At 39.6% G+C, this 72089-nt stretch overlaps 2 protein-coding genes and 1 pseudogene across 2 annotated transcripts; 1 reads left to right on the top strand and 2 right to left on the bottom strand.

Moving 5' to 3' along the window:
- The first annotated feature begins 28534 nt into the window (after positions 1 to 28534).
- LOC122005350 lies at positions 28535 to 61623 on the top strand (annotated as a pseudogene).
- Positions 61624 to 62404: 781 nt separating this feature from the next.
- LOC122005349 (probable pectate lyase 5) lies at positions 62405 to 64149 on the bottom strand. The gene is made up of 3 exons (XM_042560367.1): positions 63893 to 64149; positions 63087 to 63827; positions 62405 to 63004 (listed from the first exon to the last, which is right to left on the bottom strand). Exons 1-3 carry the CDS (start codon positions 64036 to 64038, stop codon positions 62644 to 62646), a joined length of 1248 nt encoding a protein of 415 aa, XP_042416301.1. The 5' UTR covers positions 64039 to 64149; the 3' UTR covers positions 62405 to 62643.
- Positions 64150 to 65847: 1698 nt separating this feature from the next.
- On the bottom strand, positions 65848 to 71278 carry LOC122005347 (anthranilate synthase alpha subunit 1, chloroplastic-like). The gene is made up of 12 exons (XM_042560366.1): positions 71091 to 71278; positions 70709 to 70938; positions 70439 to 70629; positions 70179 to 70368; positions 69133 to 69284; positions 68400 to 68515; positions 68057 to 68303; positions 67837 to 67893; positions 66984 to 67136; positions 66810 to 66890; positions 66631 to 66717; positions 65848 to 66465 (listed from the first exon to the last, which is right to left on the bottom strand). Exons 2-12 carry the CDS (start codon positions 70896 to 70898, stop codon positions 66139 to 66141), a joined length of 1791 nt encoding a protein of 596 aa, XP_042416300.1. The 5' UTR covers positions 70899 to 70938; positions 71091 to 71278; the 3' UTR covers positions 65848 to 66138.
- Between the last annotated feature and the right edge of the window lie 811 nt (positions 71279 to 72089).

Genomic DNA, 72089 nt, shown 5'->3' with positions numbered 1-72089 from the left:
GTTGGAACCCCAAGGTTGTTTTGGTGTGATCAATAAGTTAAGTTAGATCCTATGTGTTTTTAATATTGTGTCTAAGTGTACAGGAGCTTAGGAGCACAGGTAGTCGAGCAGAAGACGTAGCTAGCGAGAAGGACGGCACGCGGTGCATCCGAGGGACGAGGCGCTACGGAAGAGTACACCGGCGGCCGAGAAGGAAGCGTGCGGTGGTTCCGAGGGAAGAGAAGCCTGAGCGAAAGACTGCTCGAGGAGCAAGAGACGCAGCTAGCGAGAAGGTTGGCATGGGGTGCGACCGAGGGACGAAGACTGCGGATGAGTACGCTGGCGGACGAGAAGGAACCATGCAATGATTCTGAGGTACGAGAAGCCGGAGTGGAAGCCTGCTCGAGAAGACCGGAAGTTAGGTTCAGGTGAGCCCTATTCCGGATGGTAGAGATCACCCAAGCGAGCGAAATACTCGGTCTGAGGCGAACGGAACCGGAGCAGAAGTCCCGGGCTTTATAAAGTCAATGAGGTTGACTTTCTCAGCCAGGGCGCCCGGAACCGTCCGGGGCGCCCGGACCCGTCTGGGGTGCTCGGAACCCTTCTGGGCGCCCAAAGTTGACTTTTTGACCAGAATGCGTCAATCACGATCTAAATGTTGGGGGATAAAGTTTTATCCCCCCTGGTGTTGGCCATTTTCACATGTCACGTGGCACCCCAAATTAATAAAGATTGGAACTCACATAAACTAAATGAAACTCGTGTAGTAAGGAGTCCCAAGTCGTATTTTTCCAAGGCAACTAATAATTGTGTGAGGATTTTAGAATTGATTCCAATCAAACTCAAATTTCAACTAGATCAAGAATATCATCAAAGAAAGTTCATTTTCATCTAATCACGTTACATTCAAAATCTTATTGCAATTTCAAGAATCAAACCTAACATTCCATCGCCATCACATTCAAAGTTAAAACTCAACTCATTCACCAAATCTTCTATACTCAATTACAATCAACAATTAATCTCAAGATCTCAAACACAATGATATTGAACAGAGACAACAATCAATTCAAAATTTCAATCAACTTAAACAATCAATCTTCAACAACATAATGCGAAATAGAAATAATAATCGGAAACTCAAGTAGCATTTAACATGAAAGCAAGATCACAGTAACAAAGATTGATTGTTAAGAACTCGGAATTGATAACTGAATAACAAAATCCTACAACTAGCAGTAACTGTAAACAGAACAAATTGCAAGGGTTTAACAGGGACTGGATTTGGAAGCAAGAAATCAAAATCTGTAATGCAAAATCTTAAACAGAAATGAAATAGAAATGTATTGAATCAGATCTAAAAATCTGAGCAAATTCAAGAACAATTCAAAGATAAAAATAAAGAAAACAAAACCTTAAACATTCCACATCCCAAACTTGTAGCAAAAACTCCTCCGATCTGCTATAACAACAGAAATGCTCTCTGAAACCCCTTAAGCATTCAACAAACAATCTATGAGCTTCCAACTATTACTAGGGAACGATCATAACTCCAGGAAACCTCCCTTCAACTCACATCCGTCTGATAACCTCACCAGCCGAAGAAAAATAGAGCTCAGGTTCTGTGAAGTGCAAACTAGATCAAACGGCCAAATCGACCCAGATTTGCTGCGGAATGAAGATCGGAAAGGATCAGAGACTTCAGAAAAACCTCCCTCAAGCTCTGGTGGATGCGGAATTCGCTAATCAGAGACCTCCACTCATCAGGAATGCGGTGATGGAGCAAAACCTGAGATGCGTCCAAGAAACCTCTCTTAACACTCTCTGATCACCGGAAGATGAACACTGACAATTGGGGATTGTCGTTGATGGAGAAGAAGAAACCCTCGATCTGGATTGTGGAATGGGAACTTGGCCGTCGCTGCGAAGAAGAAGAAGTCACTGTGGAGAAAATTGCGAACACGTCGAGCCCAAGCTTCACTGTAGCTTCTCGCGAGGTTTTTATATCCCTTTCAAATTTGATCCACAGTCTGGAATGTTTCAGGTTGGATCAACGGCTGGATCATCTCTGATCTGGATCAAACTTCCTGGATCTTCATCTATGGCTGTGATGTGTTTCCTCGTAGCTCGGATGGACCAGATCCTTGACGGATGGCTCGGATCTCTCTGATCTTCAATGGACGGCCCAGAACACTCCAAGGGTTGATCGACTTGATTAGCCCTTGTTTTGAGCCCAAGTGTGGCCTGATATGATCGGGTCACCAACTCTTTTGATGCCTACAAAATAATAAACAAATATTAGCATCGAATACCATGAAAATAAGCTAATTTACAATTAGGTCCAAAATCATATGCAATTATGAAATATGATGTAAATGCGAGATTAAGCTATGAATAGACCAATAGAAATTTGCATTATGATTTAAAATAATATAGCCAAAACATAGTTATCAAATCCCCCACACTTAGTCTTGGGTGTCCCGTTCAAGTCAAGAAAACTAAAAATCCTACTTAAATGGCACCCCCTAAACAAATTCCTAAACATGATTAGAAAAATAAAGAAAGTAAACCATCTAAGATAATCACATTCCAAAATCTCAAGCATTCATGGACTTCAAACTTTACTCTTGGTTAACCACATAATAATTTCCAACTATCATGAATAAATTGAAATTGATTTCACACTAAAAACCTCACAAAATAGAATTTTTGTGGCCCTCATCCTATTTCACATGTAATCACAAAAATAGAGGGCGCTCATGCTACTTGTGCTTCTTGCACTACCATATGCTTGCTTATCTTCTACTCTCCACCATGATCATAGATATCAATCACATTCATAAAGGTTAATCATGGAAATGACAATGTAAGAATATGAATTAAGTGCAATTCAAAACATTAGTTGCAAGAAAAGATAAGAAAAGAAAGAATTAGCAACAAAGAAAAGATAAGAAAGAAAGATTTAGCTTAAGTGGAAGACATGGATACAAAGAAAGCTATATAAATGAATACTTGGCCATTCTTCCTTCTTTCTCTTCTTTTCCTTACTGACTTCAACTGTATCAATTCTGTTACAATTTTGATGTAGCTGATTTTTATTCTGAAAAATCTAAGCTCTAATTTCTTTATATACGAACTAGGAAGCCATGTCATTAACTCTCTGTTAGAGTATAGCATCTTTACTTCACTTCAATTCAAACACTTTCCAATCCTTGGTACAAAACCTGCACATTTAGAATAAATCCAATTCTGTATAACCAGCTGTTCAGTTTCAAAATTCACTGTCAAAGCCTTCCAATTGTCTCTTTCAACTTACAACTCATGAAACTACTTCTATTCAAAGCTTTCAACTTCCATTCCTTGAATTTTTACCCTTTTGTTTAACATTACAGCACTAAAACTTTTCCCAGATTCATTTTCAAATAACATTCCCAGATTCCTTTTCAGGTACTGCTAGTGTTGGGCCTAAAATTCTGTATATCAAGCCTAATGTACCAAACACTCTCCATTTCAATTTCCTGAACTTGCACAGCTCCTCAATTGATTACACTACCCATCTACATTAAGTTTTAGATCCTAAATCAGCTTTACAATTGCATTTCATCAGCTTCTGAAATCAAAACTTTCAATCAAATTGTGAACAAAAAATCCAAAACTTCCCCCACACTTAAACCTTTGGCCGTCTCGGACAATGAAAGCTCAACAAATTCATACGTTAGCTATAGGAACATATTTGCAATTTCTGTTTTGTTCTGTTTCCTTTACTCTTGATTTCCTTTAGCTTTCTGCAACTTCAAAGAATTTAGCATAGTGTATCAAGATTTGGAATTCCAAGTCATTCTAGCTTGAGGACTGAATAGTTGAACTTGTCCATGTCCCTCATTTAGCATTCAATCCATAAAAACTTGAATTCAATGTTATAAGATATGTACAGCTGTTGTTCAGTTGAAATCAGTGCATGTATTCAGAAACAACAACTAGCACCCCAATTGCAATGTGAAACAAACTGACATAAAGAGAGGAATAATCAGATTTCCCAAAATTAGTCTCAAGCAGTCTCAGTTTCATTTTCTGATACTAGTATAACAGAAGGTATCAGACACATATGCTGCTAGAGGTAGCATATCAGAAATGTCAACCACAGCAGCCCAACTGCGTCCTGAACCTGTTACATCACTAACACAAATGGTCAACTTATGTAAAATAATTGCAGATTCAGAAATCTAACCAATCTGCAAAATGACAGATTAAATTCCTTGTTTTCTGCTTCAAGTTTCCAGTTTGTGTCTCTGTTTTCCTATCAAATTCTCAATTAAAAAGTCTTGTAAACTCTGGAGCAGAAAGTAACAACTGGATTTCAAATTTTCCATGAACAAATGGCTTCTAACTCCATTTCTGAAATCTGCAAAACAGCTTCAACATCTATTCTGCACATAGCAGTTTCTCTATTTTTTCTGCTCACTACTTCTCTTCAGAATTTCTTTATCTATTCTTCAAAATCTTTTGCTCAAGATTGATAACAGTTTAATATTCTTCTAATCTGAATGATTGAACTCGAATTTGGATTCCCACTTGCTGTGAATTCAATAACTAGACAAACTAGTCCAATTTCTGATTTTCTGCACACTGCAATTTCTCTATTTTTTTCTTCTTTCTCTTCTTCCCAAATCCACCCACTTCTTTCATTTCTACCTTCTTCTTTAACTTATGCATTACATTGTAAAACCACAGCACAGTTATTACTCCAATTCCAAAGAACTCAGAAGTGTTGTTCTACTTAACACTGCAAAATTAATGCAACTTGATCTAATGCAACTTGGTACAATTTCCAGTCTACATCTGCTCCCTTCATTTGTTACTGACATTTACAATTCTCACTTGAGTTTCACATTGATTCCTGGTGCTTCTTCCAAATCTGGGTTTAACATTAACTCCATTACATCCTTCTAAAACTCCATCATTGTCTTGAATTCAAATATCAGCCATTAACAAATGCATCCAAACATTCAAAATCACTTCACATTTCCCCCACACTTGAATCTTTGTCCTCTTCTTGAACAAAAGAACACATTATGTATTCCCTTGCTGTGTCAAGTGGATTGGCATCAATTTCTTGAAGCTCCAGATTTTTTTTTTTATTTTGCAGACTACAAAATTCCAACAGATTGCACAAAATTCTGCAAATTAGTTTAGCACACAAAATTTCAGAATCATGGTTTTTTCTACCATACTTCAGTTCCAAGAATCAGATTTAGGGAAATTAAAGGATCTTGATCATGAAGGATTTAAAGAAAGGGTAACATCAAATGTCAACGGCAGATCAAGAGCTCTCTTGAGACCGTCATTAATATAGAACATGCAATAGGGGTTGGCACAAAGAAATCAGGACACATTTTTTTTTCTTCTGAATCCGGCCATAAAAATCAATAAAAGCTCAGGGAATTTAACTGCCACAGGTTTCAGACATTCAGAAATCAATGTTCAGATTATCAATTGTGGCATTCAAAAATTCAGATTTAGGATTCAAGTTCAATGGAGTTTCAAGAACTTGATAGCATAAAAAGACTGAATTCGATTTCTGATATAACTTTTGTTATAAAATTCTTATCATATTTTTTCACTCAATTCCTATAGCTCTTGACCACAGCCCCTTAATTTTACTATCTTCTTAAAATGCTTGAAGATTGGAGTGTTATCATACTGGTGCAGAAGTTTCAGAATTGAAACCAGCTACTGTAATCCCAGTTTCAGAAATTTCAGTATTTCCATTCCAGGATTTGAATTGTGTAAAAACTCTTCCCCCACACTTCAACTTCATCCACCTTGGCCAAAATATCCATCATATAACAAACAATATGTCCATATCCAAAAGATATACAATTGAGAAGACATAAATTGATATGATGATTATCAAGAAAAATAGCAAGAATTTGTGTGGAAAAAAGAAACAACTAGATTTACCTTTATAAACATGATTTAATCCATTGGATTGTGGTTTTGAAAGAATCAAAGCAAGTTCTAGAGTGCAATAACACAAGTGCATCACTCAATTAAGGCTCATCCTCACTAGGCATGAAAAAGTATCAATCCAATTTATCAATCAAGTGTCCATTATTAAATAGAAACCTTGAGAAAATTAAAAGTCCATTATTGACATTAAGCTCCAAAATAGATTCTCAAATCTAGCTCACATTCCCTATTTCTAACATGTTAAAGAAAAATTGCTAAGGGGTGATATTTTCTTATTCACACTCAAAATCAAATGCAATATGAAAACTACCAATTGTAAACATAACTAAATGCAATAAGAAAATCAACATTTGAACTCAAAAGATTTATTAAAGAAAAACTAAACATTAAGCATGAATTAAAATGCAAAAGGAAATTAAGTTGGAACAAACTCCCCTTTTTCCCAGTGGTTGAAGAAGATTTAAAAGGAGAAGCCAACCCGAAAGTGGAGTATCCTTGGTTGCAATAAACTTATTTTTATTTACCATTTTTCCTTTGAAAACTTTTTCTGGGGGACGGAGGCTTTTCAGTTCAAATATCCACTCCGGAAGCTTATGTTCTCCTACAACATCAATAAAGGAAAACCCCTCCCACACGCATGTAGGGTAAAAAAAAAAAGGAGAATATTAGTGTGGGTCAAAGGTATTTCAAGAATTGAGTCACATCTAATAAAATCAACAATTGGTACCTCTATTAAATTTTCTGAAGAATCACAAAAAATATTCACCTTGTCATCTTGAGAGGTACCTGGAGTGGTGATTGTTACCTCCTTTTCATCATGATATGGCTCAAGCTCTGGTTCTGATGAATGTTCAACATCATGTGGTGATCCTTGGGTGCTTGGCTTCATAGCACAAGTTCCTACACTTACATCTTCAATCCTTGGTGATTCTTGAGGTAATGCTTCCAGTAAGCACTCCCCTACCCTTAAATCATTTTCAAAAAAATGTTCAGAACCTGAATCACTATCAACATCTCCAACAATAAAATCATTAGAATAAAAAATTTGCATAATTACATCATTATCACAAAAAATACTAGAAAAATCATGTGAATTAATGGGAGTAGGGTCAGGCCTGACAGAATCGCTACTTTCCATCTCTCCACTAGAATTTCGTGCTTGCAGCTGATTAATAGATGATGCAATTTGATCTAATTGTAACTGTATGTTATGTATCCTTGAAAATTATTTCTCTTGATGCTCACTCATTTGTTGCATGATATCCCTTAATTTCCATGCTGACTCATCCATCTGAGGATTATTTTGTTGATAAGGATATGGCATAAAAGATGTTGAAACTTCTTGAAATCCATATGAACTCTGGTAAGCTGGATATGACTCAATAAATTGTTCTTGTGCACTTTCATACCTGAAACATGAATTATCCACCCAATTAGCATTAAAACCATTAGAAAATGACTCATACCTATTTTGTTGATCCATGCATGGGTAATATTGATACTCAGGCTGAAAACACTGATTCTCCATTCCACCTTCATAATTCTTAAAATATGGATCCATGCTAAAGAAATCTCCTGTTCTTCACTACAACACTAAAAATCAAGATTAGAAGACTCTAAAGCATAAAGTTTCATACTCATGAAAATATGAATAGTAAAAGCACTTAATAATTCAAGAACAAACCAACATGAAAATACAAAAAGAAATAAGCAATCAAATCAATCAACGTGCTAACAAATAAAATCAATAAATGCACAATCTAAAATAAACACACACTACTAGTTAGTTGCTCCCCGGCAACGGCGCCAAAATTTTGTGCTGGCCATTTTCACATGTCACGTGGCACCCCAAATTAATAAAGATTGGAACTCATATAAACTAAATGAAACTCGTGTGGTAAGGAGTCCCAAGTCATATTTTTCCAAGGCAACTAATAATTGTGTGAGGATTTTAGAATTGATTCCAATCAAACTCTAATTTCAACTAGGTCAAGAATAGCATCAAAGAAAGTTCATTTTCATCTAATCACGTTACATTCAAAATCTTATTGCAATTTCAAGAATCGAACCTAACATTCCATCGCCATCACATTCAAAGTTAAAACTCAACTCATTCACCAAATCTTCTATACTCAATTACAATCAACAATTAATCTCAAGATCTCAAACACAATGATATTGAATAGAGACAACAATCAATTCAAAATTTCAATCAACTTAAACAATCAATCTTCAACAACATAATGCGAAATAGAAATAATAATTGAAAACTCAAGTAGCATTTAACATGAAAGCAAGATCACAATAACAAAGATTGATTGTTAAGAACTCGGAATTGATAACTGAATAACAAAATCCTACAACTAGCAGTAACTGTAAACAGAACAAATTGCAAGGGTTTAATAGGGACTGAATTTGGAAGCAAGAAATCAAAATCTGTAATGCAAAATCTTAAATAGAAATGAAATAGCAATGTACTGAATCAGATCTGAAAATCTGAGCAAATTCAAGAACAATTCAAAGATAAAAATAAAGAAAACAAAACCTTAAACATTCCACATCCCAAACCCGTAGCAAAAACTCCTCCAATCTGCTATAACAACAGAAATGCTCTCGGAACCCCTTAAGCATTCAACAAACAATCTATGAGCTTCCAACTATTACCAGGGAACGATCATAGCTCCAGGAAACCTCCCTTCAACTCACATCCGTCCGATAACCTCACCAGCCGAAGAAAAATAGAGCTCAGGTTCTGTGAAGTGCAAACCAGATCAAACGGCCAAATCGACCCAGATTTGCTGCGGAATGAAGATCGGAAAGGATCAGAGACTTCAGAGAAACCTCCCTCAAGCTCTGGTGGATGCGGAATTTGCTGATCGGAGACCTCCACTCATCAGGAATGCGGCGATGGAGCAAAACCTGAGTCGCATCCGAGAAACCTCTCTTAACACTCTCTGATCACCGGAAGATGAACGCTGACAGTTGGGGATTGTCGTTGATGGAGAAGAAGAAGCCCTCGATCTGGATTGTGGAATGGGAACTTGGCCGTCGCTGCGAAGAAGAAGAAGTCACTGTGGAGAAAATGGCGAGCATGCCGAGCCCAAGCTTCACTGTAGCTTCTCGCGATATTTTTATATCCCTTTCAAATTTGATCCAACGGTTCGAAATGTTTCGGGTTGGATCAACGGTTGGATCGTCTCTGATCTAGATCAAACTTCCTGGATCTTCATCTATGGTTGTGATGTGCTTCCTCATAGCTCGGATGGATCAGATCCTTGACGGATGGCTCGGATCTCTCTGATCTTCAATGGATAGCCCAGAACACTCCAAGGGTTGATCGACTTGATTAGCCCTTGTTTTGAGCCCAAGTGTGGCCTGATATGATCGGGTCACCAACCCTTTTGATGCCTACAAAATAATAAACAAATATTAGCATCGAATACCATGAAAATAAGCTAATTTACAATTAGGTCCAAAATCATATGTAATTATGAAATATGATGTAAATGCGAGATTAAGCTATGAATAGACCAATAAAAATATGCATTATGATTCAAAATAATATAGCCAAAATCATGGTTATCACCCCCCAGGGCGCCCAGAACCCCTTCGGGGCACCTCGACCAAGGCTATAAATACAGCATTGGTCCAGAAGCTTTTCAACAACTCAGAAATTGTAATTCCAACACTTGTATACTCAATCTCTAGATTAGCTTCTTTCTTTTTGCGCTTTCATTGCTGTAAGAGGCTTCTCTGCCTGAAAGAGATATTCTAGTGCATTCCACTCCTTGGATTAACAACCTCCCCGGTTGTAACCAAGTAAACATCTAGTGCCTCTTTCTTTTCTGTTTTAATTTATTGCTTTCTTAATTTATGCAAGTGTTAGTTTAAGAAAGTTCGAGAAAGGTTTTTCTTTTGATTTGTTTACAGGCTATTCAACCCCCCTTCTAGTCGGCCGCCGCGATCCAACAAGTGGTATCAGAGCCAAGGCGCTTCAGGAGGACTAACCGCTGAACGAAGCAACGATATAATGGTCGGACCAAGCATCTACCCGCCGAAGTTCGAAGGGGAATTTGCTAACTGGAAAAATTGAATGGAGGTATTCTTTAAGCCGATTTTGATTTAATGTTAATTATGGAGTTCGGTTTTACAGCACCGGAAGGTAAGGAGAAATACCAGTGGAAGAAAAAGGAGCAGGTCAACTACGTGGCAAACGGCAAAGCTGAGTACCATCTACTAACCATTCTTCCGCCATAAGAAGTCAACCGGATCGGCAACTACGACTCCGTGAAGGAACTTTCGGAAAAGTTCCTTGAGTTTCATGAAGGAACGTCCGAAGCAAAGCTTGCAAAACGGGATTTACTCCACAACCAGCTCACCAGCCTACGAATTGGGGAAGACGAGATAGTTATGCATCTGCACTCAAGGATAAAGGAAATCATCACCGGACTATCTTATCTCGGAGAAAAGGTAAGTAACCGAGATTCACTAAGGTACGCGTTAAATTCTTTTCCGAGAAATTCAAAATGGGCGTCACTAGTGGATGCCTTTTATATTTCAAAAGACTTAGAAAAAATTTCATTAGAAGAATTCTTTTCTACATTTGAAGTGCACGAATCAAGATGTGCAGGTTTGAAGGAGCTCAAACACAATGTCGCCCTCAAAGCATCGAGAGACAAACCTGAGTCAGAGTCTTCTCTCGATGACGAGGAAATGGTAATGATGGTAAGACAGTTTAAAAAACTTTGTAAATCTAGAACCTCTAACCATCTGCAAGGTAAAAAGAAAAGGATGATCTGTTGCTACCACTGCGACGAAGAAGGGCACGTCAAGGACAACTGCCCCAAGCTAAAGAACAAGGACAAGGATAAAGGTAAAATGCCTATCCAAAAGCACAAGGTCCTAAGGCGACGTGGGACGATACGTCGTCCGAATCGGAAGTCGAGGTGTTCTCCGGGCTTGCATTAATGGTGAGTCATCGACGACTGCGAGTCAAGCTCTTCCGAAATGAGCATCGATGAAGGGGGAGCCACGTCGGAAAATAGCAGCAGCTCAGGGGGAGACACGGACAACGAGATCGACAAGGTAAGTCAGGTACGATCTCTTCCTCCCGATAAACTCTTTAAATTCGTTAAATTATTAACAAAAGATTGCTGCAAATTAGAAAAATAAAGCAAAAAATTTAAAAGTAATACTAGCTAAATCTTTTCCTCTAGAAGATTTAGATAAATCAAAATTAGAAAATGAAAAATTGAAATCAGAAAATAATAATTTGAAAATGCAAATAGATAGTCTAAAAAATCATGCATGTTCCAATAAAATATATTTTAGAAAATATAACAATTTAAATTGGTATTTTCGATATCATAAGGGACAGATTAGAAATATTTCTAAGAAAAATGTCCTTAAGAAATTTCTAGTCAATCCAGTAGGCTGGAACCTATATTGGGTTCCAAAGTCCTGTCTTACTTGAACTTGAATTAATTAGATTTAGAGCTTTCAGCAAGAAAATTAGACATTAAAATTTCTTTATGAGGCTTTGTCTAAGGAAGTGGTTGTTGCTCTAATAACCAAGAAGGTCTGGTGCCTCGCCACGACCTGGAAGCAAAATATTAAAATAAAAATGTTTAATTAACTTTCTGATAAAAGCATTAAGGTGGAAATTTAATAATGCTTTAAAAAAATTTTAAATATTTTTTAAAAAATTTTCAAATTTTTTTTCTTAGAAATTTTCTTTGTGCGTAAAACTTTTACTTAAAAGTTAAAAGTCTTTCTGAAATTAGACATTTATGCTTAAATCTTTATTTAGAAAATGTTTCAAAAATATTTTTGCAAAATTTCTTAAGTCAGAATTTTTTTTAAAAAAAAATCTCTTACTTAAAGTTTTTTTTAACTTAAAACATTTTTGCTGAAAATTATTGCAAATTCTCTAACTTAGAATTTATTCAACTTAGAATCTTTGTTAGGAAAGTTAGAAATTTTTTTTGTTTTAACCCTTAGATTTTTTCAGAATCTCATTTTTTATGTGATCAAAGGGGGAAAAGGAAAAGTATAAGTCTAGGGGGAGGTAGACCAAAATTTAAATTTTCTATCTTTTTGCACTTTATTACAAAATTAGTTAGTTCATTTTTTTATGTCTATTTTCCCTAGCTTAACTTGGGTTGCTCACATCAAAAAGTGAGAGATTGTTGGAACCCCAAGGTTGTTTTGGTGAGATCAACAAGTTAAGTTAGGTCCTGTGTGTTTTTAACCTTGTGTCTAAATGTGCAGGAGCTTAGGAGCACAGGTAGTCGAGCGGAAGACGTAGCTAGCGAGAAGGACAACACGCGGTGCGTCCAAGGGACGAGGCACTGCAGAAGAGTACACCGGCAGATGAGAAGGAAGCGTGTGGTGGTTCCGAGGGACGAGAAGCCGGAGCGGAAGACTGCTCGAGGAGCAAGAGACGCAGCTAGCGAGAAGGTCGGCACGGGGTGCGATCGAGAGACGAAGACTGTGGATGAGTATGCTGGCGGACGAGAAGGAACCACGCGGCGATTCTGAGGGATGAGAAGTCGGAGCAAAAGCCAGCTCGAGAAGATCGGAAGTTGGGTTCGGGTGAGCCTTATTCTGGATGACAGAGATCACCCAAGAGAGCGGAAGACTCGGTCTGAGGTGAACGGAGACGGAGCAGAAGACCCGGGCTAAAAAAAGTCAAAGGGGTTGACTTTCCCAACTGGGGCGCCCGGAAGGGGCTTTCCTAGCCGGGGCGCCCGGAACCCTTCCGGGCGCCAGGAGTTGACTTTTTAACCAAAATGCGTCAATCGCGATTTGAACGTTGGGGAATAAAGTTTTATCCCTCCCCCTTAGGGCGCCGAGAACCCCTTTGGGGCGCCACGACCAAGGCTATAAATACAACTTTGGTCTAGAAGCTTTTCAATAACTCAGAAATTGTAATTCCAACAATTGTACGCTTAATCTCTAGATTAGCTTCTTTCTTTTTGCGCTTTCATTACTGTAAGAGGCTTCTCCGCCTGAAGGAGATATTCTAGTGTGTTCCACTCCTTGGATTAACAACCTCTCCGGTTGTAACCAAGTAAACATCTGGTGCCTCTTTCTTTTCTATTTTAATTTATTTCTTTCTTAATTTATGCAAGTGTTAGTTTAAGAAAGTTCGAGTAAGGTTTTTGTTTTGATTTGTTTACAGGTTATTTAACCCCCCTTCTAGCCGGCCGCCGCGATCCAACAGCTTGCTCCTGTCCCTGGACTCTGATACATATCCATGGAGTCTAAGTTTGATGGGGGTGACACTGAGAGCCTACGCGATGCCTTTGAAATTCCTCCTGACCATCAGATCATTTTGCCTTCTTCGTCCGATCGGCCCAACTCCCCGTCGACCAGCTATCTTTGTTTCTTCCGAGACCAATTTATCGTCGGTCTACGGTTTCTCATCATCCTTTTATTCTAGCGGTTTGTAAATATTTTTGCATTTCCCTTCCTCAACTTGTGCAGACCACCATGCTGGAGCAGCTGAATAAGTAGGTCACCACCTTCATTAATAAGATCGAGTCGGCAGACGCGAGGAAGGACCGAGCTATCGCCGACCTCGACGAGAAAAATAAAGAGGCTCGTGCTCTTGCCTAGAAACTGAAGGAGGCCAAAAATTTCCTGATCGCCAAGCGAAACAGCCGCTCGCCCGAAGAAATGACCCTTCGTGGCCAAATCGCCTCCAGAGATATAGCGCTAGCCGCTGAGGATGAGCTGGAGGGCTCTTGAGTGACATTGAGGATTTATCAGGATGCCGAGGGCAGTAGGTTTGATGCCATGAAGCAAGCCAACTTCCGCTCGGACGCATTCTGCGATAAAGTCGCCGATCGGGCCCTTCGACTGTTTGACTTTGCGATCAACGGGACCATCGATCAGCTTCGCGAGGGAGGCCACCTGTCGGCCAATCTGACCAGCAAGGTCATAAGCCGGGACAAGCTTACAGTCGCGCTACCCGACAACACCCTAGATTATCTCGAGTGAGGCAGAGCCCTGTAATCTATAATCCTCAAATTTTAATGAATGCTTGTCCGTTCGGACTACTTTTATTTCCTTGCATGTTTTTTCGACTCCTTTGATTTTGAAATGAACTCACGACCCTGTGACCCCGCTCGTCCACAGTTGGTCCTCTTAGATGACCGACCCACTTCGAATTCAGTGGCGCACTAGTTCTATGCGTCACTGATCGATCCCGAGGGCGCTTTGAAGAGTAATGTCGAATGGTCACTGTATTTTGCAGACTTGGGCCTTTGAGTGGCCACTGCTTATCCTCTCAGAGCCAAGTGTTTAAGGTCGTCGGTTGACCGTTGGCGGATGCAGGGATTTAACATCACCGCTCGACGATTTGTTGTGAGCTTGTATTTAATGTCGCCGCTCGACGGTTTGTCGTAGACTCAGGTTTAAGGTTGCCACTTGACCGCTGGTAGAGACAAGGTTTTAACGTTGCCACTCGACGATTTGATGTAGACCTGTGTTTAACATCGTCGCTCGATGATTTGATGTAGACCTCAACCATTGTAAACACGTGTTTAGGGTCGTCGCTCGACCGTCGATGAAGACAAGGTTTTAAGGTCGTCGCTCGACCACTGGTGGAGACAAGGTTTTAACGTCGCCGCTCGATAGTCGGTAGAGATATGGTTTTAACGTCGCTGCTCTACGGTCGGTGGAGATAAGGTTTTAACTTTGCCACTTAACGGTCGGTGGAGACAAGGTTTTAACGTCGCCGCTCGACGATTTGATACGGTCTTGGGTTTAAGGTCGTCGCTCAATCGTCGATGGAGATAATGTTTTAAGGTTGCCGCTCGACTACTGGTGGAGACAAGGTTTTAACGTTTCCACTCGACGGTCGGTCGCCAAATATGATCCTGTCCGAAAGTCGATGAGATGGATGCTGGGGATGTGGCACTCCTGCTGACCTCCTATAGACTTCATTCCTGCCTGCAACACAAGTAGCGTCAGTGCCGAGCCAGGGAAGGGGTCCCCGACGATGGCCCTCCAACGCTCAAGTCAGTCTCCGGCGAAGCAAGAAGAAACAAGAAGAAGCAACAAGAACTGTAGCGCAATAGTAGAAATCGCATGTAAAGCATCCCTCCGCTGATACTTAGACCCACCTTTATATAGAGCTCCGGAAGAGCGCGTGCACGCTTCCCAAGGTGAGCACGTATCTCAAAGGTTTCCCTGAAAAGACGTGTTAGTAAAGTGTTCCTGACACAATACCTTAACAAGCCGAGTATATCTCTGAAGTGACAGTGGAAGCTTCCACCGTACGATCCTCTGCCTGACCATGCCACCTGTCAGTGGCACAAGCTCCCAAAAGGATGTCGAAAGATATCATGCAGTGTATTTTGCTTGGCCGAGCGGAATAGCCACTCAGCCAAAAGTCCACTAACCGTGTACTGTCTACTGTCGGGCCAAGCGGGACAGCCGCTCGACCGGAAATCCTCTGTCATGATCTGTCGCTAGGCCAAGCGGGATAGTCGCTCGGCCGGAAGCTCACTGTCTGCGTGCTCGGCTGGTGTTGAGTCCACTGCTCGACCGAGTGGGGTAGCCGCTCGGCTTGGCTTCTGCACGTTGTTCTCCCTTGGGCGTCGGATCTTTGACTGCTCCTCGTGTCGAAGGCTACGGGGGATCAGATCCTTTCTCCCGATCGGGGAATGCTTCGCTCGGTCGGGCATGCTTCGTCCGACCGGGTGATGCTCTATACATGTTGACCGACTTGACTTTGACCTCGACCGTGACAGTAGGGTGGGGCCCCTCCTAATCACCGCATCATATATATATATATATATATATATATATATAGTTAGTTAGTTAGTTAGTTAGTTAGTTAGTTAATCAGTCAGTCAGCCAATCAGTCAATTAGTAGTTATTACAATGTGTTTAATATGAATTTAGAATTTAAAATTGAAGTTTAGGATATCGGAATATTATATCAAAATAGATTCAATAACGATTTTAAAGTTATTTTTGATAAAGTTTAAATAATTTTGACCAAACTGATAAATAGTATTTCGATATAATAGTGTTTAGATATCCTAAACTCTAAATCATAAATTCTAAAGTCACACTAAACATGTTGTAGTAGCTACTGGTAAATTTTACACATTGTAGAAGCTACCGAGTAACTTTTCCACATTGTAATAGTTACTGAATAGCTTTTATATGCTATAGCAGCTATGAAGTAGTTTCTCCACATTACAACTTCTACATGGTATAAATCTAGGCTTCGAGATTATGATTGCTTATCTATTTGCTCAAAAGTCACTTATAATGCATGTCATCTTGGCTATCACTTGACATTATGGTTCTCTAATTTATTTCGTCTACATTACTGAAATGGAGATGCTAGGCCAGACAAGCAAGAACCTAGTGCCCTCATGTATTTGTTCTTCTTGTTGTGCTTGCTTTCTATAAAGTGTTGGTGCGGGAAGTATCCGATGATCGAACCTAAGTTTTGATAATGGCAAAGGGATTCAAAGTTAAGATTCCTTGTTATCTAATGTGCTTAAATGAGATTTCAGAAAAGTCCTAACTGCGGTTAGGTAGGTGGAAAAACCTAAGGGGCGGTAACCTTAGGTCCTAGGGGGTGGTAACCTTAGGTGAAGGAAAATCCTAAGGGGCGGTAACCTTAGGTCCTAGGGGGTGGTAACCCTAGGTGGAGGAAAACCCTAGGGCGCGGTAACCCTAGGTTCTAGGGGGTGGCAACCCTAGGTGGAGAAAAACCCTAGGGGCGGTAATCCTAGGTCCTAGGGGGTGGTAACCCTAGGCAGAAAGCTCAGTCGGTCTGGAGGACCGGACTGGCACCAGGTAATCTCTCCTGATGGGAGTAGGTGAGGACGCGCTCCCCGTAGAGGAAACAGTAGGCGTCGAGTCGACCTAGGGTTTCTGGTCGGAAATTCGAAGTCAGACCCGGACAGTCCAATGACTGTCAAACATTTAATTTATCATGTTTAAATCTGTTCTAACTTTGTCTTGCAGGGTACGATGTTGTTTTGGGACTAACATATCTTGCAGGTACAAAAGGAACAAGTTAAGCCTCGGATGAATAATGTCTGAGGCGCCTCCATGGAGCTTGGAGGCGCCTCGGGTGCAAGCCGAAGCCAGCTGTCCAGAGGAGCTGGAGGCGCCTTCATGGGGACTGAAGGCGCCTTGGACCATGAAGTGGAGGTGCCTTGGAGTGGCTTGAAGGCGCCTTCAAGTGGATGAGGTGCGACCAGTTCGAAGCTGATCCACGCTGCTGACTCGGGAGGATTGGAGGCGCCTTGGATGGTATTGGAGGTGCCTCCAGCACTGTATAAAAGAGGAGTTCGAGCAGCTCCTTCAAAAATCAACTAACAAGCGATCCTTCTTCCATGTACTGCTCAAGAGACGTTCCAGAACTGCTGTAGCAACATCCCGATGACCCGAAGCTTTATATTTAACATTTCTTGTTGTCGGTATAATCATTACTGCTTTTAATTGTACTTAGATTGTAATAGTTTTGCGAGATATAGTTGTTGCCCACAGAAAGTGATCAACGATCGCGGGCCTTGGAGTAAGAGTCGCCCAAGGCTCCGAACTAAGTAAATCACTTATGTTCGCGTGTTGATTGTTTTATTTCCGCTGCATTACTTGCATTCTTTACGAAACCAAAACTAGTGAAAGCCACGAGCGCTATTCCCCCCCCCCCCCCCCCCTCTAGCGCTTCTCGATCCAACAATTAGTATCAGAGCGGGGTAGCGTTGATCTGGTGCAACCACCAATCACGTAATTTTTTCGTGGTGTTTTCTATTTTTCAGAGTCAATTGGGAATTAGCATAATTACTATTTTCTGATTAAGTTCTTTTCGTTATCGTACTCTTTTCTCGAAGTTAGTGCAACACCACTCAAGAACGCAATTAATTATTGTCTTTCATACAGCACTACTAATCCAGGATCAAGTCCTGGGATATTTTCTTTCTTTCTTCTCTCTGCGGCAGATCTAAAATGGCCCAACAAGAAGGCTACAACACTGTCCGTCCCCCGCTCTTCACCGGAGAGGACTTCGATTACTGGAAGGGTAGAATGGAGAACTTCCTGAAGATCCAGTTCCAGACGTGAATGATCGTCAAGACTGGATTGGAACTACCAACTGATAAAGACAGCAAACCTACACCTTTCTAGGACTGGGAACCAACATTAATCAAGAAGGTGGAGGCAAATGTCAGAGCAACTTGTACCCTCCAGTGCGGACTAACAAAGGAGGAGCTCAACCACGTCGGTCCATTCTCGAGCGCCAAAGAGCTATGGGAGAAGCTGATCGAGCTTCACAAAGGGACCTCCGATACTAAAGTAAGTAAGCGAGATTTGTTGTTCAATAAATTGTATAACTTAAAAATGCAGGAAGGTGAGACGGTTAGCCAACTCCACGCCCGAATTCAAGAACTACTCAATAAACTCCATGCGATCGGACAGAAGGTAGATAACCGGGATATCATAAGGTACTCCTTAAACGCCTTTCCGAGGAACACCTTGTGGGCATCCACGGTAGATGCCTACAAGGTTTCTAAGGACCTCTCTACTATTAAATTAGATGAGTTGTTTTCTGAGTTTGAGCTTCATGAACAGACTAACTCACGTCTGGCCGAGAAAGGGTTGGCTTTGATTGCAGGTACAGGAAGAGCACGCGAGTCAAAATCAAAACGTAAAACCTAACAAGAATCAGAAGAGGAACAAGATTCGGAAGACGACGACGAGCTCACAACCGAAATTGTCAACCTGATGAAGAAACTCTACAAAAAGAAGGGCTTCAACAAAAAAGATGTCAAAAAGGCTATCCAGACCAAAGAAGCCCAGACAAGCTCAAAGGTCAAATTCGAGGTGACTTGCTACAGGTGCAATCAGAAGGGGTACATCAAGGCGAACTACTCGAACCAAAAGGATCCAAAGAAACCAAGAAGGAAGAAGGCTCTGAAGGCAACTTGGGACGAATCTTCGTCCGAGGAATCCGACGACGAAGAAGTCGAGTAGGCAAGCTTCCTCGCATTGACAATCCGGGGCGACACTAGAAGCGAGGACGAATCAGAAGCCGAGTCCGAGAGAAGCCACAAATCCGCATCCGTTTCCTAAGGGATAAACCCCTCTGTAAGTAAATGTCGTTTATACAGTTTAATCAATTACTTAATGCATAAAGTAGCTAAGTCCAAAGTTCGAATCAAGTCGCTTCTAAAGGAGGTAACACTCCTTAAAGAAGTGACTATCACCGAATCCTTGACTGATCCAGTTCAGACTGGAACCTCAACTCAAGTTCAAAAACTTGAGGAAGAGAATTCCAACCTGAAAAGTCAAGTCAAGGATTTGAAGACTGTTTTGGAACGGTTTACACTGGGCTCCAAGAATCTTGACTTGATTCTTCGGACACAAAGAGCCGTTTATAATAGAACTAGACTAGGTTTTAAATCCAAAAGGAAATATCGATCCTATCTATCCTTAGTCAACAGACCAAATAGTAAACTAGTCGAAGCATGGGTACCCAAGTCCGACTTTGTCAATCAAGTTGGACTTGGTCAATATTGGGTCCCCAAGGATCAAGTTCATTACCTTGATAAATCTTATCAAGGCTATGATCCAGGGGGAGCAAAAAGAAAAATTGTCTTAATAAATTAATAAATAAATAAATAAAAACCATCTTAATAAATAAATTTAAAAAAAAGAATATAATTCAAATGTTAAATTAAATAAAAGTTATAAAAGAATATGAAGGGAGGCTCCAGAATCACTGGCACCTCCAAAAGGAATCTACCCGACAGGGTAAGTAAACGCAACCTACCCGGCAGGGTAATTAGGACTAGAATAAAAAGGGCTAAGTTTAACTTGACTTACGGTACTGGTGAAGTATTAGATGATAGTACGTTAGGGAAGCTTAGTCTATGCATGTCTAGGAAGATATGGCTTCGACCTGGTGTATTTGGCTAAGTGGAACTGACCAAAGATACCCTTTATTGATCCTAGCTAGTTAGACCAAGGTTTTTGTACTAAGTTCAGTGGATAGGACTATTTGGAAAACCTCGAAGGCATAGTTACTTTAATGATGTCCAAGTGACTCACCATAGCCCAGAAGTTTATCCAAAGAATGCCTATTTGTTGAGCCTAAAGCTAAACCTGAATCTAACATAAAGTTAAAACAAACCCTACAATTGAACCTAATTTATCTCACAAAATTATAGGATCCCCTGATTGAAAAACTTAGATCGGGTGAGATGATTAAGAATTAGAATTGAAATTAAATAGAAATTTGATTAAATTAAATTAATTCAATTCAATTAAATTGAAAAATTGGTTAATTTACTTAAAATTAACTTAATATTTTTCAAAATTTAATTAACTTTAATTAACTTTTCAAAATGAAATTAAGTTAATATTTTTTAAAATTTAATTAACTTAATATTTTTCAAATTTTAATTACTTTAATTAACTTTTCAAAATGAAATTAACTTAATATTTTTCAAAATTCAATTAACTTAAATATTTTTCAAAATTTAACTAACTTAAATATTTTTCAAAATTTAATTAACTTTTCAAAATGAAATTAACTTAATATTTTTCAAAATTTAAATCAACTTAATTTTTTTAAATTTAATTAACTTAATACCTAATTATCCTACCAATAACTAAATTAGCTAAAAACTTCACTATATTTTCATCAAATAGATTCCAATTCAATCGCTTTATGTGTAGGAACATAAAGAATTGGATCAATGGATGTTGGATAGTGGATGCTCCAGATATATGACTGGAGATAAATTGAAGTTCACAAAGCTCAAATTAAAGAATCTAGGATATATTGCATTCGGCAACGACGGCAAACTTAAGGTAATCGGAAGAGGTAACATCGAACTCAATTCCGACTTTATTATTCAAAAAGTATTATTAGTTGAAAATTTTAACTTTAATCTACTCAATATAAGTCAATTATGTAACAGTGGTTATTCAGTCAACTTTATCAAATCTGAATGTATAGTTAAAAGTACTGATAATCCTGAAATCATACTTAAGGGCACTAGGAAAGATAACGTCTACACCATTAACCTACCTACATCCTCAATAAAGTGTTTTCTAACACAACAAGAGGAAACTGAGTTGTGGCACAGAAGATTGGGCCACACTCACATTAGACTCATTTCAAAAATGAGTCAAAATGGTCTAGTTAGAGGTTTACCCAAATTAAAAATTATTGAAAACTCAACCTGTATTGCTTGTCAACAAGGTAAACAAACCAAGTTAAACCATAAATTAACCAACCTAGATAGAACTACTTCAATACTTGAGCTCCTTCACCTAGACTTGTTTGATTCGCATGAAGCCAAGTCACTAAGTAAAAAATTAATATTGCTTAGTAATAATCGATGATTACTCAAGATTTACTTGGGTAAAATTTATAAAAACTAAAGATGAAACCTTTGAAGTATTTAAAATCTTCTGCAAACTAATAGAAAATGAAAAAGACACTCAAATAAAAAGAATTAGAAGTGACCACGGGAGGGGGGAATTTGAAAATCACAATTTTATTGAATTTTGTGAAATTAATGGGTATAAACATGAATACTCTTGCCCTAGGACCCCCACAAAATGACCTAGTAGAACGTAAAAATCGAACCCTACAAGAAGCCGCTAGGACTATGTTAAACGAATACAAGCTATCCAACCAATTCTGGGCTGAAACAATAAATACAACATGTTACATACAAAATAGAATTTTAATTAACAAATCTCATGCCAAAACACCCTATGAAATATATTATAATAAAATCCCTAATTTAAATTATCTAAAAGTTTTTGGATGTAAAGTATATATTTTAAACACTAAAGACTATTTAGGAAAATTTTCATCAAAAACAACCACAGGAATATTTTTAGGGTATTCAACAACTAGTAGGGCATATAGAGTGTATAACAAACATACCCTAAAAGTTGAAAAACAATAAATGTAATATTTGATGAAAATAATAAAGTAACCACTATAACAAATGAAAATAATATAGAAAATATTAACCCACTAAATACAGAAGATGATGAAATTCAACCTGAACCCAATGAATCTGAAGAACCAATCACTAACCCAAACTTAAGGCCAACAAGAACAAACACAAATCACCCATCTGACCAAATTTTGGGTGATCCATCTCTAGGAGTTAGAACTAGGTCATCCTACAGAAACAGTAGCCAAATAGCCTTGATATCTGAAATTGAACCCAAAACTATAGACGAAGCTCTACCCGATCCAGACTGGACACTAGCAATGCAGGAAAAATTAGCCCAATTTGAAAGAAACCAGGTCTGGGATTTAGTACCAAAATCCACTGATAAAACTATAATTGATACTAAATGGGTTTTTAGAAATAAACTAAATGATCAAGGAGAAATAGTTAGAAACAAAGCAAGATTAGTAGCTAAAGGGTTCAATCAAGTAGAAGGGTTAGACTATGATGAGACCTACGCTCCTGTAGCTAGACTTGAATCTATTAGGATGCTGCTGGCCTATGCAACACACAAAGGATTCAAGCTCTACCAAATTGATGTAAAATCCGCCTTCCTAAACGGATTTATTAAAGAAGAAGTGTATGTTAGCCAACCCCCTGAGTTTGAAGATTTAGAACATCCAAATCATGTCCTTAGACTAAAAAAGGTCCTATATGGCCTAAAACAAGCACCTAGGGCTTGGTATGAACGATTGTCTAATTATCTTTTAGAAAAAGGGTTCCACCAAGGTCAAGTAAATACAACCTTTTTTGTGAAAACCTTAGAAAAAGACATTTTCATAGCCCAAATTTATATAGATGATATAATATTTGGATCAACAAACTCAAAATTTTTACAAGAATTTACAAACTTAATGGAAAGTGAGTTTGAAATGAGTTTAGTAGGGGAACTTAACTTTTCTTAGGTCTACAAATTAAGCAAACAAAAGATGGAATTTACATATACCAAACCAAATATGCCAAGGAATTAATTAAAAAATTTGGCATGGAAAATTCAAAAATTATAAATACATCAATGGCAACTAATATCAACATTGATGCTGACCCAGAAGGAAAACCAGTAGATCTAAAACACTATAGAAGCGTAATAGGCAGCTTACTCTACCTAACTACAAGTCGACCCGATATACTGTTTGCAGTAGGTATGTGCGCAAGATATCAATCCTGTGCAAAAGAGTCACATCTAACATGTGCTAAAAGAATGTTTAGGCACATTAAGGGCACCCTAAATGTAGGACTCTGGTACCCTAGAACCTACACTTTTGACCTTTTTGGTTATTCTGATTCAGACTATGTCGGATGCAAACTGGATGGAAAAAAGCACAAGTGGTAGCTGTCAAATTCTAGGTTAGTGCCTAGTAAGTTGGTCAAGCAGAAAGCAACATTGCGTTGCACTATCCACTATTGAAGTTGAATACATAGCCCTAAGAGAATGTGCTTCTCAACTTTTACGGATGATGCATACACTAAAAGACTATCAACTAGAATATAAAAATATAAAAAAATTTATTGATAATATAAGTTCAATTAATCTAACCAAAAATCCAATTCACCACTCTAGAACTAAACACATAGAGGTAAAACACCATTTTGTAAGGGATCATGTCGCTAGAGGTGAAATTGCACTTAACCATGTTGAGTCCAAATCAAACCTAGCTGACATCTTCACAAAAACCCTTACCTGAACTCGAGTTCAGTACACTTAGAAGACAAATAGGAATGTGTTGGGTAGAATAGATCTTGTTTTTCAAACAAATTTCCTACATCTAATTTTAAATCCTTTTATCCTCAAAAATGCTTAATTTTAAAATTATCTTTTAAAATTCTAGGAAAATAATGTTTTCAAAATCCCAATCTTATTAGTCTTTCAAAATTTGGACTTAGCCTAGAATCTTCCCCTTAGATATCATGCTCCCCTAGCTCCAGCCAGAGCATCTCACAAACACACTGGCATAACTTGTTTGTGTTTGAAAGAAACTTAGACCGGCATGAGATGCATAGGGTACAACCTGGACTCCAGAATGCTTATCTCTATGCATCATAGTGAGTCTGGGCGTTAAAAACTAACGTTACATTAATCAATTTAAATGATCCAACCCTAGTCAAATCTAACTGGATTACTAACTTAACTTGACTAACCAAGTGAAAACTATTGCCCTCTAGGCATTCAGCCAGTAGCTAAAGGTTAGACAGTTGGTGGAGGATATTAAAATTTCAAATTAACTCAGCTTGTACTTTAAGGCTCTGATACTCTGCTAAAGGAAATTGATTAATTTTCAACTCATGCTTGGACATTAGGGTTTTAAACTTACTGCTCCTCCCTTGCCTCTAAGGATTTTCAAATTATTAAAAATGTCTTTTTGACTTCTATAGCCTTCCTCAAAATTAACTTTTTGATTTTTATTTCAAAAATTAAGATCTCAAGTTAACCCAACTTTCAAAATTAACTTCAAAATTAATTTTTTTTTTCCACAAAGCCTTTCAAAATCTCTCTTTTGCAAAACTTAGTCTACTATTTTCGAAACTTGCCTTTCGAAATTCATTTGTTTCAATTTTTCAAAATTAAACCTAACTTTGCACAAATTCTGGCTAAGTAAAAAGAGCTCTTCAACACTAAAGTAATTTTCAAGTAAAACCTACAAGAAATGTCATTTTAAAGTACAACTTTTTGGTTGAAAACGTAATTTATTGGTTTTAAAGACTTAGACCTTTCATCTTGTCTCTTTCCTCCTACAAAGGTTTTTTTTGATAAATGGAAAAGGAGGAGAGTAAGACAAATTCAAAATACTAACTCAAAATTAAGTGATAAGAAAAACAGAGCTCTCATTAAGGGGGAGCCTTACACACTATGTTTTAGCTTAAATCATGCCTACACTGTCTATAGCATGCTTATCTTAATTTTGTGCATCTTGTTTTACTTAACTTTGAATTTTTGTTGTCATAATCAAAAAGGGGGAGATTGTTGGTGCGGGAAGCATCTGACGATCGAACCTAAGTTTTGATAATGGCAAAGAGATTCAAAGTTAAGATTCCTTGTTATCTAATGTGCTTAAATGAGATTTCAGGAAAGTCCTAACTGCGGTTAGGCAGGTGGAAAAACCTAAGGGGCGGTAACCTTAGGTCCTAGGGGGTGGTAACCCTAGGTGAAGGAAAATCCTAAGGGGTGGTAACCTTAGGTCCTAGGGGGTGGTAACCCTAGGTGAAGGAAAACCCTAGGGCGCGGTAACCCTAGGTCCTAGGGGGTGGCAACCCTAGGTGGAGAAAACCCTTAGGGGGCGATAACCCTAGGTCCTAGAGGGTGATAACCCTAGGCAGAAAGTTCAGTCGGTCTGGAGGACCGGACTGGCACCAGGTAATCTCTCCTGAGGGGAGTGGGTGAGGACGCGTTCCCCGTAGAGGAAATAGTAGGCATCGGGTCGACCTAGGGTTTCTGGTCGGAAATCCGAAGTCAGACCCGGACAGTCCGATGACTGTCAAACATTTAATTTATCATGTTTAAATCTATTCTAACTTTGTCTTGCAGGGTACGATGTTGTTTTAGGACTAACATATCTTGTAGGTACAAAAGGAACAAGTTAAGTCTCAGATGAACAGTGTCTGAGACGCCTCCATGGAACTTGGAGGCGCTTCGGGTGCAAGCCGAAGCCAGCTGTCCAGAGGAGTTGGAGGCGCCTTCATGGGGACTGAAGGCGCCTTGAACCACGGCGTGGAGGTGCCTTGGAGTGGCTTGAAGGCGCCTTCAAGTGGATGAGGTGCGACCAGTTCAAAGTTGATCCACGCTGCTGACTCAGGAGGATTGGAGGCGCCTTGGATGGTATTGGAGGCGCCTCCAGCACTGTATAAAAGAGGAGTTCGAGCAGCTCCTTCAAAAATCAACTAACAAGCGATCCTTCTTTCGTGTACTGCTCAAGAGACGTTCCAGAACTGCTGTAGCAACATCCCGACGACCCGAAGCTTCATATTTAGCATTTCTTGTTGTCGGTATAATCATTACTGCTTTTAATTGTACTTAGATTGTAATAGTTTTGCGAGATACAGTTGTTGCCCACAGAAAGCGATCAACGATCGTGGGCCTTGGAGTAGGAGTCGCCCAAGGCTCCGAACCAAGTAAATCACTTGTGTTCGCGTGTTGATTGTTTTATTTCCGCTGCGTTACTTGCATTCTTTACGAAACCGAAACGAGTGAAAGCCACGAGCGCTATTCACCCCCCTCCCCCTCTAGCGCTTCTCGATCCAACATAAGGCATACTAAGAGATTTTTTATCAAAATGAAAGCTATAACTTCTGCTTGGTTGTTTTGTTATGGGTTCTTTTATATAATTTTAGGGTCGATAACACTTTGCTGATATTTCTTAAAATCAAGTCTCCATTTCTATTTTCTAGTCATTAAATCTGGTAAGATTAACTGTATTACCATATCAAACCAAGGATTTGATTTTAGTGAGTGATAAAATGAAAAGGAATTTGGAGTCATTTGATTGGGCGGTGCTCAAATTGGACCAAAAGAAAACTGTCATAAGATTATGGTACAATCAGCCATTCTTTGTATAGTAAGTTAAAAGTTTAGATAATTAAGAAACCACACATGCGAAAACGTTAGTTGAACATATGTCAGTTAAGCTGGGTAACTGAAGTTACTATAAAAGACAAAGTCAAAAGATACTATTATCTGGTTGCAATTAGGTGAAACTTCAGTAACAATGACAGAAACAGAATAAAATTGTATGGACATCTTGATGATGCTTAGGTTCTATAGTTAGACAAACTGAATTGAATAGAATTGGAGTGAGGATAAAAACTTAACATCATGATTTAAAGTTTGAGTCATTACAAGAGACAACTTAGAATCATTCTCACATTTCAACACTTGATTGGATTGAGATGATTTATGTGCCATAGATGTACCATGTATTGGTACAAGCCACAAGGTGGTGCCTTTTGACACCAACTAGCAAGGGGGAGATAAAGGAAGAAAAAAGAAGCAGCACAGGTGGAAGAAAAAGAACTAGAGAAAGATTTAGAGGAAGAGGCAAAAGGAAGTAATTGTATGCTTGTACCCATTCATTGCCCTTCAAACTTAAATTTTTCGTTGTTTAGAGATTTATTTTTTGATATATCTTCTTGCTGCTCCCTGAGCTTCCCCTCAAAATTCATCCTCCAATATGCTCTCACCATGTCTGCGAACAATTAGGTGCTACCTTTTTGAAACCAGTTCTTTCTTGGCAATCTTTGGGGCAATTCGTATTGCTTGTTTTGAACGTACGATTAATGATAATCTCGAAATGAAGTTCAAAAAGAAAGATAATGTCTGTGTAGCCGACCACAAAAAGGTAAGGCTCATAACTTGTTATAGGGCTGGGAGCTTTCCAACTCAACTATTCAAGCCATATAAAATCATGCACTTCACATATCTGATAAACACTATTGTTCATGTAGGGTTGAGAGTATTGGGCTTTTCCTTTTAGCTTGCTTGTCTGTGTCATATGGGCTTACTGTAATGTCAGTGTACCTTCTAGCATAGCCTACACACTGCTTGTAGATTTTGTTTTAATATCATATCCATCATGACCTAGGTCCAAAACCACATGTACGATGACCATAAGGAGAAGTGTAGTTTCCTAAATCTAAACTCTTTGAAAAATGGTTAGTTCTCAACCCTAAGGAGGCATAGGTTGCTGTTTAAGTGCTATTATCTACAGTCAATTAATCATAAATGGTTGACAAAATTGCAATCAGCGCGCGCGCGCGCGCGCACAGACAAAAAAAAATTCCTGTTCCTGCATTAGATTGGGAGCAAGATACCTACCATTTGATATATTTCATTTTTCAGCTGGGAAATTGACTATGTTCTGCACAATCTGAGCATATTGGCAAAATAGGCAACCTATGAAATTTTCTAATAGTTGACTGCTATGAAATTCTTATACAATTCCATTGCAATTAGTAAAATTATCAGGTCTCCATACCCTTGTCATTCTGAACATTATCCATTGTTTCTTTAAAACACGCAATTGTAGTACCAGATTATACAATGTGGGTCATTTCACCCCACAAAATTTCTGAAAATTTTGATAATAGACTAAAAAAACATAAACAGGAGCTGCAGGACAAATATTTGAATAATTTTCTTGTTAACTGAGTTTGCTTTGATAGTAGCATTCTGTTTTCTAATCTATGTTCACTTTTATGATCTAGCTTGCACTATAAAAATTTTTTCCATCACTTAAACCCTGACATTTTCACAAGTTTGTGCTATGTTGATCAACAAATAATTTCTTTCATTTTTGAAGTACTTAAAGATTATAACATGTACTTATCAGATGCTTCTGATTATAAGTTCCTTTTACAAAGATTAAAATCAAATTGTCAACTGTTTCCTGAATAGTTTATGCTTCTGACCTTTTTGACCAGCTTATGTTATATTATGCTGATTAGGTTTATAATACGCAGCCATAATTTACAACAGGAATGCTATGTCAGCATACATATTATGGGTTGGCTGAGCAAATTTTTTAAAGGCTCCAGCCATAGAGTATCAGAAGGACAATATCATGGCAGATATGAGAATGACGGAGTTTGGAATGAACCATTTCATTCTTTGGTGAGTGGTAAAAGCAATGACCTACTCTTTCTTGTTTCCCTTTTGTCAAACAATTTATTTCAGTTTGTTTGTTGCCTCTGCCTCATGATATCCTTCCAGTGGAAATGCATTTTTGTGAATTTGATAATAATCCAAACTTGACATTGAGAACTTGAGGGTATTATTTAGGTGTGCTGGTTGCCCTTTAAATGCATGGGTAGTCAAACATTTGTTGTTGTGCTTGTTGCCCTTTATATGCATGGGTAGTCAAACATTTATTGCTATGTTTCTCGACATGGCATAAACTATTGCTCCTTATCTACCTGAATGACATTAACTACACATGGATAATTTCTTTATGTAGTAGACTCCTACAAATTTTTTGAGCTTGTTAGCACAACTGTTGTGAGAAGAAACGTATCCTCCATGCCCATCATACTATCAATTTCCCCCACAACCAATATGAACTGAAGGACTTGCCATGTCACACACCTGGTTCTAAAATTTGTGTTACTAGAGCAGAGTGATCACCCTTAGAATCAGAAGCTTGGACTAGACCTAAGCAAGAGAGAGTAGAATAGTGTTATGAAAAAATGATGAAAAATCTTCATATTCTTTAATCTTCTTTAAAATACAGAATTCAGCAAGAAGTTCTGTTTGTAGGAAGAGAAAGTATCAAGTTAGGGAATAAAATACATTTATGACAGGCTTGGTGCTATATGCATGAAACCATTTGAATATATTTCATTCATGGTACACACGTGTGGGTAAAATGCAAAGCAGGTCCTAGCCACCCCCTTTTATCTTCTCAAAAAACAAAAAAAAAAAAAAAAAGAAGAGAGAAACAGAAAATTATCTGTTCTTCGAATCATTTGCTGTTTTGCACAACTATGAGAAAACCCTTGTTTAGTAGTTTTTTACCTCTAAATTTTTAATTAAATAATATTTTATATGGCAATGCAGGGAACGCAGGATGCCCTGCCAGACTATGAAAGCAATGATATAGACAGTGCAATTGCACTTCCTTTATCAGAAGAAGAGCATAAAAAAGCAAAGGTGACGGGTAAGTTCTATTCTAGTTCTATGAGTAACACTAACATATCTTGCTATACAATCACTTATTAAAATCTTTTTCTTTACAACAACAACAACCAAGCTTTATCTCATTAGGTGAGGTCAGCTATTAAAACCTTTTTCTTTCATAAACAGTAATTCTGCTCTAGAATGCAAAAGATGAATTTTCTTTTCTTTTCCTGTTGTTTATGCTCTAATGTGTTTCCATTTTTCTGTCGCTGTTTTTCAGCTAGAAGCATATCTTGATTTGGGTCAACTCAAACTAAAAATAAAGATGATTTGTTGAACAGATCAACCCAATTAATCATAGGTGAAAATATGCCAGATTTGTTCTTTGTTAGACTGCTGAACCAGATTTTCCAGTTTTAGGTATTTTGGCCATACCTATGGACTAGTTGGATAGGCAAAAAACTATCCAAGTTAGATTGCTAGTGGATGTTTGTGGCACGCAAAAATATAGTAAATTAACTTATCTTCGTTTCTTGGACACATCACCTTTGTCTATGTTCGTTATCTATGCTTATTTTTGATAGTGGAATTGGCCTATCCAAGTTGACTACCGGTGGGTATTTGTGGCTCAGAGTACTAAAGTAAATCAATCAACACATCCTTTCTTGGGCACATCTGCTTTTTCTATATTCATTAGCTATGCAATACTAAAGATCTATGCTCATACAGTTTGAACACTTACAGCATATAGCCATATACACTAATTATGAAGGTCTGAAGAAGCCCTCTTCTTTTCTAATTTTGATTTGGCATTTGCATTGATAATTTTATTGTGGATCCATGAGAACTAAAGTAAATCAACTAGTGCATGTACTCGATAATGCAACATTTTGCATCGTCCTAAAGGGCTACATGGATCTATTCGGCCATTGTGCTTGGTGATCTATGTAAGGCATATCATTATGGAATTGGCTCTCCTTCAACTATATCATTATGGTAGTAATTCTTGGATCTCCTTCAACTGTGTCATTATGGTAGTAATTCTTGGCTCTCCTTTTACCTCTGATAACTTCCACTTTAACTGATTCAATTTTTGTAATCATGAAATTCAGTTACTGAAAAATAGGGACTGCAATCATTTGCTAACTTTGAGAAATCTAAGAAATGTGTGGATTATAACTCTAGCTGGTACTTTAGCATCTGTAAGTCTTAAATTTATAAAACTCAAAATGTTTTTTTTTTAAAAAAACACTTGGAGACACTTTTAGGCACATTTTGCAGGGTTTTTTTTTCCATGAAAAACTTATTTTCTTGTTGTGGATATGTTAAGGTGTTGTTTCTGTTAAAAATTGTCCATATTAGCTTAGTTCAAGCAATCTTTTTATTCAAAAGTTTAACAAGCATATTATACATCTTGGAATATCATTGGGAATAACAGATTTGATTCTTCATTTTATTTAATTTTAATCTTATTTATCATTAGGTTTTGCTTTATCTTTTTTAGAATGGATTAGAATGCATGATCTTTCTTAATGACAAGGTTTCTTTATGCTTTCCTTGATTATTCTTCTGAATGCCTCTTTTTCTGGCACTTAGATAATTAGAGTTCTCAAGTTTCTTTTTTAGCACAATACATATAATTTTGAAATTCACTGGATAATCCATACTCTAATTAGAAGATTTTTTTTGATGGCTTAAATAGTTAAAAATTGTAAATGTCCTAACTTCAATATTGATTTGACTACTTAGTTGTTGGTTTCTGTTAGAAAATATTTCTAGCTTGGAAGAAGATGAGCAACTTGCAAGAGCTTTGCAAGACTCTTAGGTGACGTTTGGTTCTCTCCTAGGAATCGAAATAAGAATGAGTATCATAGCATTGTGAAATGAGAATGGGTATGAGATTGGGTATCATTTTTACAAATAATGTTTGGTTAGTTGAATATTTTCAATCGGAATGAATCTAAATTTTCTTTTTTACCCTTAGAGGAAAATAAGAGAAAAAATTAGATGGAAGAGAAAGTTGAATGTGAGAGAAACATATGATGAGAGAGAAAGTGTGATGGAAAAAAATGAAGAGAGGGAAAGTGTAATGAGAGAAAATGAGGAGAGAGAGCGTGATAGGAGAGATTGAGAAGAGAAAAAGTATGATGAAAGAGAAAATGTACTGAGAGAGAAATAGTGATGGGAAAAATGAAGAGAGAGAAAGTGTAATGAGAGAAAATGAGAGATTGAGGAGAGAAAGTATGATGAGAAAATGTGATGAGAGAGAAAGAGTGATGGGAAAAATGAAGAGAGAGAAAGTGTGATGAGAGAAAATGAGAGATTGAGGAGAGAAAGTATGATGAGAAAATGTGATGAGAGAGAAAGAGTGATGGTAAAAATGAAGAGAGGGAAAGTGTGACGATAGAAAATGAGGAGAGAGAGTGTGATGGAAGAGAATAAAGAGAGAGAAAGTGTGCTGAGAGAAAATATGGAGAGAGAGTATGGTAAGAGAGATTGAGGAAAGAGAAAATATGATAAGAGAGAAAGTATGATGGAAAAAATGAGGAGAGAACGAAGAGAGAGAAAATAATGAGAGAGAATACAGAGAGAAAATAGTAGAGAATGTGTGATTGAGAGAGAATGAGGAGAGAGAGTGATAGAAGAGAATGAAGAGAGAGAAAGTGTGATGAGATAAGATATGGAGAGAGAGTATGATAAAAGAGATTGAGGAGAGAGAAAGTATGATGAAAAAATGAGGAAAGAATGAAGAGAGAGAAAATAATGAGAGAGAGTGAGTGAGTGTGTGACGAGAGAGAATATAGAGAGAAAATGGTAGAAAATGTGTGATGAGAGAGAATGAGGAGAGAGAAAGTATGTTGAGAGAGAAAATGTGATGATAGAATGAGGAGAGAGAAAGTATGATGAGGAGAGTAAAATGAAAGAAAAATTGAATAAATATACTAAGGGTATTTTCGTCCAAAACTTAATTCTTATTCTCATTCCATTAAAACCCAAGGGAGGGGGTGGGTTTCATCCATATTCAAATTTTTGAGTTTTATTCCAAAATCTTAATTCCATTCCTATCAACCAAACACAAAATTTAGGAATGAATCTATTCCCTCATTCCCAAACCTCTAAACCAAACGTCACCTTAATGTCTATTCGCCTCCTCAAGATAATGTCCATTCACATCAGCCAATGCCACTTCTCCTCTCATCAGGGTTCAAGTGATTTTCTTTTAGAACCTAGTCTGCTATAAATATTTGATTTATTCTAAAGAGCATCAGAAATTTGGAATGAAAGAGTTATTTTATATATATGTGTATTGGTTCTCTTTCTTGACGGCTTTTTCACATTGAAGGAGTCTGCATATTCATTTAAAGCAACCGTATCTTGCATAACAGTTCACCGCATTTCATATTCCCCCCTATACGACTATTATCGAGGCCACCTTTGGTGACACCAATGATGATGACATCAAAACCTTGGTTCCTTCTAATTGTTGCCAACCAGCAACACATGTTGGGATGCTGACACAACAATGGCACCATTTCATTCTAGTCAAGCACCCAAACTCTGAGGGTGCGTTTAGTTGGGGGTTATCCTTGATAACCTAGGATGTGTTTGATTCAAGTTTTCATGTATAACCTTGGTTATGTGATTACCAGGTAATCACATAACCAAGGTCATGGGGAATAAAACATAATCAAATGTTGTTTGGTTCAATCTAGGTAATGCAACAAAAATATGTTTATTTGAAGATTTTAATAAATAACCTAATTTAGTATTTTACTAGATTACCCTTAGTTACAAAACTAACTATATATAATAATAATAATAATAATAATAATAATAATAATAATATTATTATTATTATTATTATTATTATTATTATTATTTAAACTCTATTATATTTTACTATATTTTCATGTTTTTTTTTATTTTTATATATTTTTTTATTTTGTTTATTTTTATGTTTTTTACTTTTTTTTTTTTTTTTTTTTAATTTTTTAGGGGTTTTTACATTTTTCTATTTTTTTAAAGTTTTTTTAACATTTTTTATTATTTTTTACTTTTTTAATTTTTTTACGTTTTTTCTATTTTTTAATTTTTTATGTTTTTTTGTATTTTTTTAAAATTTTTTAATGTTTTTTCTATTTTTTATTTCTTTTTCTATTTTTTGTATTTTTTAAATTTTTAATGTTTTTTCTATTTTTTAATTTTTTAAAGTTTTTTTTACCATTTTTTATTATTTTTTAATGATTTTTATTTTTTTTACTTTTTTTTTATTTTTAAATTTAATTTTTTATATTTTCCATTTTTTTTTCTTTACATTTTACTTTTTTTTTCACATTTTTCTTTTATCCGAGGGTATTTTGGGTAAAAAAATTCAAAAACCCCGGAATCAAGAAAAACCTCAGTTTTCCGAAGTTTTCCGATTCCTGGTTGCATGTCTATTTTGCTAATGTGTCGGGCATGGAACATTACTCGGGAATCATCGATTACCTAAACCAAACAGGATTTTTGTTGATAACCTTGGATGGATAACCAAGATTATCCAGAATAACCCCCAACCAAACGCACCCTAGTTATTCATCCAAGGTTATCAATGAAAACCCTGTTTGATTTAGGTAATCGATGATTCTCGAGTAATGTTCCATGTCCGATACGTCAGCAAAAGGGGCATCTAATTCGGAAACGGAAAATTGAGGTTTTTCTTAATTCCGGAAATAACAAATTTTTTTTATCAAAAATATCCTTGATAAGAGAAAAACATGAAAAAAAAAGAGAAAAACATAAAGAAAAAAAAGCAAACATAAAAAAATATAAAAAACTAAAAAAATAAAAAGACATAAAAAAATTTAAAAAAACATAAAAAATAATTTAAAAATGTAAAAAAATAAAAAAACACATAAAAACGTAAAAAAACCTAAAAGTCAAAAAATTAAAAAAGGAAAAAATAAAAGAAAAATGTAAAAAAAAAATAAAAAAACATAAAAAATGGAAAATATAAAAAGAAATTTTAAAAAATAAAAAAAGAAAATGTGAAAAAGAAAAAATAAAAATAAAAAACGTAAAGTTTAAAATAATAATAATAATATGTATATTGGTTTTGTGAGGGTAATACAGTAAAATATTAAACTAGGTTATTCATTATAATCTTCAAACAAACAAGTTTTTGTTGCATGACCTAGATTGAACCAAACAACATTTGGTTATGTTTTATTTCCCATAACCTTCGTTATGCGATTATCTAGTAATCACATAACCAAAGTTATACATGATAACTTGAATCAAATGCACCAGCGCAACTTAAAACCTTGCTAAGCACATCTAGATTTTTTGGGTCTTAAATAAGTAGATTACTTTTATTTCTTTCTACTTTATGGGTGAACTTCAGCTTTGTCTCTCATTAAGTAGACACGCTAGGATTACTTATATTAAGCTGCATTATTCCCTTCCAATGAATGGCAGTATGCCATGAAATTAACTTATTGGTTGTTAGCAGCATGAAATTAAGCTTTGGCCAAATAGTGATTCCCTTGTGGATAATTATTGCCAAATACATTCCATGTACAAGTCTACTGAGATTGTCTACTTGAATGACATACATTTAGCATTTTATCCATGGAGTAAAGTTTTGGTAGTTACTCCATTCTCACAGAGAACTTGAGGTTGAAAATCCCATCATATGTGAAAGACAAGTATCTAATTTGAGTTTTTGTACATTCCACAGTTCTCATGCCAAGGTAAGCTTTCAATTTAGATCTAAACTATTAGGATCTCATTAATTATGTGTGTAACAACCCTTAAATTGCTATTGCAGAGGCTACAGTACTTGGATTTCTTATTAATCCCAATCTGAGAAAGACAAGTATCTAATATGAGTTTTTATACATTCCCACAATTCTCATGTCGAGGCAACCTCTCAATTTGGATCTAAACTCGTTGGATCTCACTAATCATGTGTATAACTACTGTAAACTGCTATTATAGAAGCTACAGATTTCTTATTAACATTATTCTTAATTATTGAAACAATAGATGAAAAATAGTTGAAGATAACATTATGATATCACACTAAGCTTTCTAATGCCCAGTTGATAAAAGTTAATTATTTAACGATTGATCACATATATTATATTGCTCTCCTGGAAATTAAGGAGATAAGCCTGGATAAGGAAATTCACTATGTTTGCACAGTCTGGCTTTGGTTAAATGGCACAATCAAAGTGTTCTTATCACTTTTTAGAAAGTTATACATACCACATTCGTGAACAAGCTGTAATCAGTTCAAGTGTAATTTGATCCATTTGAGTCTGACAGGATAATGGTGCCATCACCATGTGAAAGTCCATGATGTTTTACTTTGTTTGCAATAAATAGTTCACTTGTGATTCAGCAATGAGTACTCAACCATGTGGGGATTAGACAATAATAGTTGACCTCAAATAGTTGAAACTTGGAATTGGCGGCTTGTCATATACTCAATCAACTTTCTCTAATTTAGTTCTAGATAAGTTCACATCTAGAAGCAGAAGGAACAAATAAAAATCAATTTAAAAAGGACATTTAAGGTGAGATTAATGGAAAAGGATATAATGGATTGTTAGTCAAATATGTGTGCATATTTTTATAACAAGTGCACAGTTTTTGAACTATCTGAATCACTGAACTGATTATATACATTGATCCGGTGACAAGACCGGGGGCCCTCATGAGGGCAAGGTCAACAACACGTGAAGGTCAACAGTCAAAGGGGGCTCGACAAGCGAGCGGGACAGGCTGATCACTAGGCAAGGACCTTCATTCGAGAAAACAACCATTTGGCCGTGAGCCCAAATTTTCAATTAAGGGAAAAAGATCATATGGCCGAGCGGAAAGTCCGCTCGGCCGCATTGCAAATCAAGAGTAAAGGTCGAGCGGTTTCCTGCTCGGCCAGGGTGTCCGGCTACAAGAGCCGAGCGGGCGGCGATTTTGAACCATCCCGGACGGACGACCACCGACGCCAGACCAAAGGCGAATAGTCTGGCCGAGCGGCTTGATGGCCGAGCGGCTTGATGGCCGATCCGGGAAGAAGTCACAGAGTATGGGACAGCGGGTACGTCATCTTAGTAACCCCTGTTGCTGACAACAGGCATGTTCGAAGACCAGGCCATACTCAGTATCGTACGACAAAAGGTTCTGCTGTCCCATCAAGGAGACGCTCAGACTGTAGCAGTATGGCGTCAGACATGCTCTTCTGACAAGCTCATGCTGCGGTATGGTGTATGACACGTGCACACCTCGGTTTGTGTGCACCAAGCTCCCATAGCTCTATATAAGAGCCCTTGGACTTCACCGGAGGTATGAATTCTCGAATCTTGGAAGCCACCCTCTTGTTTTTCGTCTGCCTGACTTAAGCGTCGGAGGGTCACCGCCGGGAACCCCATCCCGGCCCGACTTCTGTGCAGGTTTGCCGGAGCACCTTGCAATCAACCGGAGATCTACGTCAGCAGCTTGGAGAGCGCCACGTGCCCAGCGCTCGTTGATTCAGCTTTCGGACAGGATCAATTTGGCGCCGTCTGTGGGAACGCTCCTGCATCCGATCGGAAGCAATGGACGAAGCTGGACGACAGCACTCGGTGATGCTCTCGACAGAAGAACTAGACGTTCTGATCGAAACACGAGCAGCTAAGCTTGTGGAACAAAGGCAGAAGTCGCAAGCCGAGCGGATTGAGCAGCAAGCGACATCAGTATCAGGGGGCCGAGCGGAAGCACCTCAGGCCACAATTCCATTCCATCGGGCCCTATTCCGGACTCCTGAAGCCGCAGCAGTTAATCGTGATCGAGGATCTTCTTCAGATGAAGTGCCAAGACGAGACAGCAGAAAAGGCAAAGCCCCCCGAGCGGAAGCCTCTCCCGAACGGATCAACTGTCAATTCTCAGAGGCTATTCTACAAGACCCCCTGCCAAAGCACTATGTGCCTCCGGCGATCGGTGAATACAACGGAACCACCGATCCAGATGATCATTTAGGTAAATTCGATAACACAGCTACTCTTCATCAATACACAGATGGAGTGAAGTGTCGAGTTTTTCTTACCACCCTCTCGGGATCGGCCCAACGGTGGTTTCGGAGGCTTCCAGACGGATCCATCACAAGTTTTAAAGACTTCTGAACGGCTTTCCTCCACTACTTCGCAAGCCATCGGCGCTATCAAAAAACTAGTGTTAGTCTGTTTGCCATCAAACAAGAAGCCTGCGAATCGCTCCGAGCCTACATCCAGCGGTTTAACAGAGTGGCCATGGATATTCCAACGGCCACCTCGAAGACCATGATGAATGCCTTCACACAATGCCTCGTGGATGGGGATTTCTTCCGATCGCTCATTCGGAAGCCGCCCCGAGACTACGACCATATGTTACACAGGGCCAACGAATACATCAACGTGGAGGAAGCCCAAGCGGCCCGAAGAAAGGAAACCCCAACCGAGCGGGGTCCCCCTGCCGAGCGGAAGCCTCACATTGCTCATCAGTCGCCCAGAGGACTGAGGGCCGAAGCAATCCATTCCCCCCATGTGAGGTCCCACGTGCAAGAGGTAGCTGCCGCGCGGCCCAAGCCAAAGAAGAAATGGACCCCCAATGTTCTGCTCCTTCCACCGGACAGACACACATAATACCAAGGATTGTCGGAGTCTTCCTCTAATCGCCCACCCCGTTCCCCGGAGTGGCGGTCGTCGATCACCATCAGCCGACAGGCGATAGAGGCCTCGTGAAGCCGATCGAACGATAGCCGACAGGCGACAACAACAGACTCCCGAGCGACATCACACTCCGAGGCGTGAGAATCCCCGGATGTCTAAAGAGCGGTCCCGACCGTCCGCTCGGGAAGAAGAAAATAGAAGTAACACTTCCCGAGGCGAGATCAACATTATTGCTGGCGGGCCGACCGGAGGCGACTCTATCCCACAAGGAAGGCGAGCGTCCGGCAGCTCCAGATCCATGCGGTCGGCTGCAGCCAGGAACGGGCAAGCGGACCCGAAATCAGTTTCGGGCCCAGGGACTTGGAAGGAGTTGAAGTTCCCGACGACGACGCTCTTCTCATCAAAGCGGTAATAGCCAATTACACAATACACCGCGTTTTTATTGACACAGGAAGCTCGGTCAACATCATATTCAAAAAGGCCTTCGATCAACTACAAATAGACCGAGCCGAGCTGCTGCCCATGACAACCCCCCTTTACGGGTTTACGGGCAATGAAGTTCAGCCGGTCGGACAGATCCGGCTGGCCATGTCGCTGGGAGAGGAGCCGCTCAGAAGGACGCGGACTGTAAACTTCGTTGTGGTGGACTCTCCGTCGGCGTACAATGTCATATTGGGACGACCGGCTCTAAGTGAATTCCGAGCGGCCGTCTCCACCTTCCACTAGAAAATCAAGTTCCCGGTTGAAGACAAAGTGGGAGAAGTACGAGGAGATCAACTAGCGGCTCGGCGATGCTACATCGAGATGGTCCGAGCAGAAGTCAATTCCGCTCGGAAGACGCCACGAATCGAGGTGAACGCTATAACTGAAAAACCTCTCTCTTTGGTTTATGAAGAAAAAGAGGAAGTGCAGATTCACCCGACCCGTTCGGAGGCCACAACGTTCATTGCGGCCAATCTGGAGGCCAACTAGAAAGAGGAAGTGATCATATGCCTCCAGAGAAACCATGATGTCTTCGTCTGGTCGACGCATGAGCTGTTAGGATGTATACTAAAAGCCTAACTTTTGGTATAAACATTTATCTAGAAATAAGAATCACATTGGTCAAATGTCTACATTTATGATAAATATAGTTGTTCAATTAATTTATATTGTAGATAACATGGTGCGTGGTGTCACACATAGAGGATCATGTTATCAGTACCTTATAAATTATAAACAGTAGCTCACGACCAAAATAGAAAGGAACAAACCATTGTAAGGTCGTAGTGTAATTAGGAATTAGTTTATCTTAACTATATAATTACACTAGTACACTTAGAGTGTATTGAGTAGGACCATTAGAGGTCGTTTCTTTTATACTGACTTTATAAAGAAACAAAGACCTTAGTTATTATGGAAGTGTGTGCTCTTAATCCTAATATAATAACAAGCGCATATATTTGATATTTATTTCTTTAATTTATCAATGGGTGAGATTTAGTTCGATGAATCAATAAGCCCGATAAGTTGGGAAATGATATCACTTATAGTGTGTGTTGTTGATTATAGAAGGAAACTGTGTCCTAGAGATACTAGGTTGATAATATCCCCAAGAGGAGCTCATAAGGATTGTCATGTTAAACCCTGCAGGTGGACTTAGTCCGACATGATGATAAGGTTGAGTGGTACTACTCTTGGATTAAGATATTAATTAAATGAGTTGTCAGTAACTCACTTAATTAGTGGATATTCGACATCTTAAACACAGGGAGACTAACACACTCATAATAAGAAGGAGCCCAAAAATGTAATTTGGGATTGGTGCGGTAGTTCAATAATAGTTCTCTAGTGGAATGAATTATTATTGATAAAATTAAGTTGTGTGTTCGAGGCGAACACGGGATGCTTAATTTTATCGGGAGACCAAAACCAATTCCTCCTCTCGGTCCCTATCGTAGCCTCTTATTTATAGAGTACTATACCCACCTATACCCACCTTCTATACCCACCTAAAGGGGCCGGCCAAGCTAGCTTGGGAACCAAGCTAGGGCCGGCCTAAGCATGGTTTAGGGTGGCCGGCCCTTGCTTGAACCCAAGCTAGAAGGGGCCGGACACATTAAATTTAAAAAGGATTTTAATTTTAATTTTTATTATGTGGAAGATATAATTTATTACAGAGAATTTAAATTAAAATATCTCTCTTTAAAAGATCTACAAAAGATTAAAAGAAAAAGATTATATCTCTTTCCTTATTTGTAGATTGGAAAGATATTTTATTTTTTCTCTTTGAAAATTATTCACATGTAGAAAATTAAAATTATAGAAATTTCTTTTTATCAACCATGAAGGGATTTTAAAAGGAAATTTTATTTTTTAAAATTTCCAAAGACAAATAAGGAAGTTTTAATTGTTGATTGAAACTCTCCTAATTTTTCTATTTGAGGTGGCCGGCCATGATTAATTGATTAAGAAATTTTATTAAATTTTTCTTAATTAATTATTGTCAAATAAAGTTAAGGAAATTTTATTATAAATAAATTTCCTTATTTGCTAAAGCCAAGGAATATAAAAGAAGGGGTAGGGATGCCTTCATGGGGGACAACCTCTATTATTCTCCCTCTCCTATTCCTTGGTGTGGCTGGCCAACATCCTCTCCCTCTCTTCCTCTTTGTGGTGGCCGAAACTTCCCTCTTGCTTGGAGTTCTTGTGTTGGCCGGATACTACTTGGAGAAGAAGAAGAAGGAGAGAAAGCTTGCATCCCTTGGAGCTTGGTTGGTGTTTTTCTTCTTCCTTGGTGAAGCTCTTTTGTTTTGGCCGAACCTAGCTAGGAGGAGAAAAAGGTGATTGGTGGTTTCTCATCTTGGAAGATCGTCGCCCACACAACGTCTGAGGTTAGAAGAGGAATACGGTAGAAGATCAAGAGGTCTTTCTAGAAGGTATAACTAGTAGTTTTTCCTTTTCCGCATCATACTAGTTATTTATGGAAATAATACCAAATACAAGAGGCATACGTTCTAGTATTTCAAATATGTTTTTTCGAAGTTGTGTTCTTTTGTTTTATTTTTCCTTGTGATTTGATTGTTCTTTTCGGTTAACCTAAAGTTATTTTAGGAAATTAAATATTAGATTTCTATAAAAGGTTTTGTCTAGTCGGTGGTGGTTGCTCCCATATCCAAGAAGGTCATGTGCCTCGCCACGTCAGTACTGGGAACCGATTATGGAAATTAATATTTAATGGAATTAATAACTTAAGGTGATTTGGGTCGAACGTGTTAAGTTCCGCAGGAAATCCAAGTCAAAACCTAAAAGAACAAATAGATTAAGTTTTGGATCAAACATGTTAAGTTCCGCAGGCGATCCAAAATTTAATTTAAAAGAACACATGGTAGCTAGGAAAAGGTTCAGACCTTTGTACAAAATTTTTGTACAATGGAACATCTAGGCTTTCCGAGTAGCAACCAACAATTAGTATCAGAGCTAGGGTTTTGCCTCTGTGTATTTGGTATTAGGTTAATTATGCACATGTCATACATAATTTAGGCAGATTAATAGTAGGATGTGCTAACTTTGTGGATGCAGGATCCAACTATTATGACTTTTAATTATTATGTGTGTGATTGGACCCTTGGACATGTCAAGGGCATTTATATGTGTGTGCATGATTGTATTAAAATACAGTAGGAGCTGTATTTAGTTTTATTAGGATTTTATTTTTGATCTAGATATATGTACATTCCTTTTATGGAATATAGGATCAAAAATGTAAAATTCTATTTATGTCGCGGATCGAATCTTGCAAAGCGTGGAATCTTCTAAGGACCAGAGGCGCAGCGGAACTAGGAGCAAGATAGAGGCGACAATTAGACCCGGTGGTGGTGGCCAAATATGGCAACAGCTTGGGATGACAACACACGGAGGACAACTAAAGATAAAAGCCATAATAGTTGAAAATTAGATTTTCTATTTATTGCTTTTATATTGTGCTGTGTGTGCATGTTAGTTTATAAGTTTAGTAGGCTAGCATAGTTAAAATTCCTCATTAATAAATAACTAAGTGGGAGAGGGATTTTTAAGTAAATCCCATGGTCTCCATTACTGGTTTGTAAGTGATGCAAACAAGCTTGCGCGTTGGCTCTGAGTGCCTTCCTCCATAACGGATGAGCTTGTTCGCAGATCACTACAACAGACTTCCATTTTTGGATGACTATAGGAAGTTAATTAAGAGCGTGTGATCTTCCCCAACGGAAGGGGCATAATCTTATTAATGGACTTAGTGTCAAGTAATGGTATACACTTAGACACATCTAATAGTATCCTCCCCATCGGAGTCACTGCTATTATTTGTGTGACCAAATGAAACCAACTATTAATTTGTCATAAAACTAGGTTGACAAGATAATAAAATTAAAGGGTTAAAACCCCTCTTACAAATGATTGATTTTGTATACGTCCACACTAACGTGGCATACAAAATTAACGGTGTTTGAGATAATTTTATTTGTCATAAAGTTACGTTGACAAGATAGTTAATGGGTAAAACCCTCCTCTTACAAATGTTGATTTTGTATACGTCCACACTAACGTGGCATGCAAAATTCACGGTGTTTTGAGGTGTTGGTAAATTTAAATAGTATTGTTAGAGGAATCAATATTATTTTAAATTTAGAGTCTTGACCAAATATTTGATTAAAGATAGACCAACTATTAATTTTATTCGTCATAAAGTAAGGTTGACGAGATAATAAAATTAAATAATAAAATTTCCTCTTTGAATTTGTATACGTCCACACTAACGTGGCATACAAAATTCATGGGGATTTTTTGGTCTTAACCAAATATTTTTGTGATTATTAGGATGATGGTCAATCCCTAGCTGATATACTTTAGGATAGACTTAGTGGTCCCAATAATAATTGATTGGAAATAGGATTTGGACATTAAGGTAGACTGTCCTCTTAGAACTAAGAACAATTTAGGTGTATTTAATTCATTAGTTGAAACATGTCTAGTGGTGTTATCTACCAGAACCTGGAGTGTAGATACAGATGCCATTAATCATGTCTGCAATTCATTGCAGGGTTCCAGGAAACCCGACAACTAAATGAAAATAAAAACACCGTCCACATGAGCATTACTGCAAAAATAGCAGCTGTTGCAGTGGAAGATGTTTATTCTCTAATAGGAATAAAATATGGATTATTAGAAATTATCTTTACATATTAAGTTTAGAAAGAACCTGATTTCAGTTTCTAAACTATTATAGAATAGATATTGTGTCTATTTTGATAACAAAGTTGTTATCAAGAAAAATAGGGAAGTTATCTATTCTGGTATGTTGGTTGAAAATTTATAATCCAATAACTCCCACGATGCAACAAATAGAAATTAGTAACACATCTTCTAACTTTAAGATAAAGCAACCTTCAGAAATGAACCAATTATATCTTTGGCATCTAAAGCTAGGTTATATTAACTTAAGTAGGATTCATTGGTAGCTGATGAACTTTTGGGTTCATTAGTAGTGGAAATCTTTCCAACCTACGAGTCTTACTTGGAAGGAAAAATAACCAAGAAGCTTTTAAGTCTAAGGGGTATGGAGTCAAAGATATATTGGAATTGGTTCATTCTGATTTGTGTGATCCTATGAGCATCCAGGCAAGAGGTTGTTTCGAATATTTCATCTATTTTATAGACAACTATTTGAGATACGGATATATTTACTTGATGTGCCGTAAGTCTAAGTGCTTTGATTAGTTCAAAGAGTACGAGGCTGATGTGGAGAAACGACAAAGTAAAAGTATCAAGACACTACGGTAAGATCGTAGTGGCAAGTACCTCTTGGGAGAATTTAGGAGTCATTTATCAGAAGTAGGGATTCAATCCAAACTAACTGCACCTGGTACACTCCAACAGAATGGTGTAGGAAAAGGAAGGTATAAGACTCTTATGGAAATAAGTAGATTGATGAGTTATTAAGAATATTATCAAAATCATTTTAAGGATATACTCTGGAAACGGGAGTGAATATAGTACCTTCTAAAGTCAAAACTCTCTACTCATATAGAATTGCTGAATAGGCGGAAGCCTATTTCGAAGCATATTCGGATTCGGGTAGTCCAGCACATATACAGAAGAGAGACAAAGATAAGTTGGACAGGAATTCACTTGTTTGTGGGTTATCCTAGTAAAATGAAAGTAGGTTTATAGTCTTAAAAATCAGAAGGTCATTGTTAGCATCAATGACCGATTTTTAGAAAAGGACTATGTAATAAACCATGTGCCCATAAGAAAATTTGTTCTTAAGGAAATAATAAAAGACATGTCTAATCTAGTACCAACTGTACAAGATGAGATACCACAAGGAAACTGCAACACGTATCACAAATAATACACAATTGCAGAAAGTGCCTTGTCGTAGTGGGAGGGTTGTTATGCAACCTAAAAAGATTCATGTTTTGGGAGAGTTTTTGGACTCGATCCCTGGAGGACATGAACCTGATCTCCGGACATATGACGAAACACTCCAAGATAAAGATGCAACATCTTGGCAAAGAGTAATGAATAACAGAATTAGAATATATGTATTCTAATAAAATCTGGAAGCTTGTAGAACCACCAAATGGTGTAAAAGCCTTTGGGTGTAAAAAGCTCTATAATAGGAAAAGAGGGATAGAAAGGAAGGTAGTAACTTTCAAAGCAAGGCTTGATGAAAAAGGAAACTTTTTCACTGGTAGCCATGCTTAAATCTATCCGGATTCTTTTATCTATTTGGCAAGTGGATGTTAAGACAGCATTCCTTAATGGAAGTCTTGATGAAAGCATCCATATAAAGCAACCAGAAGGGTTCATTGCAAAGGGCTAAGAGCATCTTGTGTGCAAGCTCAATCAGTCTATGGACTGAGGCAAAGCTTCAAGGTCTTGGAACATCCGGTTTATCAAAGTAATCCAGACCTTCGGATTTATTGAGTAAATGGATAAGTCTTGTGTATATAAAAGGTGTGATGGAAACGTGGTGGTATTTCTTGTACTATACGTAGATAACATTTTTGGTAGTTGAAAATAATATAAAAATATTGTCAGAAGTAAGGGTATGGTTGTCCAAATAATTTGATATAAAGGACTTGGGAGAATGTATATATTTTTGAGATCAAAGTAATAAGCGATCGCAAGAAAAGAATATTTTACTTATCCCAAGCTTCATATATCGAAAAAAAATCCTTGCTCGTTTTAAGCATGCAAAACTCCAAGAAAGGTTTCTTACCTTTTTAGCATGGAGTAATTTTATCTAAAGAAATGTCTCCGTAGACATCAAAGGAGATAAAGGACATGAAGGCAGTTCCTTATACTTCGGCTATGGGAAGCCTAATGTATGAAATACGAGACTGGATATCTATTTTGCCGTGGGCATAGTTAGTAGATATCAAAGCAACTCTGGACAAGGACATTGATCTGCGGTAAAGCATATATTGAAGTACCTTAGAGGCACTAGAGATTATATGCTTGCTTATAAGGCAGATAATTTGTTTCCTGTGGGTTGCATGGATTTTAACATCCAATCGGAAAGGGACAATACTAAGTCAACCTCGGGGTTTTGTGTTTACTTTAGGAGGTAAAGTCATAACTATGGAAGAGTGATAAGCATAGGTATTTTTCTGGACTCTACCATAGAAGTTTAGTATATGGCAAGCCTCTGAGGTAGCCATAAAAGCTGAATGACTCAATAACCTCAAGATAGACTTAGATATGATTTCTGGTTTGTCCAAAGATTATTACAATTTATTGTAATGATATTGGTGCAGTAGCAAACTCGAAGAAACCATAAGTCTATAAGGCAAGTAAATACAATAGAGCGCAAGTACCACCCAATACGAGAAATCGTATAAACGAAAAGAAGTTGTTGCCGCCTAGATTGCATCAGGTGATGATCTATAGATCCTTTCACTAAGGTCCTTAAGGCAAGAGCTTTTAATGGGCATGTTGAAGGGTTAGGAATCAGATGTATGGTAGCAGATATGGCAGCTTAGTCTTTTAGTATAAGTGGGAGATTGTTAAGATGTATACTAAAAGTCTAGCTTTTGGTATAAACATTTATCTAGAAATAAGAATCACATTGGTCAAATGTCTACATTTATGATAAATATAGTTGTTCAATTAATTTATATTGTAGATAACATGGTGCGTGGTGTCACACACAGAGGATCATGTTATCAGTACCTTATAAATTATAAACAGTAGCTCACGACCAAAATGGAAAGGAACAAACCATTGTAAGGTCGTAGTGTAATTAGGAATTAGTTTATCTTAATTATATAATTACACTAGTACACTTAGAGTGTATTGAGTAGGACCATTAGAGGTCGTTTCTTTTATACTGACTTTATAAAGAAACAAAGACCTTAGTTATTATGGAAGTGTGTGCTCTTAATCCTAATATAATAACAAGTACATATATTTGATATTTATTTCTTTAATTTATCAATGGGTGAGATTTAGTTCGATGAATCAATAAGCCCGATAAGTTGGGAAATGATATCACTTATAGTGTGTGTTGTTGATTATAGAAGGAAACTGTGTCCTAGAGATACTAGGTTGATAATGTCCCCAAGAGGAGCTCATAAGGATTGTCATGTTAAACCCTGCAGGTGGACTTAGTCCGACATGATGATAAGGTTGAGTGGTACTACTCTTGGATTAAGATATTAATTAAATGAGTTGTCAGTAACTCACTTAATTAGTGGACATTCGACATCTTAAACACAGGGAGACTAACACACTCATAATAAGAAGGAGCCCAAAAATGTAATTTGGGATTGGTGCGGTAGTTCAATAATAGTTCTCTAGTGGAATGAATTATTATTGATAAAATTAAGTTGTGTGTTCGAGGCGAACACGGGATGCTTAATTTTATCGGGAGACCAAAACCAATTCCTCCTCTCGGTCCCTATCGTAGCCTCTTATTTATAGAGTACTATACCCACCTATACCCACCTTCTATACCCACCTAAAGGGGCCGGCCAAGCTAGCTTGGGAACCAAGCTAGGGCCGGCCTAAGCATGGTTTAGGGTGGCCGGCCCTTGCTTGAACCCAAGCTAGAAGGGGCCGGCCACATTAAATTTAAAAAGGATTTTAATTTTAATTTTTATTATGTGGAAGATATAATTTATTACAGAGAATTTAAATTAAAATATCTCTCTTTAAAAGATCTACAAAAGATTAAAAGAAAGAGATTATATCTCTTTCCTTATTTGTAGATTGGAAAGATATTTTATTTTTTCTCTTTGAAAATTATTCACATGTAGAAAATTAAAATTATAGAAATTTCTTTTTATCAACCATGAAGGGATTTTAAAAGGAAATTTTATTTTTTAAAATTTCCAAAGACAAATAAGGAAGTTTTAATTGTTGATTGAAACTCTCCTAATTTTTCTATTTGAGGTGGCCGGCCATGATTAGTTGATTAAGAAATTTTATTAAAATTTTCTTAATTAATTATTGTCAAAGAAAGTTAAGGAAATTTTATTATAAATAAATTTCCTTATTTGCTAAAGCCAAGGAATATAAAAGAAGGGATAGGGATGCCTTCATGGGGGACAACCTCTATTATTCTCCCTCTCCTATTCCTTGGTGTGGCTGGCCAACATCCTCTCCCTCTCTTCCTCTTTGTGGTGGCCGAAACTTCCCTCTTGCTTGGAGTTCTTATGTTGGTCGGATACTACTTGGAGAAGAAGAAGAAGGAGAGAAAGCTTGCATCCCTTGGAGCTTGGTTGGTGTTTTTCTTCTTCCTTGGTGAAGCTCTTTTGTTTTGGCCGAACCTAGCTAGGAGGAGAAGAAGGTGATTGGTGGTTTCTCATCTTGGAAGATCGTCGCCCACACAACGTCCGAGGTTAGAAGAGGAATACGGTAGAAGATCAAGAGGTCTTTCTAGAAGGTATAACTAGTAGTTTTTCCTTTTCCGCATCATACTAGTTATTTATGGAAATAATACCAAATACAAGAGGCATACGTTCTAGTATTTCGAATATGTTTTTTCGAAGTTGTGTTCTTTTATTTTATTTTTCCTTGTGATTTGATTGTTCTTTTCGGTTAACCTAAAGTTATTTTAGGAAATTAAATATTAGATTTCTATAAAAGGTTTTGTCTAGTCGGTGGTGGTTGCTCCCATATCCAAGAAGGTCATGTGCCTCGCCACGTCAGTACTGGGGACCGATTATGGAAATTAATATTTAATGGAATTAATAACTTAAGGTGATTTGGGTCGAACGTGTTAAGTTCCGCAGGAGATCCAAGTCAAAACCTAAAAGAACAAATAGATTAAGTTTTGGATCAAACGTGTTAAGTTCCGCAGGCGATCCAAAATTTAATTTAAAAGAACACATGGTAGCTAGGAAAAGGTTCAGACCTTTGTACAAAATTTTTGTACAATGGAACCTCTAGGCTTTCCGAGTAGCAACCAACATGAGCTGCCCGGAATTTCACCGAGTATAGCGCAGCACGAGCTCCACGTCCGACCAGACGCTCGGCCGGTGATGCAGAAAAAGAGGGACTTCAGCGCCGAACAGAATGCAATCATCCAATCGGAGGTCGAGAAACTCTTGGAGGTCGGCCACATACGCGAGGTCCAGTTCCCTAGCTGGTTGGCGAACGTGGTACTAGTCTCCAAGCCGGGCAATAAATGGAGAGTGTGCATCGATTTCCGGGACCTTAACAAGGCGTGCCCAAAAGATTTTTATCCTCTGCCCCGGATCGATCAATTGGTGGATTCTACGGGCGGCTGTGAGTTGATATGCATGCTCGACGCATATCAAGGCTACCATCAAGTGCCGCTCGCCCGAGAAGATCAAGAAAAAGTCAGCTTTGTTACAACCGACGGCACCTATTGCTATAATGTGATGTCGTTCGGACTGAAGAACGCGGGAGCCACTTATCAGCGCTTGATGAACAAAGTGTTCAAAGAGCAGATCGGGTGAAAATCTAGAAGTATACGTGGACGACATTCTCATCAAGTCCGTCCGAGCGGCCGATCTCTTTGGAGACATGGAAGAGACTTTCAGAACGCTACGGAAATATGGAGTTAAGCTAAACCCTCAGAAGTGCCTGTTTGGAGCAAAAGACGGGCGTTTCTTGGGATATTTAGTAACCGAGTGGGGCATCGAGGCAAATCCCAGCAAAGTGAAAGCCTTACAAGATATGCCGCCTCCAAGAAATCTAAGGGAAGTGCAGCCTTTGACCGGTCGGATAACAGCTCTGTCCAGATTCATCTCTAAGACTGCCGACCGGAGCCTGCCTTTTTTCAAAATATTGTGCAAGGCCACTAAGTTTCACTGGGACGAAGAATGCGATCGGGCGTTCGAAGATCTGAAGACATACTTGAGCTCTCTACCGGTGCTAGCCAAGCCAGTTGTGGGTGAGCCACTTTGTATCTACTTATCTTCAACCGAGCAAGCAGTCGGCTCGGCACTAGTAAGGGCGAGCGAAGAAGAACCTGTATATTTTCTAAGTTATATTTTAAAAGATGTTGAATCTCGCTACACTGGGCTCGAGAAGCTGGCTTTCGCTTTGATCCTGGCCCTCGGCGCCTCCGTCCCTATTTCTTGGCTCATACTATCATTGTCCGGACGAACAACCCATTGAGAAGAGTGTTGTTGAACCCAGAAGCGTCCGGGCGGCTCATTAAATGGACAACGGAGTTAAGCGAATTTGACATTCAATACCAGCCCCGTCCGGCGATAAAAGCGCAGTCCTTGGCGGATTTTGTCACCGAAGTACAAAGGTCAGAACTCGAAGCCATGTGGAGGATATTTGTGGACGGATCGTCCACTCGGCTCAGGAGCGGGATTGGTGTATTATTGCTCTCTCCCCAAGAAGAAAAGATGCATCTGTCCGTCCGGCTTAATTATAGAGCTACGAATAATGAGGCAGAGTATGAAGCCCTTATAGCCGGCTTACAGGTCGCTCGGCACGTGGGGGCCGGACGAGTGACGCTGCATTTAGACTCTTAGTTGGCCGCTCAGCAGCTCTCGGGTACCTTTGAGATTAACAACGCTCGGCTCAAACTCTACGCCGAAGCATTTGAAAAACTCAAGGCCAACTTTAGAGAGATTATTATCCAGAAGATACCCCGAGTGGAGAACTAAGCTGCAGATGAACTAGCTAAACTCGCAAGTTCAATATCCCCGGTCGTCATCCAGAGGCCAATTGAACAAGTATCTTTAGTGGCGCACGTCGACCGGATGGAGAGCCTCACGTTTCCGAGCGATTGGAGGACACCCATCACGGAATATCTCCGCTCGGGGGCTACGTCATCCGATCGTGATGAAGCCCAGGTGTTGAGGAGGAGAGCCGGTCGATTCACGCTCATTGGAGACCAACTATACAAGAAGGCTTTCTCCCGCCCACTTTTGAAGTGCGTGAGTTCGGAAGACGCAGCGTACATCCTCCAAGAAGTGCATCAAGGATCATACGGAGGGCATCCGGGCGGACGATCACTGGCTAAAAAGATTCTGTTGGCCGGATACTTCTGGCCAACCTTGCAAGCAGACACTGCTCGGATCGTGTCGACGTGCCTTTCTTGCCAAAAGTATCATAACTTCTCACACCGACCGGCGGAGGAAATGAAAGCAGCTATAGTATCCTGTCCGTTCGACCAATGGGGAATGGATATTGTGGGTCCGTTTCCTATGGCGACCGGGCAGCGGAAATTTCTACTAGTGACGGTCGATTATTTTTCCAAGTGGGTGGAGGCCGAGCCGCTAGCCAAAATCACCGAGCAGATGGTCAAGAAGTTTATCTGGCAACATATCATCTGCCGGTTCAGCATCCCTCGTCGACTTGTTTCCGATAATGGGCGGCAGTTCGCGGGAAAGTTGCTCGAAGATTGGTGCAAAAGCTATGGCATTGAGCAACACTTCACGTCCGTAGCGTACCCCCAAAGCAATGGTCAAGCCGAAGTAGTCAACCGGGAAATTCTTCGCATTTTGCGCGCTCGGCTCGACCATTTGGGAGGAAGTTGGGTGGATGAAGTGTCGGGCATCCTATGGGCCATCCGAACGACCCCGAAGGAAGGAACGGGCGTCACGCCGTTCCATCTGGTGTATGGCGGCGAAGCGGTCATTCCTGTCGAAGTCGGCGTCGAGTCCGTCCGGATCCAGAATTATGATGATGATAACGCCGAGCGGAGGAACATGGAGCTGGATCTGGTCGAAGAAGAGCGAGCCAAGGCGTCCGTCTGGCTGATGGTGTACCGACAACGGATGAAGCAAAATTACAACCGGCGCATAATTCCCCGAGCATTCCAGGTTGGTGACCTTGTCTGGAAGAAAGTAAAGTCGGTCGGTGACGTCGGCAAGCTGGAAGCTCCTTGGGTGGGCCCCTTCAAAATCATCGAAAAGCTCCGCTCGGGCGCTTATTATTTGGAGGATGAAGACGGGCGGCAGCTGGATCGACCATGGAGCGCGAATCATCTCCAGCCGTACCGAGCTGGGTAAGAGGTGCACTGATGTAATTTTGCATACGTTTTGTTCGCCTATGTACTTGTAATGCAGGCAGCAAAAATGATAAAAGGATGACAAATAACTTCGCCGAACGGCAGTATTAAAGTTAGCCTTAAAGGTCGTCGAGCTCCGACGTTAAAAATCAAGAGACGAGCCGGCGTCTATAAACTCTCCGAGCGGAAGACCGTCGAGCTCCGACGTTAAAAATTGAGAGACGAGCTGGCGTTTATAAACTCTCCGAGCGGAAGACCGTCGAGCTCCGACGTTAAAAATTGAGAGACGAGTCGGCGTCTATAAACTCTCCGAGCGGAAGACCGTCGAGCTCCGACGTTAAAAATCGAGAGACGAGCCGGCGTCTATAAACTCTCCGAGCGGAAGACCGTCGAGCTCCGACGTTAAAAATCGAGAGACGAGCCGGCGTCTATAAACTCTCCGAGCGGAAGACCGTCGAGCTCCGACGTTAAAAATCGAGAGACGAGCCGGCGTCTATAAATCCTCCGAGCGGAAGTTCGTCGGGCTCAGACGGTAAAAATCGACGTTCAAAAGCGAGCAACCGGAGTCTATAAAGCCTCCGAACGGATAGCTTTTTGCGTGATTCCACTCGGTTGTAAAGGCCGACCCATAATCGGGCCTGCCGTTAAGGCAAGAATAAAGACATCATACGGCCGAGCGGCTCCTTTGTACAGTATACTTGGTGCGAGAAAATTTGGACCGACACAAAAGTTAAGGATTGAATACTAGTCGAGCAAACAAATAACAAAAAAGAGTTTATTTACGCCGAACAGAGGACAGACAAAAACTAATAACAGTGTTCGCCCCGAACGACGCGCATACAAAAAACAGCAAAGAGATACTCCAAAGACTGCTCACTCATCAAAATTAAAAAGGGCATCAGGGATAGAGCCCATCATGACAGTCAGATCTTCGGGGGGGGGGGGGGGGATAGACAGCTCAGCTGGTAGGTGGCCCTTAGTCTTAAGATAATCAACCGCCACCTTGATAGCCTCTTCGAAAGTTAAGGACAGCTTATCGCTAAACTTTTCACCAAATTCGTCCGAGCGAACGAAAGCTTTGCGCACTTCAGCCGACCGGCCGGGCTCCCCATCTCGATACTCTTTGAGCGTGGCTTGGGAAGCGTCAAGGGCAGCCTGAAGATCTTTCAAAGCCCCTTCAGATTTTGCCTGGTCAGCCGAGCGGCTCTCCCGTTCAGTGGCCAGCAAGGTGTCCAAGTCCTTCATGCGCTGTTCCAGCCCTCGGTTTTCCACCTTCATCAAGTCCATATCGTCGATGGCCTTGAGCTTCCGAGTGATCGCGAGCTTTATTTCTTTATCGCGTTGCTTGACCAGAGCGTTGAGCCGAGTCGCTTCACCTGCCAAGTCAGAGGATCTATTCCGCTCGGCTTCCAAGAGCTTCTTGGCCTTCTCCAAAGCAGCCGTGGATTGTCCTCTGCTTTCATTCGAGGCTTTGAGCTTTTTCAGCTCATCCTCTAACTCGGCCAGGCGGTTGCTGATGGCGATCTGCTCCACCCAGTTCTGTGAACGTATGTGATCAAGTTAGAAGCTAAACCAAATTGGCCGACAAGACAAAGGATATACCCCAGTCGCCTGCTGCAAATTACTGTCTCCTAGTTGGCTGGGGGTCATAAGAGCGATGCGAAGTCGAGCATCCTCCCAAGCTTTGGCCAGAGGACCTGTGAGAGTGATTTGCTGTTCGGGAACCGTTGGCCGATCGGCAGCCAATAAATATTCCTCCGACGGAAATCGCAGAACAGTTTTTATCAACCGCGGGCTGCTCGGATCATCTTGGGGCGCAGTTGCTGTGTCAGACAGCTCGCCAATCGTGGAAGGACGGTCGCCCAATCGTCTTAGGCGACGCAGGGTCCGAGGAGGACTAGCAGGCGACACCTCGGAGGCAGCCCGGGGGGAGCCGAGCGGCGTAGGGGTGCTCTCTGTGGAAACCGCCCCGGAGATCACGGGAGCATCATCACCCCGTTCGGAACGCTGCTCATCGGAGGGGGTTGGCTGAGAGGCTTGCTCTTGCCGTCTGCGTTTCCGAGTCGCTAGAGGAGCCTCATCCGCCGAGCGGCCCTCTACCTCGGCTTGAGCAGAGGATGTGATATCGCCCCCAGCCTCATCTAGAGAGACAGAGGCGGTTACGGCTTCGGGGACAATCTGAGTCCCCTCACCCCCTCCAGCTGCTGGGCCAGCTAGGACCAATCCCCGTTCGGCGACCTCCTTATTCTTCGCCGCCTCAATCTCAGCGACTCTTAACTTTAGCCGCTCGGTAGCCTTGGCACGCCACATGATTTCAGCTACAGAAACAAAGAATAAATCAGTTAGCACAAAGGAAAGAGGACGATAAGAATGCTTACTCATGCTGCAAGGCAGGTCGGCTTCGACGGGCGACAAGCCAAATATATACAGCACTCCTGGAAGGAGCAGCTTATCGATATTGTAGCGCTGGCCGACCAGCCGGTTGGCTGCATGAAGATAGGCCGGATCACTCTTAAACTTGCCGAGCTCCGGTTGTGTGGGTACCGCCGTTTGCCATTTGGTTCGGAAAGTCGGCAGCTCGGGAAAACGCAAGTAGAAAAAATGTTCCTTCCAGTGCTTGTTGGAGCTCGGCATATTGTCAAAAAGAACAAAGCCTATCCTAGATTGGAAAATGAAAGTGCCCCACTCGGATTGTTTCGGATAATAGAAGTAGTGGAAAACTTTGGGGTCCAGTGGGATGCCGTTCAGTTTAAAAAGAATTATCACCCCGCTCAGCAGCCTAATGGAGTTCGGAACAAGTTGGCCAAGCGGGATGCGAAAATAATTGCACACTTGTACGAGGAACCGGTGCGGAGGAAATCGCAGCCCGGCCAAAAATTGGTCTCAGAAAAAGAGAACGGTGTCGGACGGCGGTTCATGAGGCCGGTCGGTGGGGGTGGCTAATACTATATTGTGGTTAGCAGGGAGTTCATACGTCCGAGCGAGGCGCAGGGCGTCTTCCTCGCCAAACCGACTCTCCATGGTCGTGTACCAAAGACCAGGAGCGCCGGTGGTCGGTTGGGAGGTGCTAGCCATGGTCGAAAGTAAGGAAGAAATGCAAGGTGGAAAGGAAACAAGAGAGCAAGCGGGGAAGGATGAGGACAAGATGAAAAGAACAGCTAATGAAAACTCTAACGGAAAGATGAAATGAAGGATGAGGGAAGCTTACGAACAAGAAAATGATCGAAGGGGTTGCGAGGTCGCTGGAGAGCCGAAAGATGAAGTTGCCGGAGAAGAAAGAGCAGCAAGACCGCAGAATACGAGGGAGCAGAAATGCGGCGGAGAGAAGAGATTGAAAGCTTTATAGTGTTGGCCCCGAATGACCTCAGCCGTCAGATCCAGGTTGCAAAAAACGAAGCTGTTATCGGGCCGTTCATTTCAAACGGCGGCTGTCCCATCGGAGGTAGCGCCAGCGCCGTACGCTGACAACAGCAGGAACACCACGTGTCAGCAGGACATAGGGTGCATTTAATGAACGCTCCATACCGCACGCAACGCGCGTGCTTGGCGTTAATGGAAGAGATTCGGCATGAGTTCCGAGGGGATACTGAAGGCGTCAGCATGATAGCGCCGAACGGGCATGAAGAAGAAGGTAAGCCGAGCAGACGAATTTTCCCGGGCCCAGCATAATGGCCGTCACTAAGTCAGACCGGCAGTCCAGTCAGTCGGACTTTGACGCCTCTTTCGACTGGACTTAAAGGGGAGGCAAGTGATCCGGTGACAAGGCTGGGGGGCCCTCATGAGGGCAAGGTCAACGACGCGTGGAGGTCAACAGTCAAAGGGGGCTCGACAAGCGGGCGGGACAGGCTGATCACTAGGCAAGGACCTTCATTCGAGAAAACAACCGTCTGGCCGTGAGCCCAAACTTCCAATTAAGGGAAAAAGATCATATGGCCGAGCGGAAAGTCCGCTCGGCCGCATTGCAAATCAAGAGTAAAGGCCGAGCGGTTTCCCGCTCGGCCAGGATGTCCGGCTACAAGAGCCGAGCGGGCGGCGATTCTGAACCATCCCGAACGGACGACCACCGACGCCAGACCAAAGGCGAATAGTCTGGCCGAGCGGCTTGATGGCCGATCCGGGAAGAAGTCACAGAGTATGGGACAGCGGGTACGTCATCTTAGTAACCCCTGTTGCTGACAACATGCATGTTCGAAGACCAGACCATACTCAGTATCGTACGACAAAAGGTTCTGCTGTCCCATCAAGGAGACGCTCAGACTGTAGCAGTATGACGTCAGACATGCTCTTCTGACAAGCCCATGCTGCGGTATGGTGTATGACACGTGCACACCTCGGTTTGTGTGCACCAAGCTCCCATAGCTCTATATAAGAGCCCTTGGACTTCACCGGAGGTATGAATTCTCGAATCTTGGAAGCCACCCTCTTGTTTTTCGTCTTCCTGACTTGAGCGTCGGAGGGTCGTCGCCGGGAACCCCATCCCGGCCCGACTTCTGTGCAGGTTCGCCGGAGCACCTTGCAATCAACCGGAGATCTACGTCAACAGCTTGGAGAGCGCCATGTGCCCAGCGCCCGTTGATTCAGCTTTCGGACAGGATCATACATCAAACTTATCCTGATAATAATCAGTTTTTGTATCAAACTCATCCTATTTCCTGCCACCAAAGAATTGGTACACCAAATGATGTATATGTTAATTGTGTTTACAAACATACAGGCATGCTTGGATCTTTCCAAGTATGCATTCTTTTTATCATCTCTTGAACTTTTAGCAATAACAAAAGAATAAATAAAGATTTTAAATCAAGGTTTATGGCCAAATGCCCCTATTCTTGATTGGTAAATACTAGAGCATTTAGTGCAAAGACAAGTCTGATGACCCTATCTTATTAAGTAATGTTTGAGTTTCAAGATCAGAGTCATTGAACAGTGTCAAATCATTTTTAAAAATTGCATGTCTCTAGTTCAAACTTCAAAGTGTAGCATGACATTTTAATTGAAGGAATAATCACCAATTTCTAGTTCAAACTTCAAAGTGTACCATGACATTTTAATTGAAGAAGCAACCACCATTGGTACTCACTGTTACTTCTTGGTATCCTTTTGTTATTATAGGTGAATGCCAAATAACTGGAACTCAAGGCTTCTTGTTTCTCACCATTATATACTTTGATGCTGTAGGGTGTGTGCTGGATGTAATAATGAGATTGGTCATGGGCGTTTTCTTAGTTGCATGGATGCTTATTGGCATCCAGAATGTTTTTGTTGCTATTCCTGTAAACAACCAATATCTGATTACGAGGCAAGTATCAATGATCATGGTTTTTGTATAGATGGACAATACTTTCTTACATTCACCTTTCACAATCTTCTTGTTATAGTTCTCCATGTCTGGGAATTATCCATACCATAAATCTTGCTACAGGGAGCTTTATCACCCGAAATGTGATGTATGCAAGCAGTATGTGAGTACTTACCTTTCTAAATAACTACACTTTTTTTATTATTTTCTTGGTTACCGAAAGATTGCAAAATGAGATTACTGTAATCCTAGAAAATCCTTGGAATATTTTAATGAGAATTACAAAAGCATCTCTGATCTTTATTTTGTTGAAAGTTTAAACAATAATAACATATTATGAGAAAGGTCATTTCATGACTTCTTTTCAGTAAAAGAAAGGGCATTTTGTCTTGTGCAAAGGATATTGATGGAGTTTGATTATAAATGTGCCAGATAATTCTGATTTGGAACCTCAACTTGTAATCATTGTGCTTCTTGTTTCAAATAAACAGCATTTATATAATATTCCTGGCCTTTTGATGTTGAAATTCTAGTAATGGATTTAGTTAAATAATTTGAAGCTTATGTTCTCATGGCTCAGAAGTTATAGTTATTACGTAGTATGTTCATTAGGTTGAGGCCTCTAAGGTTGGCTTGCAATTGAACATGGATAGTAATTATTAAGTAAAAGAAAGACATGCACTGGAACATGAATAGTAATTATTAAGTAAAAGAAAGACCCAGTTACCATGGTCATCTTATCTTGCTGAGAACTCAAGACACTTTGTTGACTGCCAGATTCCACGGCTTCTAATTATTAAGTAAAAGAAAGACCCAGTTACCATGGTGTCATCTCATCTTGCTGAGAACTCAAGACACTTTGTTGACTACTTGATTCCACAGTTTCCATGGTATCAAACTTCTTAATCCCTTTTTTTTATTAAGAGTCAATCCCTAATGAACTGTATAGGCCTGTAGCATGAGGCTTTTCTTGTGAAAAAAGTGTAAACTACTTTGGAACCACTGGTACTAGATTCAGAATGTGGACAAAAATTTCCTGGCTAGACATGAGGGATAAGTATAACCAAAGATGAAATTGGAATGTTGTCACTGGTAATTCGTTTTTTATTTCATTTTTTAAAACCAAATGTTTGCCTTTTGGACTCAATGTAATGCAAACTGATCCTCTTTTGAATTGAATTTTACATACTTTTCTTAATTACATCCAGTAATCAGTCCATACTTACCGTTGTTCGACAAAGGTCACATTTAATCTTAGCGCAATTTTGCAATCCTTATTGTTTTTTTCTTTTCTTTGTTTTCTTTTTGAAGGAAAGAGGAAGGAAAAAACCTCCTTCCCCTTCAATCAAAAAGAAAAGGTGATAAGGAGAGAACAAGAAAAAGGAAACTTAGTAACACAGTTTAGTTATTTTGGCATACTACTTAGGAGTTAATTATGTGGTTCAATTACTAATTAACTTATCAAAAGAACTTGAGATATGCCCCCGGGGTAGTGGTACAGTGGTAATAACTAGTTATAGTAAGTATGAAAGAGCTAAATTAGATATGTTCCTTTGCTACATAAGCTGATAAAGCACTTACCTAAATTAAAATTTTTAGAAAATATGACGGTAAGAAAAAATCAATTGACAGAATCAGTTTAATTCCAATTGAAAATTAAATTTTGATCATTTCCCTTCTTTTTCAAGAAGATATAATCCGTTTTGGAACGAATGTCTGATACTAATTACCTTTTTATTTTTTTCATTGGACTTAGTCCAGTAATAGGTTGCTTAATTGCCCATAACATAATATTTCGAAGGGAAAGAAGAAAAAGGTGCCCCACAATCTATCGAAAAATACGCCTTCTCAATTTACGAGGCATCTAAGTATCAAGTCCCAGCTTCGGCGAATTAACCGATAAATTTTCCTTAATAGGCGGTTGACTTAAGAACACTAGGCTGATGGGTCGCTTGCTGCGAGCGCTTCTCAATTTACTTGGTGGCCAGTGGAAAACTTCCGTGGACTGGACCAATCACCCAGGAGGTTTTGTATTTTGATCTATCAAAGATAATTTTTCAAAATGGTGTGAACTAATATCTTTGTAGTAATCATTAGACCATGAAAAACTTTTAACTTTTCTTCTCCACAAAAAACAGAAGAAAAGACTTTGACATTAGTTTGTTTCTTTATCCTGTTTTGAACTTGAGAATCCTTGTATTTGCTAGATGTGCCATGTTTATTTATCCTTGTAATCAAGAATGGGATTCTATTTTCCTACATGATAATAGCACAACACAATTTTCTTCCTGGCTGGGACAATTTCTTAATTATGTTACTCAAGTTTATGAATTTTGTCCAAATATTCTATGTTGGTAGCTTAGGTCTGACAATTTGAACATTTTACATTTCCTTGTCGATATTAATTACTGAGTGATAAGACCCTTTTATATCATGTTACTAATCTGAAGGTATATTTTTTTGTTTATTTTACCAACAGAAATATCTTAATTTTTCATCAATTGTGCTCTACAAAGATGCACTGATTAGTGTTCATTAAATGATCAAAAGGAAATCTGTTGAAGCTTTTATTAAGGGTTTTCCATATTGACTTTTCTTTCAAGAAATGTTGGCTTATGCGTAACCTATTATGATGATTTCTTTATCCAGATACCAACAAATATTAACGGACTTATTGAGTACAGGGCACATCCTTTCTGGTTGCAGAAGTATTGCCCTTCTCATGAGATGGACGGTACACCAAGATGCTGCAGTTGTGAAAGAATGGAGGTTGTTTTAAGTTTCTAATATCAAGATTTATTTACACTTGGATATAATTTGTCAATAATGACTCTCCTTGTCAGCTTAAATACCTCTTTAACTTCTCAATATGTTATTTGCATATTGTTTTGTCCCTCTGTTCTATGCAAATTTCCAGCCTGGAGACTCAAAGTATGTCACTTTGGATGATGGGAGGAAGCTCTGCTTCGAGTGCCTTGACTCCTCAATAATGGATACAAGTGAATGCCAACTTCTATACCTTGATATACAGGAATTTTATGAAGGCTTAAATATCAAAATTGAACAGCAGGTTCCTTTGCTTCTTGTTGAGAGACAAGCTTTAAACAAGGCAATGGAAGGAGAGAAGCATGCGAGGCAATTGCATAAAAATAATTATCGTGATTACTTGTTCAGAATTTAGCGGTAAATTTTATTTTCTTCGGTGCAGGGTCATCATCACCTCCCAGAAACAAGAGGCCTTTGTTTATCAGAGGAACAGACTGTTAGCACGGTAGTAACCTTATTCACCTTATTTTTAGATCCCTTTTTCATTTAGATTCAGGTTACTTTGTGTGTTTACATCCTTTGATTTTGCATCGATATTCAATACGACTTTGTATGTGGAAACATAGATTTCAAAGAGACCAAGAATTGGAGCTGGAAACAGTCATGGACATGATAATAGAGCCATATAGATTGACTCGTCGATCTGAAGTAACTGCGATTCTCATTTTGTATGGTCTTCCAAGGTATTGCAAAATGCACATTATTTTCCTTTTGGAAATGATTCAACTTCTTTAATTTAGGATGTTCCACCAACCTTGATATACTACCAAGATTCTTCTGCTGATGGTTAAATAACTTTCAGAAAAGCTCGTCATTTAGTAAGAATATTATTGTTTGAGTTCATGAGTGATTTGTGGTACAATATGTTTTCTGAGTGTACTCTGCTCTTGTTTGTGCAGACTACTAACAGGATCTATTTTAGCTCATGAGATGATGCATGCGTGACTCCGGCTTAAAGGTAGGTAATTAGTACCTAATTTTAAATCTGAAGTATCTTCATGTTGTGTGTAGAGGAGGCCTGAACACATTTAGTTAAATTTGAACTCAACACATTAATGTATGTGAACATGAGCTTGTATAAAAAAGTTGGATCAGATTTTAGCTCATTGCTTTTCATGGTTAACTATATCTACCAGCTCAAAATGACTTGGGTTTATAGCATTTCTTGGAAATACTCTTTTGGCTTCTTGCATCGGTCCCACTTTGATTTCAATTAGTGTGTTGGTCTGCACTTCTCATTGCTTTGTAAGTTATCCACTTTGCTCTCTTTAGTGGGATGGTCTGCTATTCTCATTGCCTTGTAGGTTATCGTACTCTTAGTCAAGAAGTTGAAGAAGGCATTTGTCAGGTTTTAGCACATGTGGTTGGATTCGGGGATCATTGGTGGTTCTGTCGGTGACATTGCATCTACCCCTTCATCCTCATCCACGCCATTCAAGAAGGGTTCAAGGTCTCAGTTTGAGAGAAAACTTGGAGAGTTTTTTAAGCATCAGATTGAATCAGACACATCACCAGCATATGGAGATGGTTTCCGAGCTGGTAACCAAGCAGTTCTTCAATACGGCCTCCATCGTGCCCTTGATCATATCAAATTAACAGGGACATTTCCAATGTGAGGGAAGATTATCTCGAATGCAATTACATAGATCAAGCGGATCATGATTTTTCTTCTAAGGGGAAAAAAGAGATTATGCAGGTAAACAAAAGAAGCTATCGATCTACTCTGTAAGTTTAATCCTAAATGATTTTTTTTTTTTGTGAAGTGTTTTTATATTTTATACCAAAAAGAGATTATTCAGGGAAGTGTTTTTATATTTTGGAAATCACTGATAAATAGTATTTGAATTAATTGTTACAATATAATAATTCGATTCAGATAGGCAGAATTGAGTAAAAATAGAATTTAGTAAATGATTTATTTGAATGTTCCGTCACTTTAGCTATATTTAGTAATTTGCAGAAGAGACAACATTATTTCAGCCAACGTGATCGGCTGTTGTTCATCCCGTGATTGAAGGAAGATAAGGCGGCAAATCTTAGTGAAATAAATAAATAAATAAAAAGTCAATGTAAGATGGAGAAATGTTGCAAAACAAAAGCATATTAGCACGTGGTAATGATTGTGAAGTCGCTGCATTGCTTTCTCCAAAGTCAGAAATTGCATTCTGCCCCACCCCCACAGGCACGTCTCCTAGTTTTCCTCCTGTGTCCCTCAAAAGAATAATACCGAAGGTGATTACGGTGGCTGATTCGGTGATTTCCACTATTCCAGACAAAAATAAAAGAACTAAATCGTACTAAGAAACTACTTTTTTTTTTTAATGAGATGCAATGATATATTCTTTGAAAAAAAAAATATCAAGTTTTTGGTCAATAAAATTTATACTTCAAACAAGAATTTGATTTCAAAAGAATCCACAATAAACATTCATGTCATTGTGTTAGTGTCTGAATTTCAGATGTAAATTGTAATTATTCTTGCTTAACTAATTCTAATTAAAATGTTTTCTGTTTTAATGAATGATGATGATGATGATGATGATGTGAAAAATAATGAGCATTGTGCCAAATGCCAAGATAAATAAGATTCAACTATATTCCAATGGTTTTATTTATATCAACATACAGCACTTGGAGTTTCTGAACCACATGAGTTCTCTTCAACCCAACCGGTTCGGTTCGGTTCGGTTCGGTTCACAGGCCGAGATAGGTGCCATTATAGAGTACAGTAAATTAACTCCTATATGATTTATCTCTCAGCCTTAGTTGTTTTTTACCCACTAATTAATTAATTAATTAATAATTATCTTAATTAATCAACAACGGGAACCTTTCTTGCATGACAGCGTGCCGGCCGCCGCCGTTATAACGTCGACCACGGACGACGACCGCGCGCCCAAGCTCGACGCTTTCGAGTAGCTCGACGACGCTCCGGCGCCAGACTGCGTGAAGAAGGCTCCGTTCAGCATCAGATCCCCTTCCGACCTCCAATTCCACTTCTTCCACTCGCCCTCCGTCGCCTCCTCGCGCTTGGTCACCTCCTTCGAGAAGCGGTCGTCGGGCGCAAGGAACCTGTTTCCTTGGCTGTTTATGGTCGGCGCCGCGCTCCCCCCGATGGCGTACATCTCCCAATGCGTGTAGTCGTTGTTCACGACGTGGAAGTAGCCAAGGCGGCACCTGCAATTCGCTCCCAGATTAATTACCTCGCTCAGAGTAAAACAGAGCATCATCTCTAACATTTAAGAACATGGTGTGTGACCTTGGCATCCTCTGCACGAGGCCCTCCCCGAAGTGGTTGAAGGCGATGGTGACCTGCATGCTCTTGTCGGCGGCGAGCTCGTCGCTGTGGCCGAGCAGCATCACCTTGTCGTGGTTGCTGAAGTAGTTGTTGGAGATGGTGATGGCGGTGGAGCCGTGGATGGCGTCGATCAGTCCGTCGCGGCAGCTCGACAGCGTGCAGTGGTCGACCCACACGTGGGCGCCGCCGAAGATGGACACGCCGTCGCCGTCCGACAGAGTGCGCCACCCGTAGTGCCCCGGGGAGTCGCGCACGTACGCGTTCCCTCCCTGCTTGCAGTCGTGGATGTGCAGGCCGTGGATGATCACGTTGCTCACGTACTGCACCGTGATGCACGGCCCGCCGGCTATGTGCACGTTGGCGCCGCGGCCGTCGAGAGTCTTGTACGAGTTCATCATCAGCTCCTCCTTGAGCGTGATGGTCATGTCGTGGTCGAAGACGATCCAGAGCGGCTCCTTGCGGATCACCGCGTACCGCAGCGTCCCCGGCTTGGGGTCCACCGGGTCGTCGTCGCCGCTGTCGGTCACCACGTAGATGTCGCCGTCTCGGCCGCCTATCGCGTTCTTCCCGAATCCGATCGCGCAGTCCGCCAGCCGCTGCCGGTTCTTGGCCCACTGCGGGTCGCACCGCCAGCAGTCGTCAATCGGGTTCCCGGTCTTGCACGACAAGTACCCCAATTCCCGCCGCGACACGTTCAAACTCCTAAATTTTACCAACTCCAAATCAGAATCGATGAAAAGATACGAAAATAACACCGAGGAACTCACCTTTGTACTTCTTGTACCACTAATTCAGGGTCTTCGACAGCAGCAGCAGCAGCAGCAGTTGATTTTGAAGGCAATGTACGAGAAGAAGAGCTGGGAATGTTGCAGGACAACAAGGCGAGGAAGAACACCACCACGAGTGCTCCCATTTTCTTTGATGCTAGCTATGATTTGAGGAAATGGGAGAAAGCAATGAGGAATTAATTTAAAGGCATTAGAGATGAATTATGGGACCCAATTTAGGCCCTTTTGATTTAATCAGAGGATGCTAAATAGTACTTTAAACCTCTGTTCCACTCTGCTCAATGCATTTAATCTCCTCAGAAGTGAGAATCGACTTCTTAACTACCATGTCCTCAAGGAACACATAATGGACTAGTGGTAGGGTTAATGCTCCAAGTCCTACCTTACAGGAACATTAGCAGACAACAAAGCGTACCAGTATTAATTATAAGGCTTTGGTGGAATGCCAGCATCAGTGCATCGCAGCACTGATAGAAATTGAATAAAAATATCAAATTATCTCTACGTGGATTGTTAGTTAGGGCAACAGACGTCGAGGTTAAGAGAGGACGGACGATCCTCAAATATTCTGAATCAGAGAAGAGTTATTGCTAGCTCCATTTCTTCTTGCAGTGCGAGTGCATCCCATGACATGGCCAATGTCAGTGCAGAGTTGAAAACCCACAGGATGGATTGGGAACGCATTCAATTCAATGCCCGAAACGTTGTGCATTCCAACGCACAAGATGAGTTATTGCTGGCTGCACTGTAGATTATTACACAAAGGTAATATAACTCACTGGTGGTTGTTGTGCCACAATCTGGTCCTCTAAAGCTTGATAGTGTTTGTTCTTGGGGCGCCATCAATAGCTACGACCTCTGAGTTTGTCTGAGCTAGTCAGCATATCCAAGCCATGCATGAATCACTTCGAGTGCCTTCCACTTCCCCTACTGAAGAATTAAGATCATAAACTCCACAAAAGTCATTTCCATTGGCCAGAATCGTCGGTGGCGCGGCTATCATTAAGGCCTGATCTCGCAAGTCCACCAAATTGAATATTCACAAGTGGAGAGGCCTAGATTGGCTTTAAGGCATGATCTCACTGGCATTATATTGCCCATGATAGATATTGGTGCACATGGTGTGTGGGCACTTGGTTCTATCAGCCATAAATCTCTTCCGTGGAATGGTACTGATCAGTACCGATCCTGCTCGCGTGGACGGTGGGGGCCGCGCCGTTGCCACGTAGGTGCCCTTTCACATCCCTTAGGACGGTGTGGGGAAGTCATGCCATGTTCTCCCATGTGGTAGATTCCTATCAAGCCGTCGGCCGTCGATCTCGAGACCGAAAGCATCCGAGCCGTCCGTGACGAACCCCAAGTCGATCTCAAATGTTGCTTTTGGCCCACACCCACTTTTCTATGCCGTTGTTGAATGGCCTGTGTCTATTGTAGCTGCATGGAGAGAGAGTGATGGCTCCTTGATCACTAACCGCTGCTTCTTTCCATGAAAACTACTTGTGCAAGTAGAGCTGAAGGAATCAAGCCTCTGTGTGTTGCCATGGTCATAGGCAAATCATACAAAGGGGTCATTTGTGTTTGTGCTGTACGAAGTCTCTCGTAATTTACTTTTCCTCCAGATTACATGAGACAGTCCTCAAAACCTTGAGTTGAGGATTATTATCTTAAACTGCAATGATCATAGGCAAACCAATCCCCCCTAATCAATTATATAACTCACTATGCCAAAACTTGATGCAAAGAGGAGGTGGAAATGGACCTTTCATTCGCAAACTGTCTTCCCAGCATCCCATTTTATTATTAACACTTCACGTTAATGACGCACGCATGAATAATGGCTCTTGCCTGCGGTTGAGAGATGCAAGAAGTGGCCTATCTTGATCAACATAAATGCATGTGAACCACTAACCAACGAATTCTGCTTATATGTGCTGCTCTTGTCTACCTTTAGATTGCATAATAAATAAAGAACAATTTTTTACATTATTAAATATATTATACATGAAATACTTTGCACAATTTCACCTTGCCATCTTTCAGACTCGATCGACTCATTAACCATTGATCTTGCACAGTTTTTAGTCCCCGCAAACCATTCGACCCATTTGAAAAAAAAAGTCAGGAAGAGTGGAAGTGCCCACTATATAACTGTTGAAATCAAGCTGGAATTGCGAGTTTTTTATTGATGGGTTTTAGACTGGATGCGGAAACTAATGACGAAGAGCCTAAAATTTTTCGACGAATGTAGACTCCGCGAGATCGATGGCTCGGGACAGAGCAGCAGCTTTGTTCTCACATTCTTTCTGCTCTTCGTCAGGGTTGCTATCCGCTACAATGCCTGCTCCAGCTTGAAGATGAGCAACCCATTCTTGGCGCCTCTCATTATCCTTGTATGTGTACATAGTATTGTATCGATCCCCAGTCGAAAATACTATGGTTCTGAGGGCAATTGCAATGTCCATATCGCCGTTAAATGAGACTCCTCCAAAGCCACCGCTGTACGGTCCTCGTCTTGTGACTTCCAGTTGATCAATTAGCTCCATGGCTCTTACCTGATTGCGAGCAAATCCATGTTAAAGGACTGAACTTTGAGATTTATGGAGTCCAGAGGATTAAAGAATCCAATAAGATTTACCATTCAAGTTAACTAAACAATGCAGGCAACCAGACATTTATATAACAGGACACATCCAATGATGGTAAAATGTTGAGCTAACCTTAGGAGCTCCGCTGACAGTTCCCACCGGCAATGCAGCACGAAGAGCATCCCAGCAATTCAGATGATCAAATATCTCTCCGCTAACCTGTGAAAGTATTTGACGTCTACTTAATTCTCAAACTCAAAGTAGAAAAGAGTAAGCTTCGGACAAGTTTCACTGCAGAGTTGGAATCTTACCGTGGAACTGATGTGCATCACATGTGAGTATCTTTCGATGTTCATCAGTTTTTCCACCTTAACAGATCCAGGTTTTGAGACCTGTCACAATAAACATGTTAAAGCATGACCAATTGATTAAAAGAACAAAAGGAGAAGGGGGAAAAAATCACGCATATGGAAATGAAAACATACCCTTCCAACATCATTACGGCCCAAATCTACAAGCATGATGTGCTCTGCACATTGCTTTTCATCATTTAGTAGCTGTTTTTCATGTAATTTGTCCTCCTCATCTTTTGTTCCTCTTCTGATTGTCCCAGCGAGAGGTCGGTTAATAATTTTCCCCTGCAAAGAAAATAAGAACAGTTTTTCTATGTAAAGGAACGTTCAATTGCAGATTGTTGAAATATTATCTGGAGTGTAAACAAAATACTCTGAAGTTAGGACAAACAGGACAGATAAGTATCAGGAGGTACAAACAAAATGGAAACAAAAGTAGAACATTATGTTCATGTATATGATTCACATTATAAACCAAATTCAAGACATATGAGGCAAAATGGTTACTATGCGTATTTAACAAGTAAGATATTCGAAGAGTCAGTTTAGTAAAGAGAACAATGAGATCAATGCTATAATACAGAAAAATTAGTGCATACTGCTTTTATTCACAAAAAAGGGTAACAATCTGAGAAACCGAAATCATAGTAATTCATAAAGGAGTCACATAAATGTGCAGAAGCCACAAAAGCATAATTCAGTGGTTCGTCTAAAAGAGTTTGATCCACCAAGTCAATTTCTCTTTGTTCAATTTAAGCATGACCAAAGGTAATTGAGGTTCTCATATAAGGAAGCACACTAAGATTGACCATCTTTTTAAGGAGAGGATCATATTGCATGAATTATCAAGCAAAAACAACAGTAATAAAGAAATTATCATTGTTCTGACAGGGAAAAATAGCATGACCAGATATTGAGACAATAAATACAAGGGAAGTAACTGAGAGCTATGAAGTCTGCATCTTAATGAACTTTATGTGCATACCTTCTTTACACGAGTAAGAATTTCAGGGCTGGATGCTACAAGAACACATCCTCTAGTCTGGAAAAACATATTTCATATGATTATTCAGAAAAGATAACAAAAGAAGCAAAATAACTCACAAAAAGTGCAAGCATGGAAAATCAACACTAAAAGAAAATAATCAGCATGAAAACACTTTTAACAAACTTGAAACTTAGTTTGGAGATAGAGCATAACGCACTTGTATGTAGGCCATGTATGGACTTGGATTCACAATTCTCAGTGAACGATATACTTCAAATGGAGATGCATATGTGCGCCGCTCAAACCGCTGACTCAAAACAATCTGAAAAATATCTCCTGCAAAGATGTGTTCCTTTGCCTGCAAAACTGCCGTCTTGTATTCTTCACTTGTCATTGATGACTTTGTTAAAGGATGGCCAAAATGATTAGTCGGGACTTTTATAGATCCAGCAGATAACCTGGGCCTAAAATATGAAATTGCAAAAAATGAGTATAAACAAAAAACATAAAGGTAAAAGAAGATAATTTATCCACCAAAATTATCAAACACAAATACTCACACTTTCCCAGTGTGCACCTTCGATAGAAAAACTTCCAAACAATTCTTCCCATCTTGGTAGGCTTCCTCTATTGAGGAGTATCGGTCTAGTCTTACCCAGTGAATCACATGTGCTTTCTGTGGCATAATAAAATAATAAACAAAAAAAGGTGGAATTTTGATGCATACTAGAAAGTGCTAATATTCAAAGAGGGAGAGATTCTACTAGGCTTGTGGTTACACATATTCAGGTATCATGAGCTTAAACAAATATACATCTTTAAAATTGCACCAAAGAATTGTGCAAACTAAATCTATTTGTGATACATAGTAAAGGTACTAAAATTTAAATTCTTGATTCTATATGGGCAATCATTGATCAACATTAGCCTGCAATAGACGAGGTAGGGAATACATATTAATCCTTTATGGAGAGATGAATAAGGAATAAATAAAAAGGGAAAATCATGGATGAAGAAAGACAAATTTTTTGCTTCTAGAATGCAGCCGCAAGGTGCAACAGGATAAAGAAGAAATCTAAAACTCATGAATGAGTCGAGTAAAACAAAAATAAGAAAGGAAAAAAAAAACTCCTAATATTTTACATCTCTAAGACATCCTTAAAAATTAATAACACAAAACCTGTCACATGACCTCACAATGTGCCAGACAATGTTTCAGAAAGTATGTGCAAGCGGAATGTGGTCAATCTGTTGCATAGTGTAGAGGCAGTTATTAGGCTGTACAAAAGGTACCTTTTCCACATGGTCAAACACTATGACGTCATTGTACAGTCCTAATTGGATATCTGGAAGGTTTCTATCATCCTTAGGAGAACCTGAGAATGGAAGTTTTTTCTTCTCTTGGTATCGCATGGTATCGTAGGAAAAGTAGCCAACCCATCCACCTGAGAAAAATAGCATGCATTCATGTAACAGCATTGAAAGAGGCTTTTCCAACACATTTACATACATCTCCCATAATTCTAAAGTGAAAATCAGCAAGAAGAAAAGCAGAGGTAGTGCTACAAACTTCAGACTGCTCAATGAAAACTTGATTGCCAAAAAGGAGCTAGAGTTTAGAGACAAGGGATAACCATGATAGATACTAGTAAAAACATAGTTCTAGGAATGAACTCAATCCAAAATGAGGCATATAGTTCATGATAACTGAATATATAACAAGCAACTAATGCATTCGTTTTACTGAAAATGATTAATGTTAAAGAGACCCAAAATGTGAGGAATTGACAGGTCTTTGGCTAAGTTGATTCCTGTCCTTGAAGGAATATTCTGGGGGAAAAAATGTCTGGAAAGATAAACACTAAAAGTAGAGGTTTATCTATTGCCCTTCAAGATGTTTCTTTTTCTGGGAAGCGGAGGAGAATCAGCCATGAAAATGCTTATAAAAAACAAAAGTTTACATCAAGGTTGGCCATCATCTCTTTTCCTTAATCTCTCTTTTTCCCCCCTCAATCTCTCCTATAAATCCATTTGCTATTTTATCTAAGCAGTTTCTGACATGCATGAGATGATTATCCTACAAAGCAGTCTGAATTTTAGAACAGATAATAATTGGTCTTTGATCCTCATAACGAGTGTTTCTTATATGAAACAGGTTTGTGATATTTACCTGAATCTGTAGCTTAACTTTTAACACGACGGACTGGGAATTTTAAAATTGTACGATTGGAACTTGTTGACATTCAAAGTCATTAACACCAGAATAGTAAACACAAACACTATAATATCAACCTGCTGTTTCATCAGGAAGGGACGTTTGATCAGAAAGAGAAACATACCACAAAAACTATCAGGAAGTTCATCGATCGTCTGCGGGCTCCAACCCTCCATGATACGCTTTGGGATCTCCATAGGGTCATCGACAATCTCTTCTGTCATTCGTCCTTCCTCATGATCCATAACAGAGACCATGTTCTCCCTGACCACAATCTCCATCGCTGGATGAGCTCCGACAACACTATAACGCCCCTGATTAGAGAAAATGTTTAACAACGAGGACGAAGGCAACCCATAGAGGCAGCATAGAGGCAAATCTTACCACATTATTCCCCCGGGAACCTTGCTCCACTGACTCAAAAAGAAAGCTCGGTACTTCGTAGTCACCCTCCTTCACGAGACAACGATAGGCCACGACCGGCGTCAGCTGGTCGCTGAAAATGCAACGGCGAAGAGGCACCAAATTGCCAATCTTGGCAGCCTCAGCGAACTTAAAGGCTTCATCTTTTTCAACTATACGAAGAAACAAAATCCGATCATGATTAATAAATTTGAATTAACGCTCCCCTAGGAATATCTGGAGCGTGGGTACCTGTTTCCTGCACCGAGGAAAGAGAGATGGCCGAGCATTTGATTGAGGGAGCCAACGAAGAGAAACGACGGAATTGGATTCCTTTCTGACAGGACGCGGCGACGGCAGAAGGGAACCGGAAAGGCGGGGACCTTTGTTGACGGCGTAGGCTCAGCAACTGTGAGCAGGGAGAGAAGGTGACAGCTTCCATTGATCGTTAACTCCCTGCGCCTCTTAGGAAACAACGATATCTGCAACATATAAAGAAAGCCGAAACTCAAAATCTTATTAGATCACATCACCAACATTTAAAACGTCATCTAAACTAATAAACACGAGGGAAGAAACATGAGGACAATAGAATAGTTATTGTCCTAAGCCATAAACACGTGAAAGATCCCACCTTTCCTCCGGAAGAGCAATGCAAGGGGCTCCCATGGCCGGGAGGGGGCTTTATAACGCGAAGAAGACGAAGGGCGCCAAACGAACCGAGCCAGGGAAGGGAAATCCGAGGCGGGTCCCACTGCCGGAATTGTGGCGGTTCCGTTCGAAAGGCAGCTTTCCGAGGAGCTGAATCCTTGTGAGGGTTAATTTGAGTCCTGAAACGGTAGGTTCCGACTCTCGCCCTTGACGCTCGAATAGAGTGAAGAGTAGAGGACGATGATGATCTCCACCGTCCATCCACATCTCGGTTTATCCTGGCCAATAAATTTTTTTTTTTAAAAAAAGATAATTAAACAACTTATTATTTACTTTCTAAAATGTCTGCCCTTTACTCATGTTCCCGTAATAGAATTTACGTGCCCTCATCTATGGCACAGTGGTTAAGACGTAACTAAGAAGAAGATAAAGTTAAGTGTCACATTAGCACATGGGTTGATGTTGAATTTAATAAAAAAATTTAGACAATCCTGATTCGACCTAAAATAATTTTAATTGCATCTACAATTTGTTGGATGGTAAAAGCAGGTTATAAAAGAAAATAAAAAAATAATAGAATTTACTTTTATGAGATATTTTATTATTATTATTTATCATGTATATCAATGCTACTTCTAAAATAAATAGTTCTTTTAAGATGAATGAGTACTTTTCAATTATAGTTTCAAAATAGTCCTTTTAAATTTATTTTTTTAATTAAATAATATGGTTCAAAATTATTTTTAGAATACACTAATGATATTGTATATTGTTAATTTAAAATTATTTTTTAATTTGGATTATTGCTCTCAAATCATTTATATTCTCTTAATTTAGATTATTTGCTATGAGGCCTTTAAATCGCACTTCAATATAGACTTATTGCTTTTCTATCTTCAGATTATCTATTTTTGAATCAATCCACTAGGAATGAGTTAAAATGTGAAAAGAAAAAAATTAAATTAAACGAACTGAATTTAAA

The sequence above is a fragment of the Zingiber officinale genome, chromosome 7B (genome assembly GCF_018446385.1).
Source record: "Zingiber officinale cultivar Zhangliang chromosome 7B, Zo_v1.1, whole genome shotgun sequence".
NCBI lineage: Eukaryota > Viridiplantae > Streptophyta > Magnoliopsida > Zingiberales > Zingiberaceae > Zingiber > Zingiber officinale.
Note: the sequence above shows the minus strand (reverse complement) of the source record. Positions and strands in the feature narration are given on the sequence as shown.

What these genes read in the sequence shown, in the direction of transcription:
- LOC122005347 (XM_042560366.1), bottom strand. Translation starts at nt 70,898, where the DNA reads ATGGAAGCTGTCACCTTCTCTCCCTGCTCACAGTTGCTGAGCCTACGC. An exon ending in GCCGTAATGATGTTGGAAGG is followed by an intron (nt 66,891 to 66,983) that starts GTATGTTTTCAT and finishes TTATTGTGACAG; the next exon opens with GTCTCAAAACCTGGATCTGT. An exon ending in CTGTCAGCGGAGCTCCTAAG is followed by an intron (nt 66,466 to 66,630) that starts GTTAGCTCAACA and finishes GCTCGCAATCAG; the next exon opens with GTAAGAGCCATGGAGCTAAT.
- LOC122005349 (XM_042560367.1), bottom strand. Translation starts at nt 64,038, where the DNA reads ATGGGAGCACTCGTGGTGGTGTTCTTCCTCGCCTTGTTGTCCTGCAAC. An exon ending in GTGGTACAAGAAGTACAAAG is followed by an intron (nt 63,828 to 63,892) that starts GTGAGTTCCTCG and finishes GGTAAAATTTAG; the next exon opens with GAGTTTGAACGTGTCGCGGC. An exon ending in CTCGTGCAGAGGATGCCAAG is followed by an intron (nt 63,005 to 63,086) that starts GTCACACACCAT and finishes AGCGAATTGCAG; the next exon opens with GTGCCGCCTTGGCTACTTCC.